Source organism: Salvelinus alpinus, chromosome 31 (assembly GCF_045679555.1).
Source record: "Salvelinus alpinus chromosome 31, SLU_Salpinus.1, whole genome shotgun sequence".
In the NCBI taxonomy this organism is placed as follows: domain Eukaryota; kingdom Metazoa; phylum Chordata; class Actinopteri; order Salmoniformes; family Salmonidae; genus Salvelinus; species Salvelinus alpinus.
The window spans coordinates 35,406,317-35,478,405 of NC_092116.1; the positions used below are offsets into that span (position 1 = coordinate 35,406,317).

The following is a 72,089-nucleotide window of genomic DNA, read 5'->3' on the forward strand; positions in this document are numbered from 1 at the left end:
GTCTCTTAGTGAATCCTGACCAGTGGTGTTATGTTCTCCTGTCTCTTAGTGAATCCTGACCATGGTGTTATGTTCTCCTGTCTCTTAGTGAATCCTGACCAGTGGTGTTATGTTCTCCTGTCTCTTAGTGAATCCTGACCAGTGGTGTTATGTTCTCCTGTCTCTTAGTGAATCCTGACCAGTGGTGTTATGTTCTCCTGTCTCTTAGTGAATCCTGACCATGGTGTTATGTTCTCCTGTCTTTTAGTGAATCCTGACCAGTGGTGTTATGTTCTCCTGTCTCTTAGTGAATCCTGACCATGGTGTTATGTTCTCCTGTCTCTTAGTGAATCCTGACCATGGTGTTATGTTCTCCTGTCTCTTAGTGAATCCTGACCATGGTGTTATGTTCTCCTGTCTCTTAGTGAATCCTGACCAGTGGTGTTATGTTCTCCTGTCTCTTAGTGAATCCTGACCATGGTGTTATGTTCTCCTGTCTCTTAGTGAATCCTGACCAGTGGTGTTATGTTCTCCTGTCTCTTAGTGAATCCTGACCATGGTGTTATGTTCTCCTGTCTCTTAGTGAATCCTGACCAGTGGTGTTATGTTCTCCTGTCTCTTAGTGAATCCTGACCATGGTGTTATGTTCTCCTGTCTCTTAGTGAATCCTGACCAGTGGTGTTATGTTCTCCTGTCTCTTAGTGAATCCTGACCATGGTGTTGTGTTCTCCTGTCTCTTAGTGAATCCTGACCAGTGGTGTTATGTTCTCCTGTCTCTTAGTGAATCCTGACCATGGTGTTATGTTCTCCTGTCTCTTAGTGAATCCTGACCAGTGGTGTTATGTTCTCCTGTCTCTTAGTGAATCCTGACCAGTGGTGTTATGTTCTCCTGTCTCTTAGTGAATCCTGACCAGTGGTGTTATGTTCTCCTGTCTCTTAGTGAATCCTGACCAGTGGTGTTATGTTCTCCTGTCTCTTAGTGAATCCTGACCATGGTGTTATGTTCTCCTGTCTCTTAGTGAATCCTGACCAGTGGTGTTATGTTCTCCTGTCTCTTAGTGAATCCTGACCATGGTGTTATGTTCTCCTGTCTCTTAGTGAATCCTGACCATGGTGTTATGTTCTCCTGTCTCTTAGTGAATCCTGACCATGGTGTTATGTTCTCCTGTCTCTTAGTGAATCCTGACCATGGTGTTATGTTCTCCTGTCTCTTAGTGAATCCTGACCAGTGGTGTTATGTTCTCCTGTCTCTTAGTGAATCCTGACCAGTGGTGTTATGTTCTCCTGTCTCTTAGTGAATCCTGACCAGTGGTGTTATGTTCTCCTGTCTCTTAGTGAATCCTGACCAGTGGTGTTATGTTCTCCTGTCTCTTAGTGAATCCTGACCAGTGGTGTTATGTTCTCCTGTCTCTTAGTGAATCCTGACCAGTGGTGTTATGTTCTCCTGTCTCTTAGTGAATCCTGACCAGTGGTGTTATGTTCTCCTGTCTCTTAGTGAATCCTGACCAGTGGTGTTATGTTCTCCTGTCTCTTAGTGAATCCTGACCAGTGGTGTTATGTTCTCCTGTCTCTTAGTGAATCCTGACCAGTGGTGTTATGTTCTCCTGTCTCTTAGTGAATCCTGACCAGTGGTGTTATGTTCTCCTGTCTCTTAGTGAATCCTGACCAGTGGTGTTATGTTCTCCTCCTGATTGACCTTTAGCAGCATATTCACCACTCTCTCAAACGGCTAACTCCACCCTCTCGCGGAACAGGCCGAGAAACAAACTACACCAGCTCGCAGTCAACTCAGTGTATTTGAGATGCCGGAGAAAAGGCCATTTTAAAACCGTCCTGAGACTGCTGCCTAGTCTACAGATATCCCTCAAACAAACAAAAAACCACTCTAATAGAATGAGTGGTAAAAAGTTGCTTATAGAGAGTGTTTAATTTGTAAATCAGGAGGTCCCTGAACACACAGATAGTAGGCCTAGTAGCCTACTATCTATGGTGGTGAAATGGACAGCATTTTAGACTTCACTGCAGTGTCATGACGTGGTCCTCTTTGGGGATAGCGAGTACCATCCCCTTGTCTCTGCACGATCTCTCTCTCTCACCACCTCTCTCTTCCCCCTACACCCAGACTCTGTTATCGCAGGTCATACATTCCTAGAGGAGTCTCTCTCCTCAGGGCCATGCTGTATAGACAGAGAGGTTTCACAGGAGAACAAAGGAACCTCTTCTCCATCATAGAACTTGAGAACTGAACGATGTCCATGTTTTGGAGAATGTGTACACGGTCGGGGGAGAATCCAGCTACGACCGGTCCATTAAGTTTAATGTTTGTGAAACTCATGAGAGACAATACAGCAACATTACCATAACTGTGTTTATACAAGAGTCTCAGTTGTGAGGCTTGCATCTAATTGTTGTATAAAATGAATGAGTAAAGATGAAACTATTTGTGAAATTATGTCATGTGTTTTTAAACTGTTTAACTTCTTACGGCTGAGATCCCGTTAACTTCTTTCAGCTAGGGGGCACTATTTATATGTTTGGAAAAATAACGTTCCCAAGGTAAACTGACTATTTCTCAGGCCCAGATCGTAGAATATGCATATAATTTACATATTAGGATAGAAAAAACACTCCAAAGTTTCCAAAACGGTCAAAATATTGTCTGAGTATAACAGAACTGATTTTGCAGGCGAAAACCTGAGGAAATCCAACCCGGAAGTGCCTTTTATTTGGAAAAATCCCTGTTTCATTGCCTGCCCCTCCTCCGTTTAAAGGGGTATCAACCAGATTCCTTTTCCAATGGCTTCCTCAGGCTGTGACCAGACTTTAGACATAGTTTCAGGCTTTTATTTTGAAAAATGAGCGAGATTTATCAAAATGCGTCAGGTGTCCTTTGATTAGTTCCTGCGCGCGAGAGATGTAGCTCGACATTTTCTTTCTCTGTAGTATTGAATAGTTCACCGTCCGGTTGAAATATTATCGATTATGTATGTTAAAAACAACCTGAGGATTGATTATAAAAAAACGTTTGACATGTTTCTACGAACATTACAGATACTTTTTGGAATTTTCGTCTGCCTTTCAGGACCGGAACGAGCCTGTGGTTTTCTGAACATAACCACGGATATTCAGTTATAAAACTGATCTTTATCGAACAATACTAACATTTATTGTGTACCTGGGAGTCTCGTGAGTACAAACATCCGAAGATTATCAAAGGTAAGCGATTAATTTTATTGCTTTCCTGACTTTCGTGACCAAGCTAATTTGCGGCTAGCTGTTCTTACTGTTTTGTCTAGTGATTGATAAACTCACAAACGCTTGGATTGCTTTCGCTGTAAAACATATTTTCAAAATCGGACACGATAGGTGGATTAACAACAAGCTAAACTGTGTTTTGGTATATTTCACTTGTGATTTCATGATTATAAATATTTGTAGTTATTTTTTTAAATTTGGTGCTCTGCAATTCAGCGGTTGTTTACGAAGATGATCCCGCTAAAGGGATCTGTGCATCAAGAAGTTAACCTTTCACGAGCCTCAACCCCGGATCCGGGATCACCCCCCCCCCCCCCCCACACTGATTAGCATCGCTAGCATAGCGTCACAATTAAATAGTAGCATCTAAATATCATTAAATCACAAGTCCGAGACACCAAATGAAAGATACAGATCTTGTGAATAAAGCCACCATTTCAGATTTTTAAAATGTTTTACAGGGAAGACAAAATATGTAAATCTATTAGCTAACCACGTTAGCAAAAGACACCACTTTCCTAACTCCATCAGTTTCTTACTCCATCAGGTGCTATCACCAATTCGGCCAAATAAAGATATTGATAGCCACTAACCAAGAAAAAACCTCATCAGATGACAGTCTGATAACATATTTATTGTATAGGATAGGTTTTGTTAGAAAAATGTGCATATTTCAGGTAGAAATCATAGTTTACAATTGCACCCACCATCACAACTTGACTAGAATTACTACAGAGAGCAACGTGTATGACCAATTTACTCATCATAAAACAGTTCATAAAAATAGACAAAGCATAGCAATGGAAAGACACAGATCTTGTGATTTCAGACAATATTTCAGATTTTCTAAGCGTTTTACAGCGAAAACACAATAAATCGATAAGTTAGCATACCACATGTGCAAACGTTACCCCAGCATGAATTCAAGCCAAAGAGAGCGATATCGTTATCATCGCCAAAATATATAAATTTTTTCACTAACCTTCTCAGAATTCTTCCGATGACACTCCTGTAACATCATATTACAACATACATATAGAGTTTGTTCGAAAATGTGCATATTTAGCCATAAAAAAACGTGGTTATACAATGAAAATAGTAGCAAAACAAGCCTGAAAATGTCGGACGCCATCTTTCAGAGTGATCTAGTTTAATCGAAAGCTAATCATATACTTGACTAAAAAATACAGGGTTGACAGGAATCGAAAGACAAATTAGTTCTTAATGCAATCGCTGAATTACATTTCTAAAATTATCCTTACTGTGCAATACAGGGTTCGCCAAGCGAAGCTATACAAAACAAAATGGCGGAATATGCGTGTAACATTTTTCTACAGAACATCGATTTATCATCTTAAATATTTCTTTCTATGAGCTGTTCTTCCATCAGAATCTTGGGCAATGTATCCTTTCTTGGGTCTAATCGTCTTTTGGTCGAAAGATGTCCTCTGTCCGTCGAAATGCCCACTAACGTTCGACCGGGACCCCGAAACGTGCCCAGCTCTTGGATGGGCGTCACATAGAACTGCCTCAAAATCGCACTAAACGGATATAAATTGCTATAAAACGGTTTAAATTAACTACCTTATGATGTTTTTAACACCTCTAACGAGTAAAAACATGACCGACGATATATAAGTGGCTAAACCAAAGCTTGGAAAGAGAGGAGGTCCAACGTCCATCGTGCGTAAGGCGCAGCAGGGAAAGAAATCCACTTCCGCCTTGTGCTCATTTATAGAGGCTGTGATTGCGCAATCGACTCCATTCAAATTGTCACCTCTTACTGACATCTAGAGGAAGTTGTGGGCAGTGTTTGTATCCTGATAGCATTTACAGGGACTTTAAAACCGACCTGGGACCTGGGGCCAAGATTTCTGAAATCTCACTCCCTGGCAGGGAAATTGCTGTAGAATGAGTTCTGTACCACTCAGAGACATAATTCAAACGGCTATAGAAACTAGAGAGTGTTTTCTATCCAATAATAACAATAATATGCATATTGTACGAGCAAGAATTGAGTACTAGGCAGTTTAATCTGTAGAGCAAATTATGCTAATGCGAAACAGCTCCCCCTATAGTTGCAAGAAGTTAACAGAATCGATATGACAACAGCCAGTGAAAGTGCAGGGCGCCAAATTCAAACAACAGAAATCTCAAAATAAAAATTCCTCAAACATACAAGTATTTTACAGCATTTTATAGATAAACTTGTTGTTAATCCCACCACAGTGTCCGATTTCAAAAAGGCTTTACGACAAAAGCACACCATCTGATTATGTTTAGTCAGCACCTAGTCACAGAAAAACACAGCCATTTTTCCAGCCAAAGAAAGGAGTCACAAAAAGCAGAAATAGAGATAAAAATGTATCACTAAACTTTGATGATCTTCATCAGATGACACTCATAGGACTTCATGTTACACAATACATGTATGTTTTGTTTGATAAAGTTCATATTTAAATCCCAAAAATCCAAAAATCTCAGTTTACATTGGCGCGTTATGTTCAGTAATGTTTTGCTTCCAAAACATCCGGTGATTTTGCAGAGAGCCACATCAATTTACAGAAATACTCATAATAAACATTGATAAAAGATACAAGTGTTATGTGGAACTTTAGATAAACTTCTCCTTAATGCAACCGCTGTGTCAGATTTCAAAAAAGCTTTACCGAAAAAGCACACCATGCTATAATCTGAGTATAGCGCTCAGAGCCCAAAACAAGCCATACAGAAATCTGCCATGTTGTGGAGTCAACAGAAGTCAAAAATAGCATTATAAGTATTCACTTACCTTTGATAATCTTCATCAGAATGCACTCCCGGGAATCCCAGTTCCACAATAAATGTTTGTTTTGTTCGAAAAAGTCCATAATTTATGTCCAAATAGTTCCTTTTTGTTCGCTCTTTTAGTTCACATATCGAAATTCACGACGCGCAGGCCAGACGAAAAGTCAAAACACTACATTACAGTTCGTAGAAACATGTCAAACGACGTATAGAATCAATCTTTAGGATGTTTTAAACATAAATCTTCAATAATGTTTCAACCGGAGAATTCCTGTGTCTTTAGAAATGCATTGGAACGCAGCTAACTCTCACGGGAGCGCTCTCCTGAGTGAGCTCATGGCCTTCTGGCAGACCCCTTACTCAATCAGCTCTTATTCTCTCCTCCTTCACAGTAGAAGCCTGAAACAAGGTTCTAAAGACTGTTGACATCTAGTGGATGCCTTAGGAAGTGCAATCAGACCAAATGTCCACTGTATATTGGATAGGGAAAGACTTGAAAACCTACAAACCTCAGATTTCCAACTTCCTGGTTGGATTTTTTCTCAGGTTTTTGCCTGCCATATGAGTTTTGTTATACTCACAGACATCATTCAAACAGTTTTAGAAACAGTTTTAGAAACGTGTTTTCTATCCAAATCTACTAATAATATTCATATTCTAGCTTCTGGGCCTGAGTAGCAGGCAGTTTACTCTGGGCACCTCTGGGCACCTTATTCATCCAAGCTACTCAATACTGCCCCCAGCCATAAGAAGTTATTAACTGACTTGCCTAGTAAAATGTAGGTTATCAATGACCAGATGATATAGGTATTACCGTGATGTCGGATCAAGAAACAAAAGCATTTCACTCCATCCGCTAAACAGATGTGACCAGATTTGATAGCCCACCCTCTTTGGGGGGAATCAGAGCATCTGCCACCTGAAAAGGTCTATGCACAGTCTGTATCTGACACCTTAGAAGGCTGAGCTGATAAGTCTCTCGTGTGTTTTTATACAATACATGCAACACTTCGGTTAAGTCTAAATGTGACTCACTCATACGTCAGCCATTAAAATAATATTGTATGATTCTTGATAGTGTATTTGCTGCCATTTGTATTTGACAAGTTCCAGGTAGAACATACAGGAATCTGATTAGATTCTAATACTATACATCTTTTCCATGTTGAAGTCGTCCCCCCCACCCCCAACATACAGATCTAGAATCAGCTTCCTCTCCCCCAATCCTAACCTTAACCATTAGTGGGAGAAATGCAACACTGACCCCAGATCAGCATCTATGGGTAACGTCACTATATACCGCCTGTCTTGCCACTCTTCCCTGGGCTCCGAAGACATGGATGTCAATTATGGCAGCCCCCCCCGCTCTCTGATTCAGAGGGGTTGGGTTAAATGCAGGAAGACACATTTCAGTTGAATGACTAGGTTGTAACACTGACTAGGTCTCCCCCTTTCCCAGTCATGTCAAGGTTTTCAGGGTTCTTTGCCTTCTCTCTGCTTCCATCTAGTGGTCGTTGTGAACAGCATCGGTTTGGGAAAAAACAATCAAATCACTCACACAGACAAAGTCTTGAATCAATGCTTTATTTCTGTGTCACGTTAGTACCAAGAAAACAAGGGTTGAAGGTCAACAAGGAAGTGATGTCATCAGTGGTGGACGACCCTGGTCCTGTGCAGAGTTTAGAGCCATCCCAGCACTAACTAACAGACTGGCTACAGCTGATCAACTAATCATCAAACCTTGACTATAGCTGTTAACGGGTATGTTAGTGCTGGGTTGGAACTAATCCCTGCACCCCCTGTGGGTCCCATGGACCAGGATTAAGAGGAGTGATCGTAACCATTATATATATATATATATATATATATTACATAGGCTTGTCTCCCAAATGGCACCCTATATAGTGCACAACTTTTGACATAGGGCTCTGGTCAACAGTAGTGCACTACGGAGGGGATAGGTCAACACTAGTGCACTACGGAGGGGATAGGTCAACACTAGTGCACTACGGAGGGGATAGGTCAACACTAGTGCACTACGGAGGGGATAGGGTGCTATCTAAGGGGCAGACAGAGTAGAACCTAAAGACCTAAACTGAGAAAGTGACCTACTATATCGTTAAAACAATTAGAAAATGACATGACAACTATGGGAAAATAACATTCCTGTTAAATGGCAGCATGAATGAATGAAAGGCTGTGTATCTAATGGCAACATGAATGTAAGACTGTGTATCTAATGGCAACATGAATGTAAGGCTGTGTATCTAATGGAAACATGAATGTAAGGCTGTGTATCTAATGGAAACATGAATGTAAGGCTGTGTATCTAATGGCAACATGAATGTAAGGCTGTGTATCTAATGGCAACATGAATGTAAGACTGTGTATCTAATGGCAACATGAATGAAAGACTGTGTATCTAATGGCAACATGAATGAATGTAAGACTGTGTATCTAATGGCAACATGAATGTAAGGCTGTGTATCTAATGGCAACATGAATGAAAGGCTGTGTATCTAATGGCAACATGAATGAATGTAAGACTGTGTATCTAATGGAGACATGAATGTAAGACTGTGTATCTAATGGCAACATGAATGTAAGGCTGTGTATCTAATGGAAACATGAATGAATGTAAGACTGTGTATCTAATGGCAACATGAATGTAAGGCTGTGTATCTAATGGCAACATGAATGAATGTAAGACTGTGTATCTAATGGCAACATGAATGTAAGGCTGTGTATCTAATGGAGACATGAATGTAAGACTGTGTATCTAATGGCAACATGAATGAATGTAAGACTGTGTATCTAATGGCAACATGAATGTAAGGCTGTGTATCTAATGGAGACATGAATGTAAGACTGTGTGTCTAATGGAGACATGAATGTAAGACTGTGTATCTAATGGAAACATGAATGAATGTAAGACTGTGTATCTAATGGCAACATGAATGTAAGGCTGTGTATCTAATGGAGACATGAATGTAAGACTGTGTGTCTAATGGAGACATGAATGTAAGACTGTGTATCTAATGGCAACATGAATGTAATGCTGTGTATCTAATGGCAACATGAATGTAAGGCTGTGTATCTAATGGAAACATGAATGTAAGGCTGTGTATCTAATGGCAACATGAATGTAAGGCTGTGTATCTAATGGCAACATGAATGAAAGGCTGTGTATCTAATGGAAACATGAATGAATGTAAGGCTGTGTATCTAATGGCAACATGAATGAAAGGCTGTGTATCTAATGGCAACATGAATGTAAGGCTGTGTATCTAATGGCAACATGAATGAAAGACTGTGTATCTAATGGAGACATGAATGAATGTAAGACTGTGTATCTAATGGCAACATGAATGTAAGGCTGTGTATCTAATGGAGACATGAATGAATGTAAGACTGTGTATCTAATGGCAACATGAATGTAATGCTGTGTATCTAATGGCAACATGAATGTAAGGCTGTGTATCTAATGGAAACATGAATGTAAGGCTGTGTATCTAATGGCAACATGAATGTAAGGCTGTGTATCTAATGGAGACATGAATGAATGTAAGACTGTGTATCTAATGGCAACATGAATGTAATGCTGTGTATCTAATGGCAACATGAATGTAAGGCTGTGTATCTAATGGAAACATGAATGTAAGGCTGTGTATCTAATGGCAACATGAATGTAAGGCTGTGTATCTAATGGCAACATGAATGTAAGGCTGTGTATCTAATGGCAACATGAATGTAAGGCTGTGTATCTAATGGCAACATGAATGTAAGGCTGTGTATCTAATGGCAACATGAATGAAAGGCTGTGTATCTAATGGAAACATGAATGTAAGGCTGTGTATCTAATGGCAACATGAATGTAAGGCTGTGTATCTAATGGCAACATGAATGTAAGGCTGTGTATCTAATGGCAACATGAATGAAAGGCTGTGTATCTAATGGAAACATGAATGAATGTAAGGCTGTGTATCTAATGGCAACATGAATGAAAGGCTGTGTATCTAATGGCAACATGAATGTAAGGCTGTGTATCTAATGGCAACATGAATGTAAGGCTGTGTATCTAATGGAGACATGAATGAATGTAAGACTGTGTATCTAATGGCAACATGAATGTAAGGCTGTGTATCTAATGGCAACATGAATGAAAGGCTGTGTATCTAATGGCAACATGAATGTAAGGCTGTGTATCTAATGGCAACATGAATGTAAGGCTGTGTCTGTCAAATAATGAGATGAAGAAGTCGGTTCATTCGTTTGTCTGTGCATTCTGTTCTATTAAACAAATGATCGTCACGAAAGACAATCGTAAAACAATCTGTACAAACCCGTCGTCCATCGCAGATGAGCAACTTTGATTTGAACATGACATGATAATGAATATAAATATTTAAAAAACTTGACAATGCATTTAGGCTATAAATAGAAGAGCAACATGTACAATGGGTACTATAGTAGTATTCAGATGATTTACATGAACACAACATGTACAATGGGTACTATAGTAGTATTCAGATGATTTACATGAAAATAACATGTACAATGGGTACTATAGTAGTATTCAGATGGTTTACATGAAAATAACATGTACAACGGGTACTATAGTAGTATTCAGATGGTTTACATGAAAATAACATGTACAATGGGTACTATAGTAGTATTCAGATGGTTTACATGAAAATAACATGTACAATGGGTACTATAGTAGTATTCAGATGATTTCCATGAAAATAACATGTACAACGGGTACTATAGTAGTATTCAGATGATTTACATGAAAATAACATGTACAACGGGTACTATAGTAGTATTCAGATGGTTTACATGAAAATAACATGTACAATGGGTACTATAGTAGTATTCAGATGGTTTACATGAAAATAACATGTACAATGGGTACTATAGTAGTATTCAGATGATTTCCATGAAAATAACATGTACAATGGGTACTATAGTAGTATTCAGATGATTTCCATGAAAATAACATGTACAACGGGTACTATAGTAGTATTCAGATGATTTACATGAAAACAACATGTACAATGGGTACTATAGTAGTATTCAGATGATTTACATGAACACAACATGTACAATGGGTACTATAGTAGTATTCAGATGATTTACATGAACACAACATGTACAATGGGTACTATAGTAGTATTCAGATGATTTACATGAAAATAAGATGTACAACGGGTACTATAGTAGTATTCAGATGGTTTACATGAAAACAACATGTACAACGGGTACTATAGTAGTATTCAGATGATTTACATGAACACAACATGTACAACGGGTACTATAGTAGTATTCAGATGATTTACATGAACACAACATGTACAACGGGTACTATAGTAGTATTCAGATGATTTACATGAACACAACATGTACAACGGGTACTATAGTAGTATTCAGATGATTTACATGAACACAACATGTACAATGGGTACTATAGTAGTATTCAGATGATTTACATGAAAATAACATGTACAATGGGTACTATAGTAGTATTCAGATGATTTACATGAAAATAACATGTACAATGGGTACTATAGTAGTATTCAGATGATTTCCATGAAAATAACATGTACAACGGGTACTATAGTAGTATTCAGATGATTTACATGAAAACAACATGTACAATGGGTACTATAGTAGTATTCAGATGATTTACATGAAAATAACATGTACAATGGGTACTATAGTAGTATTCAGATGGTTTACATGAAAATAACATGTACAACGGGTACTATAGTAGTATTCAGATGGTTTACATGAAAATAACATGTACAATGGGTACTATAGTAGTATTCAGATGGTTTACATGAAAATAACATGTACAATGGGTACTATAGTAGTATTCAGATGATTTCCATGAAAATAACATGTACAACGGGTACTATAGTAGTATTCAGATGATTTACATGAAAATAACATGTACAACGGGTACTATAGTAGTATTCAGATGGTTTACATGAAAATAACATGTACAATGGGTACTATAGTAGTATTCAGATGGTTTACATGAAAATAACATGTACAATGGGTACTATAGTAGTATTCAGATGATTTCCATGAAAATAACATGTACAATGGGTACTATAGTAGTATTCAGATGATTTCCATGAAAATAACATGTACAACGGGTACTATAGTAGTATTCAGATGATTTACATGAAAACAACATGTACAATGGGTACTATAGTAGTATTCAGATGATTTACATGAACACAACATGTACAATGGGTACTATAGTAGTATTCAGATGATTTACATGAACACAACATGTACAATGGGTACTATAGTAGTATTCAGATGATTTACATGAAAATAAGATGTACAACGGGTACTATAGTAGTATTCAGATGGTTTACATGAAAACAACATGTACAACGGGTACTATAGTAGTATTCAGATGATTTACATGAACACAACATGTACAACGGGTACTATAGTAGTATTCAGATGATTTACATGAACACAACATGTACAACGGGTACTATAGTAGTATTCAGATGATTTACATGAACACAACATGTACAACGGGTACTATAGTAGTATTCAGATGATTTACATGAACACAACATGTACAATGGGTACTATAGTAGTATTCAGATGATTTACATGAAAATAACATGTACAATGGGTACTATAGTAGTATTCAGATGATTTACATGAAAATAACATGTACAATGGGTACTATAGTAGTATTCAGATGATTTCCATGAAAATAACATGTACAACGGGTACTATAGTAGTATTCAGATGATTTACATGAAAACAACATGTACAATGGGTACTATAGTAGTATTCAGATGATTTACATGAACACAACATGTACAATGGGTACTATAGTAGTATTCAGATGATTTCCATGAAAATAACATGTACAACGGGTACTATAGTAGTATTCAGATGATTTACATGAACACAACATGTACAACGGGTACTATAGTAGTATTCAGATGGTTTACATGAAAACAACATGTACAACGGGTACTATAGTAGTATTCAGATGATTTACATGAAAATAACATGTACAACGGGTACTATAGTAGTATTCAGATGATTTACATGAACACAACATGTACAATGGGTACTATAGTAGTTTTCAGATGATTTACATGAAAATAACATGTACAATGGGTACTATAGTAGTATTCAGATGATTTACATGAAAATTACATGTACAACGGGTACTATAGTAGTATTCAGATGATTTACATGAAAATAACATGTACAATGGGTACTATAGTAGTATTCAGATGATTTACATGAAAATAACATGTACAATGGGTACTATAGTAGTATTCAGATGATTTCCATGAAAATAACATGTACAACGGGTACTATAGTAGTATTCAGATGATTTACATGAAAACAACATGTACAATGGGTACTATAGTAGTATTCAGATGATTTACATGAACACAACATGTACAATGGGTACTATAGTAGTATTCAGATGATTTCCATGAAAATAACATGTACAACGGGTACTATAGTAGTATTCAGATGATTTACATGAACACAACATGTACAACGGGTACTATAGTAGTATTCAGATGGTTTACATGAAAACAACATGTACAACGGGTACTATAGTAGTATTCAGATGATTTACATGAAAATAACATGTACAACGGGTACTATAGTAGTATTCAGATGATTTACATGAACACAACATGTACAATGGGTACTATAGTAGTATTCAGATGATTTACATGAAAATAACATGTACAATGGGTACTATAGTAGTATTCAGATGATTTACATGAAAATAACATGTACAATGGGTACTATAGTAGTATTCAGATGATTTACATGAAAATTACATGTACAACGGGTACTATAGTAGTATTCAGATGATTTACATGAAAATAACATGTACAATGGGTACTATAGTAGTATTCAGATGGTTTACATGAACACATATATACGTACATTATTCCTTAAATGAATAAATAGCATTATAAACACCCCAAAATTATTATTTTTAAATTATGTTTTATTGTTACATACACCATAGTAGTATGGTAGGTGCAGTGTAATGTGTTGTTTTACAGGGTCAGCCATAGTAGTATGATAGGTGTTGTTTTACAGGGTCAGCCATAGTAGTATGATAGGTGTTGTTTTACAGGGTCAGTCATAGTAGTATGATACGTGTTGTTTTACAGGGTCATCCATAGTAGTATGATAGGTGTTGTTTTACAGGGTCAGTCATAGTAGTATGATAGGTGTTGTTTTACAGGGTCATCCATAGTAGTATGATAGGTGTTGTTTTACAGGGTCAGCCATAGTAGTATGATAGGTGTTGTTTTACAGGGTCAGTCATAGTAGTATGATACGTGTTGTTTTACAGGGTCATCCATAGTAGTATGATAGGTGTTGTTTTACAGGGTCAGTCATAGTAGTATGATAGGTGTTGTTTTACAGGGTCATCCATAGTAGTATGATAGGTGTTGTTTTACAGGGTCAGTCATAGTAGTATGATACGTGTTGTTTTACAGGGTCAGTCATAGTAGTATGATAGGTGTTGTTTTACAGGGTCATCCATAGTAGTATGATAGGTGTTGTTTTACAGGGTCATCCATAGTAGTATGATAGGTGTTGTTTTACAGGGTCAGTCATAGTAGTATGGTAGGTGCAGTGTAATGTGTTGTTTTACAGGGTCAGTCATAGTAGTATGATACGTGTTGTTTTACAGGGTCAGCCATAGCAGCACGATAGGTGTTGTTTTACAGGGTCAGCCCATAGTAGTACGGTGCCCCTGGAGTAAATAACCCCAAATAATAAATAGTAACATAAATACATTCAGAATGTGAAGTGAAATGTTCTTCAGTATTGTTGGGATCACTTCCTATAGTGTTGGAAATGTGGGCTAGACATTTGTCTGATAGCCAGCATCCTATATAGCACCCTTTTCCCAATGTCATGCATAACTTCAACCAAGGTCCATAGGGCTCTGGTAAACAGGGTTCCATTTGGTACACAACCCATGATTCCTCATCCAATCCTTCCCATTAGCCTACAGACTTTACAGCATTATATATTTTTTTTACCGTTATTTAACTAGGCAAGTCAGTTAAGAACAAATTCTTGTTTTCAATGACGGCCTAGGAACGGTGGGTTTAACTGCCTTGAACGACAGATTTTTACCTTCTCAGCTCAGGGATTCGATCCAGCAACCTTTCGGGTTACGAGTCCAACGCTCTAACCACTAGGCTACCCTGCCGCCCCATGGTATGGATACAGGTTTGAAAAGTGATTTTAATTTTCCCAGATTTCCATGCAGACTTTCCAGAAATCCAAGTTATAAAATTCTAGAATTTCCTGCATATTCCCTCCTGATTCCGGAAATCTTACAACCAGGATTTCTGGTAAATCTGCATTGAATTTTTAGGGAACTTACCGGAATTTTGGAACTCTGAATATGATTCTAACAGAACACTGTTTGTTGGATCCTAACAGATAGATGCGGTAAAGGAGTCAACGGAACACAGATGTTCCGTTGACCAGATTGGCGAACATTCAACACATCTGATTGTAACAGAGTGGATATTCGTCAAATCCGTCATGATTTATGTATTGTAAGAGGCCCACAATGTGGTTACTGAAGTCCGAATTGGATATATTTGTCTGTTTTCGCTGCATGACATGTGGAAGTTGTCCCTTTTCAGATTTAAGAAATGATTGCTAAATGCTAACTCCCGTTCGTATAAGCTGGTTAGCATCGTTAGCATACAGAAATTGGTGGTGGAAGTTTTTTTTACTGAAATGCGGTTGATTGGTAATGATGACTTGTTGGGGTTGACATCCATGCAAGCATTATACTCAGATTTTTACCTCAACATACCGTGAAATACAAATATTAACAATAGCCTAAATGTAGGCTAATTTTGCTGGGGGGAAATTAAGAGATTCGGGATCTTTCCCCCATAGCCGTTTCCCCCAAGCATTTCCGTGGCAATTCCATTGTTTTGGTTGAGTTCCGTTGAGATCTTTACCAAATCTATTGATACAGTTACTAAAAAGAAAATGCATGGTTCTAGAATACTATGTTTTTTATCTTCTAGAAAACCTCTGGAATTGTTCTAGAATACTCTGGTATTCCATTATGAGTGATATATTACTGTACTGACGAGCAACAGCAAACTTAATAATAAACAAACTCATTTGGAATCCTTAACAAGAAAATTATTAATCAAATATTAAGGGCTCGATTCATGAAGACCTACGCTACAGCGTAATAGAAATGTAAAGGCAATGTTCCCGCGTTCCTGGACACTGCATTCACGGTAAACGCTGCATGTCGGCTCAATCGGAAATGACCTTTGAATTTAAATCGTGCTGAGCCCTACTTCTAAATGTACGTTTAGTTTTTTTCTAATGAGGGGGTGAAAACAGAACTGATGAGAGTTAGTTTGCAAATGGTTATTGATCAGTATTAATAATAAAGATCATTCCCAAATATATATACTCTTCCATGTTATCTTGCAACTGTGTCCGTCTCCCAAATAGCCCTCTGTTCCCTACGTAGTGCACTACTATTGCCCTGGGCGCATAGGGAGCAATTTGGAAAGCATCCAGTATTTTTTTTTCTTCTGAAAAATTGGATGGTTGAATAAATACCTCATCCAAGTGTAAAGTCGCAAGTTGCCTTTTAGCTCAATCAATCAAATCAACCAATCATCAATAATTAATGGATTGATTGATTTATTAAATATATCTGGGGAGTATTAGAGTAACCATAGCCACGTTCCTGAACAGTACTGAGCATTCCTTATTGATTTTGCAGACAACGATCCTCAAACGAACCATCAATATTATTATTCTATAGAACATACATTTATCTATATCGTTCTCTAGAACCCATATGAACAATTTATATTGTTCTGTAGAACCCATATGAACAGTGTATATATTGTTCTGTAGAGTCCATAGGTTTAAGAGCAGATAAACAAGTTGAAATTGGTTTAATATTGAGTCAGATTAACAAATTGAGATTTGTTTGATATTGAGTCAGATTAACAAATTGAGATTAGTTTGATATTGAGTCAGATTAACAGGTTGAAATTGGTTTCATATTGAGTCAGATTAACAGATTGAGATTAGTTTGATATTGAGTCAGAAAAACAGGCTGAGATTAGTTTAATATTGAGTCAGATTAACAGATTGAGATTAGTTTGATATTGAGTCAGATTAACAGGTTGGGATTAGTTTGACATTGAGTCAGATTAACAGGTTTCCACGGTGGGATGGGGAACTGTGACATCATTTTGGCAAGCCGAGAGATAGGTCTCAGGTCTGTTAGGTCCCAGAACCAATGCTCTCACTGTGCAGCTCTGGCCAATAGTAAGGCAGATGAGTGACGTGTCGTCAGTGCAAAGAGAGGTGCTGATTTGACTGGTCGTCATTTAAGTTCACACCAGGAAGTGGTAGACCTTGAAACAGTGATTCCGTCCATCTCTCCATCTCTCTTCTCCCTCCATTCATTCTCCCATACCTCCCTCCCTCTATTACTGTAGGTATCTGTAGACCTTGAAACAGTGGTTCTGTCCATCCATCTCTCCATCTCTCTTCTCGCTCCCTCTATTACTGTAGGTATCTGTAGACCTTGAAACAGTGGTTCTGTCCATCCATCTCTCCATCTCTCTTCTCGCTCCCTCTATTACTGTAGGTATCTGTAGACCTTGAAACAGTGGTTCCCAGAGTCGGCCACCACCACGTGTCCATCAGAGGTGAGAGCCAGACCCTGAGGTCCGTAGAGAGGGTCAGCTGATGTGTTGATATAGGACAGGAAGGAGCCACTACCATCAAACACCTGGAGAGGAGGGGGGATAGAATGATGAAAATACTTTTTGAATGTTGATATCTCTGTAAGAATGATGAAGATAAAGTATTCTCAAAGTATTTTAAAAGTATTCTGAATGAATTATATTTTTTCTAAAGTAACTGAAAACAATACTTTTGTACCTGTATTTGAATACTTTTGTACCTGTATTTGAATACTTTTGTACCTGTATACAGTGTCTTCAGAAAGTATTCACACCTTTGACTTTTCCCACATTTTGTTGTGCTACTGCCTGAATTTAAAATGGATTACATTTTTGTCACTGGCATACACACAATACCCCATAATGTCAAAAGTGGATGTTTATAATTTTTTTTTACAAATTAATTAACAATGAAAAGCTGAAATGAGTCAATAAGTATTCAACCCCTTTTTTGATGGCAAGCAGAAATAAGTTCAGGAGTAAACATTTGCTTAACAAGTCACATAATATGTTATATGGACTCACTCTGTGTGCAATAATCATATTTAACATTATTTTGGAATGACTACCTCATCTCTGTACCCCACACATACAATGATCTGTAAGGTCCCTCAGTCAAGCATTGAATTTCAAACACAGATTCAACCAAAAAAAACATGGAGGTTTTCCAATGCCTCGTAACGAAGGGCACCAATTGGTAGATAGGTAAAAATATAAAAAGCAGAAATGGAATATCCCTTTGAGCATGGTGAAGTTATTAATTACACTTTTGATGGTGTATCAGTACACCCAGTCACTACAAAGATACAGGTGTCCTTCCTAACTCAGTTGCCGAAGAGGAAGGAAACCGCTCAGGGATTTCACCATGAGGCCAATGGTGACTTTAAAACAGTTACAGAGTTTAATGGCTTTGATAGGAGAAAACTGAGGATGGATCAACAACATTGTAGTTACTTCACAATACTAACCTAAATGGCAGAGTGAACAGAAGGAAGCCTATATAGAATAAAAATATTCCAAAACATGCATCCTGTTTGCAATAAGGCACAAAAGTAATATGGCAAAAAATGTGGTAAAGAAATAAACCTTTTGTCCTGAATACAAAGCGTTATGTTTGGGCCAAATCCAACACAACACATCACTGAGTATGACTCTCCATATGTACAAGTATGGTGGTGGCTGCATCATGTTATGGGTATGCTTGTAATCGTTTAGGACTGGGGAGTTTTTCGTGATTTTTTTTTTTTACAAAATGGAGATAAGCAGAGGCAAAATCCTGGAGGAAATCCTGGATTCAGTCTGCTTTCCAACAGACACTGGGAGACTAAATCACATTCCAGCAGGACCATAACCTAAAACACAAGGCCACATCTACACTGGAGTTGCTTACCAAGAGGCCAGTGAATGTTCCGAGTTACAGCTTTGACTTAAATCTGAGTGAAAATCTATGGCAAGACTTAAATGGTTGTCTAGCAATGATCAACAACCACTTTGACAAAGTTTGAAGAACTTAAAAAAATTATCCAGGTGTGGAAATCTCTTAGAGACTTACCCAGAAATACTCACAGCTCTTAGAGACTTACCCAGGAAGACTCACAGCTCTTAGAGACTTACCCAGAAATACTCACAGCTCTTAGAGACTTACCCAGAAAGACTCACAGCTCTTAGAGACTTACCCAGAAAGACTCACAGCTGTAACTGCTGTATTGACTCAGGGGTGTGAATACTTATGTAAATAAATTATTTCTGGACTTCATTTTCAGTAAATTTGCAAACATTTCAAAAACTATGTTTTCACTTTGTCATTATGGGGTATTGTGTATAGATGGCTGAGGGAAAACATATTTAGTAATTCAAAGAATATGAAAACTTTCCGAATGCCCCGAGTGGCACAGCGGTCTAAGGCACTGCATCTCAGTGCACGAGAAGTCACTACAGTCCCTGGTTCGAATCCAGGCTGTATCACATCCATCCGTGATTGGGAGTCCAATAGGGCGGCGCACAATTGTTCGGGGTAGGCCGTCATTGTAATTAAGAATTTGTTCTTAACTGACTTGCCTGGTTAAATACATTACCTATATTATATCTGTGGCTGTTGTTGATGTGGCATTCTCTCAACCAGCTTCACCTGGAATGCTTTTCCAACAGTCTTGAAGGAGTTCCCATATATTCTGAGCCCTTGTTGGCAGCTTTTCCTTCACTCTGCGGTCCAACTCATCCCAAACCATCTCAATTGTGTTGAGTGTTGAGGTTCGGTGATTGTGGAGGCCAGGTCATCTGTTGCGGCACTCCATCACTCTCCTTTTTGGGCAAATAGCCCTTACACAGCCTGGAGGTGTGTTGGGTTATTGTCTTGTTGAAAAACAAATGATAGTCCCACTAAGCACAAACCAGATGGGATGGCGTATCGCTCCAGAATGCTGTGGTAGCCAAGTGTGCCTTGAATTTAAAAAGAAAATCACAGACAGTGTCACCAGCAAAGCACCCCCTCACGCAAAGCACCCCCACACCAACACACCTCCTCCTCCATGCTTCACGGTGGGAAAACCACGCATGCGGAGATCATCCGTTCACCTACTCTGCGTCTCACAGAGACACAGCGGGTTTGGAATAAAAAATCTCACATTTGGACTCATCAGACCAAAGGACAGATTTCCACCGGTCTAATGTCCATTGCTCGTGTTTCTTGGCCCAAGCAAGTCTCTTCTTATTATTGGGGTCCTTTAGTAGTGGTTTCTTTGCAGCAAAGGCACACCTGTTAATTTAAATGCATTCCAGGTGTTTACCTCATGAAGCTGGTTGAGAGAATGCCAAGAGTGTGCAAAGCTGTCATCAAGGCAAAGGGTGGCTACTTTGAATAATCTAAAATCTAAACTATATACTGATTTGTTTAACACTTTTGTGATTACTACATTCCGTATGTGTTTTTTAATAGTTTTGATGTCTCCACTATTATTCTACAATGTAGAAAATAGTCAAATTAAAGAAATACCCTTGAATGAGTAGGTGTGTCCAAACTTTTGACTGGTACTGTATATCTATATATAAAACTATACCTGTATGCGGCTGTTGCCCCAGTCGGCTACAATGATGTTCCCGTTCACATCAACGGCCACGCCTGTAGGAGCATTAAATTGACCGTTGCCCTCTCCGTTAGATCCAAACTTCAACAGCAGCTCTCCCTCTGGGGTGAACACCTGGAGGGAGGGAGGGAGGGAGGGAGGGAGGGAGGGAAATGGGGACTTTTTTAATTGAACCAGGACTTTTTCCCATTCATTCTGTTGGTTTAATTAATGAAGGTCATGTTTAGTTTATCCACCAGACCTAGTGAACATTGGGTGGGAGTGTCCTGATAAGTTAGTTGCTTACCTTGACAGAGTGGTTGTGAAAGTCTGTCACTATGATCTCATTGTTGTTGTTGACGGCTGCAAAATGAGGACCTGGTCGGAAGAGAGGAGAGAGGAGGCAAGGAGGTGGAGAGAGGAGGAAAGGAGGTGGAGAGAGGAGGAACGGAGGAGGTGGAGAGAGGAGAAATGAAGAGGAGGTGGAGAGAAGAGAAATGAAGAGGAGAGGAGGTGGAGAGAGGAGGAGAGGAGGTGGAGAGAGGAGGAAAGGAGGTGGAGAGAGGAGAAATGAAGAGGAGGAGAGGAGGTGGAGAGAGGAGGAGAGGAGGAGAGGAGGTGGAGAGAGGAGGAGAGGAGGTAGAGAGAGGAGGAGATATGGATCATAATCATCACCATCATTATCATTCTCATCATCATCACCATCATGACCCTCAGCATCATCATCAACACACCTGCAAACTGTTTGTCGCCGTTGCCGCGGCTACCGAATTTAGAAACGAGCTTGCCGGTTGGCTGGAAGATGAAGACGGTGCATGCCTTGTTGTCAACGACGATCACATGACCGTTCTGATCCACTGACACGCCCTTCGGTCCCATTAGCCTACCAGAGCCCAGCTTGGCCTGACAGACAGACAGACAGACAGACAGATGACACAACAAATCAGAGGACAGGTAAGCCTGAAGATAGAATAAAGTTACCTGTATGTCACTTTTATGTCACCTGTAGATCGTTGTGCTCAGACATTTGAAGGGGCAGATGCTCAAAGTCACCCCCCCCTCAATTTTCTTTTGCCTTAATTAACAACAGCGCCATGTTGTTACGCTATAGCCTTATTCTAAAATTGCTTAAATAAAAAAATCTCCTCAGCAATCTAAACACAATATGCTCTAATGACAAATCGAAAACAGGTTTTGTGAATTTATATTTGTGAATTTATATAAAATAAAAAACAGAAATACCTTATTTGCATAAGTATTCAGACCCTTTGCTATGAAACTCTTAAATGTGCGCAGGTGCAATCTGTTTCCATTGATCAACTTGATTGGAGTCCACCAAATTTATAAAAAATAAACCGAAATACCTTATGTAATAAAGTGTTCAGACCCTTTGCTATGAGACTGAGCTCATGTGGATCCTGTTTCCATTGATCATCCTTGTGATGTTTCTACAACTTGGAGTCCACCTGTGGTAAATTCAATTGATTGGACATGATTTTGAAAAGGCACACACCTGTCTATATAAGGTCCCACAGGTGTAAGTACATGTCAGATCAAAACCAAGCCATGAGGTCGAAGGAAATGTCCGTAGAGCTCAGAGACAGGATTGTGTCGAGGCACAGATCTGGGGAAAGGTACCACAACATTTACGAAGCATTGGAATGTCTAAGAACACAGTGGCCTCTATCATTCTTAAATGGAAGAAGTTTGGAACCACCAAGAGTCTTCCTAGAGCTGGCCGCCGGCAAAACTGAGCAACCGGGGGAGACGGGCCTTGGTCAGGGAGGTGACCAAGAACCCGATGGTCACTCTGACAGAGCTCTAGAGTTCCTCTGTGGAGATGGGAGAACCTTCCAGAAGGACAACCAAGATTGAACGTCTGGAGGAAACTTGGCACCATCGCTAAGGTGAAGCATGGTGGTGGCAGCATCATGCAGGGGGGATGTTTTTCAGGGGCAGGGACTGTGAGACTAGTCAGGATCAAGGGAAAGATGAACAGAGCAAAGTACAGAGAGATCCTTAATGAAAACCTGCTCCAGAGTGCTCAGGACCTCAGACTGGGGTGAAGGTTCACCTTCCATCAGGACAACAACCCTAAGCACACAGCCAAGACAATGCAGGAGTGGCTTCGGGACAATTCTCTGAATGTCCTTAAGTGGCCCAGCCAGAGCCTGGACTTGAACCCGATCGAACATTTGGAAAGACCTGAAAATAGCTGTGCAGCGACTCTCCCCATCCAACCTGACAGAGCTTGAGAGGATCTGCCAAGAAGAATGGGAGAAACTCCCCAAATACAGGTGTGCCAAGTTTGTAGCTTCATACCCAAGAAGACTCGAGGCTGTAATCACTGCCAAAGGTGCTTCAACAAAGTACTGAGTAAAGGATCTGAATACTTATGTAAATGTGATATTTCAGTTGTTAATTTTTTATAAATGTGCAAAAATAAAAAAATAAAACTGTTTTTGCTTATCATTATGGGATATTGTGTGTAGATTGATGAGGGGGGGAAAATTATTTAATCCATTTTGGGATAAGGCTGTAAAGTAACAAAATGTGGGAAAAGTCAAGGGGTCTGAATACCATTATTCTCTACAGGGCAGGCTACAGGCAGAATACCGTTATTCTCTACAGGGCAGACTACAGGCAGAATACCATTATTCTCTACGGGGCAGACTACAGGCAGAATACCATTATTCTCTACGGGGCAGACTACAGGCAGAATACCATTATTCTCTACAGGGCAGACTACAGGCAGAATACCATTATTCTCTACGGGGCAGTAACAGCTAGTAACGTTATGCAGCTGCCGGTCAGCTTGCTAGTAACGTTATGCAGCTGCCGGTCAGCTACATAGCTAGTAATGTTATGCAGTTTCCAGTCAGCCACCTTGCTAGTAATGTTATGCAGCTGCCGGTCAGCTTGCTAGTAACGTTATGCAGCTGCCGGTCAGCTACATAGCTGGTAATGTTATGCAGTTTTCAGTCAGCTACATAGCTAGTAATGTTATGCAGCTGCCGGTCAGCTAGCTAACTAGTATTGTTATGCAGCTTCTGGTCAGCTTGCTAGCTTGCAACGTTATGCAGTTTACGGTCGGCTAGCTAGCTAGTAACGTTATGCAGCTGCCGGTCAGCTATCTAGCAATCCAATAATGTGGAGCTGGCTAGCTAGTAATGATATGCAGCTTCCGGGTCAGTTAGCTAGCTAACCAGTAATATGCAGCTGGCTAGCTAGCTAGTTAATAATATAGCTAACAAAGGAAACAACTTAATACATTTGAACTAAAAATGTATGCCTGTGAAGGAGGAAGGGGAGGTCCATCCTCCTCAGTGAATTTCATAAAAATAAAAATTGTGAAAAGTTATCTTTTTAGGATACCTTCAACAGTGAAGAGGTGACTCCGGGATGATGGCCTTCCAGGCAGAGTTGCAAAGAAAAAGCCATATCTCAGACTGGCCAATAAAATAAAATAAATTAGATAGGCAAAAGAACACAGACACTGGACAGAGGAACTCTGCCTAAAAGGCCAGCATCCCGGAGTCGCCTCTTCACTGTTGACGTTGACTGGTGTTTTGCGGGTACTATTTAATGAAGCTGCCAGCTGAGGACTTGTGAGGCATCTGTTTCTAAAACTAGACACTCTAGTGTACTTGTCCTCTTGCTCAGGTGTGCACCGGGGCCTCCCACTCATCTTTCTATTCTGGTTAGAGCCAGTTTGCGCTGTTCTGTGAAGGGAGTAGTACACAGCATTGTACGAGATCTTCAGTTTCTTGGCAATTTCTCGCATGGAATAGGCTTCATTTCTCAGAACAAGAATAGACTGACGAGTTTCAGAAGAAGGTTATTTGTTTCTGGCCATTTTGAGCCTGTAATCAAACCCACAAATGCTGATGCTCCAGATACTCAACTAGTCTAAAGAAGGCCAGTTGTATTGCTTCTTTAGTCAGGACAACAGTTTTCAGCTGTGCCAACACAATTGCAAAAGGGTTTTCTAATGATCAATTAGCCTTTTAAAACGATAAACTTGGATTAGCTAACACAACGTGCCATTGGAACATAAGAGTGATGGTTGCTTATAATGGGCCTCTGTACGCCTGTGTAAATATTCCATAAAAAAATCAGCCGTTTCCAGCTACAATAGTCATTTACAACATTAACAATGTCTACACTGTATTTCTGATCATTTTGATGTTATTTTAACGGACAAAAAAGGTGCTTTTCTTTCAAAAACAAGGACATTTCTAAGTGACCCCAAACTTTTGAACGGTAGTGTAGCTATATTTTGTTGTATTTTTATTTTTCACTTTCACTTCCTTAGCTAGCGAATGCAGCTGGCTAGTTTAGCCTGCTCAAACACCCGGCTCAAACAGAGAGATATGCTATGTTAGCAAGCTGACTATGGCTATTCAACACTGGAACTCTTCTAAGTCAAGGTAAGCTTTTGGTTTTATGAATGTATTGCCACCGGGTCCTGCCGGTGTAACTGCTAAACTGTTTGCTGACTGTACACTGTACTGCATGACCGTAGCGGGTTTCCTAATGCTTAAGTTCTAGTAGCTATTTTGACTATGACGTTAGCTAATAATGGTGACAAGGATGTAGGCTGTGTGTAGCGGTTAGCGGTTATGGTATGAAGGTTTGGCTTGGGAAAAGTGTTCTTTCGCCTGGTCACAGAGAGCTGATGTGTTTTGCAGTGAAGTCCACAAGCGAAGGGAAAATGTGAGTGGAAGAGAGCGCATAGATGGGAGAAGGAATTATAAAACAAACAAAGAGATCATGCTGTTTGTATGTGGCTGCTATGAAAGTGAACTGTGTTTGCGTGTGATCAGGGGTGTATTCATTCCGCCAATTCTGTTTAAAAATATTTCTTAAATGGAAGCATAGGATAAACATACCTGAATTTGTACAATAGAAACTCTCGCTTGAAACTGTTGGACTAATGATTACAACCTATATCAGGTAGATGCAGGCAATAGTGTTCAAGACGGTATTGAATGTGTCACTTTGTCACATTGATTACTCAAAATCCTCTCTACCTGAAATTAAATGTTATAATAAAAACAACACCAATCTGAAAGTTAGCTTTTCTGTCGGGCTCAGGTACCCTTAGACCTCTATCTGTGCACGTGCCTGCCTATATGTCACCTATATGTCACCTGTATGTCACCTGTATGTCACCTGTATGTCTCCAGTATGTCTCCAGTATGTCTCCTGTATGTCTCCTGTATGTCTCCTGTATGTCTCCTGTATGTCTCCTGTATGTCACCTGTATGTCTCCTGTATGTCTCCTGTATGTCACCTGTATGTCACCTGTATGTCACCTGTATGTCTCCTGTATGTCACCTGTATGTCACCTGTATGTCACCTGTATGTCACCTGTATGTCTCCTATATGTCATCTGTATGTCTCCTGTATGTCACCTGTATGTCACCTGTATGTCACCTGTATGTCACCTGTATGTCTCCTATATGTCATCTGTATGTCTCCTGTATGTCTCCTGTATGTCACCTGTATGTCTCCTGTATGTCTCCTGTATGTCACCTGTATGTCACCTGTATGTCACCTGTATGTCACCTGTATGTCTCCTGTATGTCACCTGTATGTCTCCTGTATGTCTCCTGTATGTCTCCTGTATGTCTCCTGTATGTCACCTGTATGTATCCTGTATGTCTCCTGTATGTCTCCTGTATGTCACCTGTATGTCTCCTGTATGTCACCTGTATGTCACCTGTATGTCTCCTGTATGTCTCCTGTATGTCTCCTGTATGTCACCTGAATGTCTCCTGAATGTCACCTGTATGTCTCCTGAATGTCACCTGAATGTCTCCTGTAAGTCTCCTGTATGTCTCCTGTATGTCTCCTGTATGTCACCTGTATGTCTCCTGTATGTCTCCTGTATGTCTCCTGTATGTCCCCTGTATATCTCCTGTATGTCTCCTGTATGTCACCTGTATGTCTCCTGTATGTCACCTGTATGTCTCCTGTATGTCTCCTGTATGTCTCCAGTATGTCACATGTATGTCACCTGTATGTCACCTGTATGTCTCCAGTATGTCACCTGTATGTCACCTGTATGTCACCTGTATGTCTCCTGTATGTCACCTGTATGTCACATGTATGTCTCCTGTATGTCTCCTGAATGTCACCTGAATGTCTCCTGTATGTCTCCTGTATGTCTCCTGTATGTCTCCTGTATGTCTCCTGTATGTCACCTGTATGTCTCCTGTATGTCACCTGTATGTCTCCTGAATGTCTCCTGTATGTCTCCTGTATGTCTCCTGTATGTCTCCTGTATGTCTCCTGTATGTCACCTGTATGTCTCCTGTATGTCACCTGTATGTCTCCTGTATGTCTCCTGTATGTCCCCTGTATGTCTCCTGTATGTATGTCACCTGTATGTCTCCTGTATGTATGTCACCTGTATGTCTCCTGTATGTCACCTGTATGTCACCTGTATGTCACCTGTATGTCACCTGTATGTCTCCTGTATGTCTCCTGTATGTCACCTGTATGTCACCTGTATGTCTCCTGTATGTCTCCTGTATGTCCCCTGTATGTCCCCTGTATGTCCCCTGTATGTCTCCTGTATGTCTCCTGTATGTCACCTGTATGTCTCCTGTATGTCTCCTGTATGTCTCCTGTATGTCTGCTGTATGTCCCCTGTATGTCCCCTGTATGTCTCCTGTATGTCTCCTGTATGTCCCCTGTATGTCCCCTGTATGTCCCCTGTATGTCACCTGTATGTCCCCTGTATGTCTCCTGTATGTCTCCTGTATGTCTCCTGTATGTCACCTGTATGTCTCCTGTATGTCACCTGTATGTCTCCTGTATGTCTCCTGTATGTCACCTGTATGTCACCTGTATGCTCACCTTGTACTTGCCCTCGCTGGAGAAGATGCTGACCCACTTGTTGTCGTAGTCGGCGATGATGATGTCACCGTTGGGGTGAACAGCCACACCCGTTGGTCGTTGGAGTTGCCCTGGCGACCGACCCCTCACCCCAAAACGACTCTTAAACTCCCCCTCATTAGAGAAGATCTGCCCGGGGGGGATGGACACACACACAAATGATCAAAATTCTGCTACGGTGTGTGTGTGTGTGCGTGCGTGTGTCTATGTGTGTATTTACCTGGACACACTGGTTATTGCTGTCTGCTATTAGAATCCTGCCATTGGAGGACGCTGACACACCCTGCAGGTTAGTAAACTCTCCTTTATTTCTCCCCTTAGTACCTGGAGTGCGCGCACGCACACAGAGTGAAAACATTATTAATGGAGAAGCTAGAGGTAGAGAGAAATAAAGAGAGAGAGAGAAGCAGACAGAGAGAGAGAAACAGACAGAGAGAGAAACAAACAGAGAGAGAGAAACAGAGAGAGAGAGAGATAAACAGACAGAGAGAGAGATAAACAGACAGAGAGAGAGAGAAACAGACAGAGAGAGAGAGAAACAGACAGAGAGAGAGATAAACAGACAGAGAGAGACAAACAGACAGAGAGAGAGATAAACAGACAGAGAGAGACACAAAAAGAGAGAGAGAAAAACAGACAGAGAGAGAAACAGAAAGAGAGAGACACAGACAGAGAGAGATAAATAAATAAATAAAAATGGACAGATCTCCCTCTCTCACCGATCCTGAAGATAAGATCATCTTCGATGGGGTTCTCTCTGCGTCTGGGTGTCCCCAGGGCACTGCCTGTCCTCCTGGAACCCTTCTTCTTACTCCCAGGGGACTTTCCTCTCCGCTTAGCCCCCTCAGAGGAGCCTGTGGACGGGGTGGCGGTGGTCGTCAGAGAGGTGGCTGTGGTGGTGGGAGGAGACTCCTGGAAAATACATTTAACATGGAGTTAGAGGGAGGGAGGGATGGTAGACAGTCCTCCAAAAAACCCTACTGTCCTTACCTCTCTCTCTCGCTCTCAATTCAAAGGGCTTTATTGCCATGGGAAACATATGTTTACATTGCCAAAGCAAGTGAAGTAGATAATAAACAAAAGTGAAATAAACTATAAAAAAGTAAACAGTAAACAATACACTCACAAAAATTCCAAAAGAATAGAGAAATTTCAAATGTCATTTTATCTCTATACAGTGTTGTAACGATGTGCAAATTGTAAAGGGAAAATAAATAAACGTAAATATTGTTTGTATTTACAATGGTGTTTGTTCTTCACTGGTTGCCCTTTTCTTGTCGCAACAGGTCACAAATCTTGCTGCTGTGATGGAACACTGTGGTATTTCACCCAGTAGATAAGGGAGTTTATCAAAATTGGATTTGTTTTCGAATTCTTCGTGTATCTGTGTAATCTGACGGAAATACGTGTCTCTAATATGGTCATACATTTGACAGGAGGTTAGGAAGTGCAGCTCAGTTTCCACCTCATTTTGTGGGCAGTGTGCACATAGCCTGTCTTCTCTTGAGAGCCAGGTCTGCCTACAGCAGCCTTTCTCAATAGCAAGGCTATGCTCACTGAGTCTGTACATAGTCAAAGCTTTCCTTAAGTTTGGATCAGTCACAGTGGTCAGGTATTGTGCCACTATGTACACTCTGTTTAGGGCCAAATAGTATTTCTAGTTTGCTCAGTTTTTTTTGTTGAGTCTCTCCAATGTGTCAAGTAATTATCTTTTTGTTTTCTCATGATTTGGTTGGGTCTAATTGTGCTGCTGTCCTGGGGCTCTGTGGGGTCTCTCTCTCATTACCTCAGGGTCAGGGGACCTGGTAACTCTGAGTCTGAAGGGACTTCCTTTGATGTGTTGGTCATAGAGCCGGAGAGCCAATGAAAACTCTCCTTCCTTGTTCACAGTGTAAACAAAATCATATGTCCCGTTCTTGTAGTCGAGTATCTCCCCGTCCGCCACGCTACCATCTGGAGTACACACCTGGAAGGAAATATAACAACACTATTTATTCATGTAGGGCAATTAGTTTAGTGTAACGTAGCATAGCGTAGCATATATTCATATATTTTATCTTAGTTTAGCGTAACGTAGCATAGCTTAGCATAGCGTAGCATACATTCATTTATTTTATCTTAGTTTAGCGTAACGTATCAAAGCTTAGCATAGCATAGCATACATTCATTTATTTTATCTTAGTTTAGCGTAATGTAGCATAGCTTAGCATAACGTAGCATAGCGTAGCATACATTAATTTATTTTATCTTAGTTTAGCGTAACGTAGCATGCATTAGCCTAGTTTATTTTATCTTAGTTTAGCTTAACGTGCTTGTGCGTGTCGGCCCCCCACCTCAGCAGACAGGATGGCATTGCCGCTCCGGCAGGGTCCGCCGGCCTTGTCTCTGGTCGTTATGGTTACGCAGGCTGGGAGACCCACGATGCACTGCTCCAGTCCCACACCCGACGCCTCACTCTGGCTCGCCACCGCGCTTGGGACGACAATCAGGATGGCATTATTTTTATTTCATTTATATTAATTGTTTCATTTCATTTTTGGTAAAAAAAATATTATTTAGTTTTTTCATCTTTTATTTATTTGTTAATTCATATTTTTTTTATCTAACTAACATATTTTATCTCTGATACCAGCAGCCAGTTCACTTCCCAACCTTCCATCGCACCTCCCGGGACTTGAATCAGCAACCTTTCGGATACTGGCCCTCCTGACTACACTGACCTGGTAGTGATGATAGTCCCCAGCTGATATAGACTGACCTGGTAGTGACGATAGTCCCCAGCTGATATAGACTGACCTGGTAGTGACGATAGTCCCCAGCTGATATAGACTGACCTGGTAGTGATGATAGTCCCCAGCTGATATAGACTGACCTGGTAGTGACGATAGTCCCCAGCTGATATAGACTGACCTGGTAGTGATGATAGTCCCCAGCTGATATAGACTGACCTGGTAGTGACGATAGTCCCCAGCTGATATAGACTGACCTGGTAGTGATGATAGTCCCCAGCTGATATAGACTGACCTGGTAGTGATGATAGTCCCCAGCTGATATAGACTGACCTGGTAGTGACGATAGTCCCCAGCTGATATAGACTGACCTGGTAGTGACGATAGTCCCCAGCTGATATAGACTGACCTGGTAGTGATGATAGTTCCCAGTTTGTGGATAGACTTTCTCAGCCCCTCTGACTTCATCAGTAAATCCAGCTGATCATTCTCCTCAGCCTGGAACGGTAGCCCTACCGGAAATACACATGTTAAAAACGGTAGCCCTACCGGAAATACACATGTTAAAAACGGTAGCCCTACCGGAAATACACATGTTAAAAACGGTAGCCCTACCGTAAATACACATGTTAAAACGGTAGCTCTACCAGACTGAAAAAATATATAAACGTAACATTTAAAGTGTTGTTTGTTTCTAGAGCAAAAAAATAAATCCTAGAAATTTTCCATGTGCACAAAAATCTTATTTCTCTCAAATTTTGTGGAGAAATTTGTTTACATCCTTGTTAGTGAGCAGTTCTCATTTGTCAATATAATCCATCCATCGAACAGATAATCCATCAATCTAACATAAACATGTTTAAAACAGTAGCCATACAGGAAATAAACAAATATTTAAAACAGTAGCCATACAGGAAATAATCATGTTTAAAACAGTAGCCATACAGGAAAAAAACATGTTTAAAACAGTAGCCATACAGGAAAAAAACATGTTTAAAACAGTAGCCATACAGGAAATAAACATGTTTAAAAACAATAGCCATACAGGAAATAAACATGTTTAAAAACAATAGCCATACAGGAAATAAACATGTTTAAAACTGTAGCCATACAGGAAATAAACATGTTTAAAACAGTAGCCATACAGGAAATAAACATGTTTAAAACAGTAGCCATACAGGAAATAAACATGTTTAAAACAGTAGCCATACAGGAAATAAACATGTTTAAAAACAGTAGCCATACAGGAAATAAAAATGTTTAAAACTGTAGCCATACAGGAAATAAACATGTTTACAACAGTAGCCATACAGGAAATAAACATGTTTAAAACAGCAGCCATACAGGAAATAATCATGTTTACAACAGTAGCCATACAGGAAATAAACATGTTTAAAACAGCAGCCATACAGGAAATAAACATGTTTAAAACAGTAGCCATACAGGAAATAAACATGTTTAAAACAGCAGCCATACAGGAAATAATCATGTTTACAACAGTAGCCATACAGGAAATAAACATGTTTAAAACAGCAGCCATACAGGAAATAAACATGTTTAAAACAGTAGCCATACAGGAAATAAACATGTTTAAAAACAGTAGCCATACAGGAAATAAACATGTTTAAAACAGGAGCCATACAGGAAATAAACATGTTTAAAACAGGAAATAAACATGTTTAAAACAGTAGCCATACAGGAAATAAACATGTTTAAAACAGTAGCCATACAGGAAATAATCATGTTTAAAACAGTAGCCATACAGGAAATAAACATGTTTAAAACAGCAGCCATACAGGAAATAATCATGTTTACAAAAGTAGCCATACAGGAAATAAACATGTTTAAAACAGCAGCCATACAGGAAATAAACATGTTTAAAACAGTAGCCATACAGGAAATAAACATGTTTAAAACAGCAGCCATACAGGAAATAAACATGTTTAAAAACAATAGCCATACAGGAAATAAACATGTTTAAAAACAATAGCCATACAGGAAATAAACATGTTTAAAACTGTAGCCATACAGGAAATAAAAATGTTTACAACAGTAGCCATACAGGAAATAAACATGTTTAAAACAGTAGCCATACAGGAAATAAACATGTTTAAAACAGTAGCCATACAGGAAATAAACATGTTTAAAAACAGTAGCCATACAGGAAATAAAAATGTTTAAAACTGTAGCCATACAGGAAATAAACATGTTTACAACAGTAGCCATACAGGAAATAAACATGTTTAAAACAGCAGCCATACAGGAAATAATCATGTTTACAACAGTAGCCATACAGGAAATAAACATGTTTAAAACAGCAGCCATACAGGAAATAAACATGTTTAAAACAGTAGCCATACAGGAAATAAACATGTTTAAAACAGCAGCCATACAGGAAATAATCATGTTTACAACAGTAGCCATACAGGAAATAAACATGTTTAAAACAGCAGCCATACAGGAAATAAACATGTTTAAAACAGTAGCCATACAGGAAATAAACATGTTTAAAAACAGTAGCCATACAGGAAATAAACATGTTTAAAACAGGAGCCATACAGGAAATAAACATGTTTAAAACAGGAAATAAACATGTTTAAAACAGTAGCCATACAGGAAATAAACATGTTTAAAACAGTAGCCATACAGGAAATAATCATGTTTAAAACAGTAGCCATACAGGAAATAAACATGTTTAAAACAGCAGCCATACAGGAAATAATCATGTTTACAAAAGTAGCCATACAGGAAATAAACATGTTTAAAACAGCAGCCATACAGGAAATAAACATGTTTAAAACAGTAGCCATACAGGAAATAAACATGTTTAAAACAGCAGCCATACAGGAAATAATCATGTTTACAACAGTAGCCATACAGGAAATAAACATGTTTAAAACAGCAGCCATACAGGAAATAAACATGTTTAAAACAGTAGCCATACAGGAAATAAACATGTTTAAAAACAGTAGCCATACAGGAAATAAACATGTTTAAAACAGGAGCCATACAGGAAATAAACATGTTTAAAAACAGTAGCCATACAGGAAATAAAAATGTTTAAAACAGTAGCCATACAGGAAATAAACATGTTTAAAACAGCAGCCATACAGGAAATAAACATGTTTAAAAACAGTAGCCATACAGGAAATAAACATGTTTAAAAACAATAGCCATACAGGAAATAAACATGTTTAAAACAGCAGCCATACAGGAAATAAACATGTTTAAAACAGCAGCCATACAGGAAATAAACATGTTTAAAAACAGTAGCCATACAGGAAATAAACATGTTTAAAAACAGTAGCCATACAGGAAATAAACATGTTTAAAACAGTAGCCATACAGGAAATAAACATGTTTAAAAACAGTAGCCATACAGGAAATAAACATGTTTAAAAACAGTAGCCATACAGGAAATAAACATGTTTAAAACAGTAGCCATACAGGAAATAAACATGTTTAAAACAGCAGCCATACAGGAAATAAACATGTTTAAAACAGCAGCCATACAGGAAATAAACATGTTTAAAACAGGAAATAAAAATGTTTAAAACAGTAGCCATACAGGAAAAAAACATGTTTAAAACAGTAGCCATACAGGAAATAAACATGTTTAAAAACAGTAGCCATACAGGAAATAAACATGTTTAAAACGGTAGCCATACAGGAAATAAACATGTTTAAAACAGCAGCCATACAGGAAATAAACATGTTTACATCAGTAGCCATACAGGAAATAAACATGTTTAAAACAGCAGCCATACAGGAAATAAACATGTTTAAAACAGCAGCCATACAGGAAATAAACATGTTTAAAACAGCAGCCATACAGGAAATAAACATGTTTACAACAGTAGCCATACAGGAAATAAACATGTTTAAAACAGCAGCCATACAGGAAATAAACATGTTAAAACAGTAGCCATACAGGAAATAAACATGTTTAAAACAGCAGCCATACAGGAAATAAACATGTTTAAAACAGCAGCCATACAGGAAATAAACATGTTTACAACAGTAGCCATACAGGAAATAAACATGTTTAAAACATCAGCCATACAGGAAATAAACATGTTTAAAACAGCAGCCATACAGGAAATAAACATGTTTAAAAACAGTAGCAATACAGGAAATAAACATGTTTAAAAACAGTAGCCATACAGGAAATAAACATGTTTAAAACTGTAGCCATACAGGAAATAAACATGTTTAAAACAGTAGCCATACAGGAAATAAACATGTTTAAAACAGTAGCCATACAGGAAATAATCATGTTTAAAACAGTAGCCATACAGGAAATAAACATGTTTAAAACTGTAGCCATACAGGAAATAAACATGTTTAAAACAGTAGCCATACAGGAAATAATCATGTTTAAAACAGTAGCCATACAGGAAAAAAACATGTTTAAAACAGTAGCCATACAGGAAATAAACATGTTTAAAAACAATAGCCATACAGGAAATAAACATGTTTAAAAACAATAGCCATACAGGAAATAAACATGTTTAAAACTGTAGCCATACAGGAAATAAAAATGTTTACAACAGCAGCCATACAGGAAATAACAATGTTTACAACAGTAGCCATACAGGAAATAAACATGTTTAAAACAGCAGCCATACAGGAAATAATAATGTTTACAAAAGTAGCCATACAGGAAATAAACATGTTTAAAACAGCAGCCATACAGGAAATAAACATGTTTAAAACAGTAGCCATACAGGAAATAAACATGTTTAAAACAGCAGCCATACAGGAAATAATCATGTTTACAACAGTAGCCATACAGGAAATAAACATGTTTAAAACAGCAGCCATACAGGAAATAAACATGTTTAAAACAGTAGCCATACAGGAAATAAACATGTTTAAAAACAGTAGCCATACAGGAAATAAACATGTTTAAAACAGGAGCCATACAGGAAATAAACATGTTTAAAACAGGAAATAAACATGTTTAAAACAGTAGCCATACAGGAAATAAACATGTTTAAAACTGTAGCCATACAGGAAATAAAAATGTTTACAACAATAGCCATACAGGAAATAAACATGTTTAAAACAGTAGCCATACAGGAAAAAAACATGTTTAAAACAGTAGCCATACAGGAAATAAACATGTTTAAAAACAGTAGCCATACAGGAAATAAACATGTTTAAAAACAGTAGCCATACAGGAAATAAACATGTTTAAAACAGCAGCCATACAGGAAATAAACATGTTTAAAACAGGAAAAAAACATGTTTAAAACAGTAGCCATACAGGAAATAAACATGTTTAAAAACAGTAGCCATACAGGAAATAAACATGTTTAAAAACAGTAGCCATACAGGAAATAAACATGTTTAAAACAGTAGCCATACAGGAAATAAACATGTTTAAAACAGCAGCCATACAGGAAATAAACATGTTTAAAACAGCAGCCATACAGGAAATAAACATGTTTAAAACAGGAAATAAACATGTTTAAAACGGTAGCCATACAGGAAATAAACATGTTTAAAACAGCAGCCATACAGGAAATAAACATGTTTACAACAGTAGCCATACAGGAAATAAACATGTTTAAAACAGCAGCCATACAGGAAATAAACATGTTAAAACAGTAGCCATACAGGAAATAAACATGTTTAAAACAGCAGCCATACAGGAAATAAACATGTTTAAAACAGCAGCCATACAGGAAATAAACATGTTTACAACAGTAGCCATACAGGAAATAAACATGTTTAAAACAGCAGCCATACAGGAAATAAACATGTTAAAACAGTAGCCATACAGGAAATAAACATGTTTAAAACAGCAGCCATACGGGAAATAAACATGTTTAAAACAGCAGCCATACAGGAAATAAACATGTTTACAACAGTAGCCATACAGGAAATAAACATGTTTAAAACAGCAGCCATACAGGAAATAAACATGTTTAAAACAGCAGCCATACAGGAAATAAACATGTTTAAAAACAGTAGCCATACAGGAAATAAACATGTTTAAAAACAGTAGCCATACAGGAAATAAACATGTTTAAAACTGTAGCCATTACAGGAAATAAAAATGTTTACAACAGTAGCCATACAGGAAATAAACATGTTTAAAACAGTAGCCATACAGGAAATAAACATGTTTAAAACAGTAGCCATACAGAAAATAAACATGTTAAAACAGTAGCCATACAGGAAATAAACATGTTTAAAACAGCAGCCATACAGGAAATAAAAATGTTTAAAACAGTAGCCATACAGGAAATAAACATGTTTAAAACAGTAGCCATACAGGAAATAAACATGTTTAAAACAGTAGCCATACAGGAAATAAACATGTTTAAAACAGTAGCCATACAGAAAATAAACATGTTAAAACAGTAGCCATACAGGAAATAAACATGTTTAAAACAGCAGCCATACAGGAAATAAAAATGTTTAAAACAGTAGCCATACAGGAAAAAAACATGTTTAAAACAGTAGCCATACAGGAAATAAACATGTTTAAAACAGCAGCCATACAGAAAATAAACATGTTAAAACAGTAGCCATACAGGAAATAAACATGTTTAAAACAGCAGCCATACAGGAAATAAACATGTTTAAAACAGCAGCCATACAGGAAATAAACATGTTTAAAACAGTAGCCATACAGGAAATAAACATGTTTACAACAGTAGCCATACAGGAAATAAACATGTTTAAAACAGCAGCCATACAGGAAATAAACATGTTTAAAAACAGTAGCCATACAGGAAATAAAAATGTTTAAAACAGTAGCCATACAGGAAATAAACATGTTTAAAACAGTAGCCATACAGGAAATAAAAATGTTTAAAACAGTAGCCATACAGGAAATAAACATGTTTAAAACAGTAGCCATACAGGAAATAATCATGTTTAAAACAGTAGCCATACAGGAAATAAACATGTTTAAAAACTGTAGCCATACAGGAAATAAACATGTTTAAAACAGTAGCCATACAGGAAATAATCATGTTTAAACAGTAGCCATACAGGAAATAGCCATACAGGAAAAAAACATGTTTAAAACAGTAGCCATACAGGAAATAAACATGTTTAAAAACAATAGCCATACAGGAAATAAACATGTTTAAAAACAATAGCCATACAGGAAATAAACATGTTTAAAACTGTAGCCATACAGGAAATAAAAATGTTTACAACAGCAGCCATACAGGAAATAAAAATGTTTACAACAGTAGCCATACAGGAAATAAACATGTTTAAAACAGCAGCCATACAGGAAATAATAATGTTTACAAAAGTAGCCATACAGGAAATAAACATGTTTAAAACAGCAGCCATACAGGAAATAAACATGTTTAAAACAGTAGCCATACAGGAAATAAACATGTTTAAAACAGCAGCCATACAGGAAATAATCATGTTTACAACAGTAGCCATACAGGAAATAAACATGTTTAAAACAGCAGCCATACAGGAAATAAACATGTTTAAAACAGTAGCCATACAGGAAATAAACATGTTTAAAAACAGTAGCCATACAGGAAATAAACATGTTTAAAACAGGAGCCATACAGGAAATAAACATGTTTAAAACAGGAAATAAACATGTTTAAAACAGTAGCCATACAGGAAATAAACATGTTTAAAACTGTAGCCATACAGGAAATAAAAATGTTTACAACAATAGCCATACAGGAAATAAACATGTTTAAAACAGTAGCCATACAGGAAAAAAACATGTTTAAAACAGTAGCCATACAGGAAATAAACATGTTTAAAAACAGTAGCCATACAGGAAATAAACATGTTTAAAAACAGTAGCCATACAGGAAATAAACATGTTTAAAACAGCAGCCATACAGGAAATAAACATGTTTAAAACAGGAAAAAAACATGTTTAAAACAGTAGCCATACAGGAAATAAACATGTTTAAAAACAGTAGCCATACAGGAAATAAACATGTTTAAAAACAGTAGCCATACAGGAAATAAACATGTTTAAAACAGTAGCCATACAGGAAATAAACATGTTTAAAACAGCAGCCATACAGGAAATAAACATGTTTAAAACAGCAGCCATACAGGAAATAAACATGTTTAAAACAGGAAATAAACATGTTTAAAACGGTAGCCATACAGGAAATAAACATGTTTAAAACAGCAGCCATACAGGAAATAAACATGTTTACAACAGTAGCCATACAGGAAATAAACATGTTTAAAACAGCAGCCATACAGGAAATAAACATGTTAAAACAGTAGCCATACAGGAAATAAACATGTTTAAAACAGCAGCCATACAGGAAATAAACATGTTTAAAACAGCAGCCATACAGGAAATAAACATGTTTACAACAGTAGCCATACAGGAAATAAACATGTTTAAAACAGCAGCCATACAGGAAATAAACATGTTAAAACAGTAGCCATACAGGAAATAAACATGTTTAAAACAGCAGCCATACGGGAAATAAACATGTTTAAAACAGCAGCCATACAGGAAATAAACATGTTTACAACAGTAGCCATACAGGAAATAAACATGTTTAAAACAGCAGCCATACAGGAAATAAACATGTTTAAAACAGCAGCCATACAGGAAATAAACATGTTTAAAAACAGTAGCCATACAGGAAATAAACATGTTTAAAAACAGTAGCCATACAGGAAATAAACATGTTTAAAACTGTAGCCATTACAGGAAATAAAAATGTTTACAACAGTAGCCATACAGGAAATAAACATGTTTAAAACAGTAGCCATACAGGAAATAAACATGTTTAAAACAGTAGCCATACAGAAAATAAACATGTTAAAACAGTAGCCATACAGGAAATAAACATGTTTAAAACAGCAGCCATACAGGAAATAAAAATGTTTAAAACAGTAGCCATACAGGAAATAAACATGTTTAAAACAGTAGCCATACAGGAAATAAACATGTTTAAAACAGTAGCCATACAGGAAATAAACATGTTTAAAACAGTAGCCATACAGAAAATAAACATGTTAAAACAGTAGCCATACAGGAAATAAACATGTTTAAAACAGCAGCCATACAGGAAATAAAAATGTTTAAAACAGTAGCCATACAGGAAAAAAACATGTTTAAAACAGTAGCCATACAGGAAATAAACATGTTTAAAACAGCAGCCATACAGAAAATAAACATGTTAAAACAGTAGCCATACAGGAAATAAACATGTTTAAAACAGCAGCCATACAGGAAATAAACATGTTTAAAACAGCAGCCATACAGGAAATAAACATGTTTAAAACAGTAGCCATACAGGAAATAAACATGTTTACAACAGTAGCCATACAGGAAATAAACATGTTTAAAACAGCAGCCATACAGGAAATAAACATGTTTAAAAACAGTAGCCATACAGGAAATAAAAATGTTTAAAACAGTAGCCATACAGGAAATAAACATGTTTAAAACAGCAGCCATACAGGAAATAAAAATGTTTAAAAACAGTAGCCATACAGGAAATAAAAATGTTTAAAACAGTAGCCATACAGGAAATAAACATGTTTAAAACAGTAGCCATACAGGAAATAAACATGTTTAAAAACAGTAGCCATACAGGAAATAAAAATGTTTAAAACAGTAGCCATACAGGAAATAAACATGTTTAAACAGTAGCCATACAGGAAATAAACATGTTTAAAACAGCAGCCATACAGGAAATAAACATGTTTAAAACAGCAGCCATACAGGAAATAAACATGTTTAAAAACAGTAGCCATACAGGAAATAAAAATGTTTAAAACAGTAGCCATACAGGAAATAAACATGTTTAAACAGTAGCCATACAGGAAATAAACATGTTTAAAACAGCAGCCATACAGGAAATAAAAATGTTTAAAACAGTAGCCATACAGGAAATAAACATGTTTAAAAACAGCAGCCATACAGGAAATAAAAATGTTTAAAACAGTAGCCATACAGGAAATAAACATGTTTAAAACAGCAGCCATACAGGAAATAAACATGTTTAAAACAGTAGCCATACAGGAAATAAAAATGTTTACAACAGTAGCCATACAGGAAATAAACATGTTTACAACAGTAGCCATACAGGAAATAAACATGTTTACAACAGTAGCCATACAGGAAATAAACATGTTTAAAAACAGTAGCCATACAGGAAATAAACATGTTTAAAAACAGTAGCCATACAGGAAATAAACATGTTTAAAAACAGTAGCCATATAGGAAATAAACATGTTTAAAAACAGCAGCCATACAGGAAATAAACATGTTTACAACAGTAGCCATACAGGAAATAAACATGTTTAAAAACAGTAGCCATATAGGAAATAAACATGTTTAAAAACAGTAGCCATACAGGAAATGAACATGAGTCTGTGGGTGTTTGAGTGAGAAAGCACAGAGGAGAGCCAACCAGTAAAAGCACAACTCCCTTCATTATCAAAACATTGTGCCAACAACATCAGACATCCTTTCCAGACTCTGAAGACAGGAGGACTTTAAAAAATAGGTGTTAGCCTAATTTCACATGCCATGGAATGGAACATCTTAGAATTTACAGACCTTGGCTGGCCAGCTCCCCCAGCATCTCCCCAAGGCCTCTCTCAGCCTGCAGGCTCGTGGCGCTGGCCTCCACGCTCAGGGCCTTCTCTGTCTGGGTACATGTGTCAACGATATCCCCCTGGCCATGGAGTAGGGTGTCCAGCTGGGCCTGCAAGACCTGGAGAGGGGGAAAGGGAGAGAGAGGGAGAGAGGGAGAGAGGGAGAGAGGGAGAGAGAGAGATGTAGGACTCTTTTTTTCTTCCTCCCTCCCTCCCTCCCTCGCTCCCTCCCCACTCTCTCTCTCCTCCCTACCTTCTGTTTCAGTCCGTAGGTGACCTCTAGCTCCATCAGTAGGACACTCTTCCTGACGTCCAGGGTCTTGTGGAGCTCTTCGAAGCTGACGTGGATGTCCTCCTCGATCAAAGCTCTCTGATTGTTCAGCTGCTGTAGGATGTCTCTCAGAGACACCAGGGCCTCCGAGATCTGAGGCAGTCTAGACGTAAGCACACACACACACAGATCAGAGAGGGTGGGGGAGAGAGAGAGAGGGTGGAGGGGAGAGAGAGAGAGGGTGGGGGGGAGAGAGAGAGAGGGTGGGGGGGAGATAGAGAGGGGGGGGGGGGGAGAGAGAGAGAGAGGGTGGGGGGAGAGAGAGAGAGGGTGGGGGGAGAGAGAGAGAGAGAGGGTGGGGGGGAGATAGAGAGAGAGGGTGGGGGGGGGAGATAGAGAGAGGGTGGGGGGGGGAGATAGAGAGAGAGGGTGGGGGGGGGAGAGAGAGAGGGTGGGGGGGAGAGAGAGAGAGGGTGGGGGGGAGAGAGAGAAGAGAGAGAACGATGGGGTGGGGGGAATAAAACAGTGAACAATACCTGTTCTGTGCAGCAGTCAGTCTCTCCTGCAGGCCATCTCTGTGTCTGTGTGTGTCTGTGTGTGTGTGTGTGTGTGTGTGTGTGTGTGTGTGTGTGTGTGTGTGTGTGTGTGTGTGTGTGTGTGTGTGTGTGTGTGTCTGTTCTGTGCAGCAGTCAGTCTCTCCTACAGGCCGTCTCTCTGTGTGTGTGTGTGTGTGTGTGTGTGTGTGTGTGTGTGTGTGTGTGTGTGTGTGTGTGTGTGTGTGTGTGTGTGTGTGTGTGTGTGTGTGTGTGTGTGTGTGTACCTGTTCTGTGCAGCAGTCAGTCTCTCCTGCAGGCCGTCTCTCTGTGTGTGTGTGTGTGTGTGTGTGTGTGTGTGTGTGTATGTGTGTGTGTGTGTGTGTGTGTGTGTGTGTACCTGTTCTGTGCAGCAGTCAGTCTCTCCTACAGGCCGTCTCTCTGTGTGTGTGTGTGTGTGTGTGTGTGTGTGTGTGTGTGTGTGTGTGTGTGTGTGTGTGTGTGTGTGTGTGTGTGTGTGTGTGTGTGTGTGTGTGTGTGTGTGTGTGTGTGTGTGTGTGTACCTGTTCTGTGCAGCAGTCAGTCTCTCCTACAGGCCGTCTCTCGTGTGTGTGTGTGTGTGTGTGTGTGTGTGTGTGTGTGTGTGTGTGTGTGTGTGTGTGTGTGTGTGTGTGTGTGTGTGTGTGTGTGTGTGTGTGTGTGTGTGTGTGTGTGTGTGTGTGTGTGTGTGTGTGTGTGTGTGTGTGTGTGTGTGTGTGTGTTTGTGTTTGTGTGTACCTGTTCTGTGCAGCAGTCAGTCTCTCCTGCAGATCGTCTCTGTGCGTCTCCAGAGCTGCTAACAACGGTCCCGTGGGGTGGTCTGCATGCTCCCCCGACGCACACTCCTCACACACACACACCTCACACCCTGAACAGTACAGCTCCGTCACCTGGTGACAACACACACACACACATCGTTAACGTGTCTGTGGATGAGGAGTGTGGAGGTGGGGGTGTGGAGGGTTGTGTGTGTGGAGGGGGGGGGGTGGAGGGTTGTGTGTGTGGAGGAGAAGTGTGTGTGGGGGGGGGGGGGGTGGAGGATTGGGGGGAGGGGAGGAGGATGAGTGTGTGGGGGGATGGGAAGTGTGTGTGTGTGTCCTACCTTGCCAGTGTGTGTGTGACAGTCCAGTCCCTTGCCCGATAGAGCCTCCAGTACTGTACACTCCTCACTACTGCTTTCAGGTGATGGATGTCCCGCCTCCATCAGGCCAGTCCACACCCCTTTCTGCAGCCAGGGGGAGGGGCCAGACAAACAGACACCCCCCTTTTACTGCAGCTAAGGGAGGGGCAGATGGACAAACCCTTTCTTCCTTTTTCAGGACCGCAGTAACTCTGCACGGATTCAACTCAGGACCGCAGTAACTCTGACGGATTCACCTCAGGACCGCAGTAACTCTGCACGGATTCACCTCAGGACCGCAGTAACTCTGCACGGATTCAACTCAGGACCGCAGTAACTCTGCACGGATTCACCTCAGGACCGCAGTAACTCTGCACGGATTCACCTCAGGACCGCAGTAACTCTGCACGGATTCACCTCAGGACCGCAGGAACTCTGCACGGATTCACCTCAGGACCGCAGTAACTCTGCACGGATTCAACTCAGGACCGCAGTAACTCTGACGGATTCACCTCAGGACCGCAGTAACTCTGCACGGATTCACCTCAGGACCGCAGTAACTCTGCACGGATTCAACTCAGGACCGCAGTAACTCTGCACGGATTCACCTCAGGACCGCAGTAACTCTGCACGGATTCACCTCAGGACCGCAGTAACTCTGCACGGATTCACCTCAGGACCGCAGTAACTCTGCACGGATTCACCTCAGGACCGCAGTAACTCTGCACGGATTCAACTCAGGACCGCAGTAACTCTGCACGGATTCACCTCAGGACCGCAGTAACTCTGCACGGATTCACCTCAGGACCGCAGTAACTCTGCACGGATTCACCTCAGGACCGCAGTAACTCTGACGGATTCAACTCAGGACCGCAGTAACTCTGCACGGATTCACCTCAGGATCGCAGTAACTCTGCACGGATTCACCTCAGGAATGGAAACTCACTGTCCTACAAGGAGAAATGGGAGACATGGGTTAGAGAGATACTTCTGAGGTCCTGATAAACGACGAGGAGCAGAGACACAGCTTTATAATGTCTTTCTATTAAAGAAGCTTTATATCTAATGGCCAAGTTAACATAATATGTTTTACCATGAGACAAACACAGATACATGATTTATTATGTATGTTGAAGGGGTTTCTCTGGTCACTTCTGCTGATATAATCCCCCCTCCACTTGACTGGTATGAGAGAAAATCTGTTAATACATATTAATACACATAGAGCGTCTTTGGAAAGTATTCAGACCCCTTGAATTTTTGCACATTTTGTTACGTTGCAGCCTTATTCCCAAATGGATTCAATTGTTTTCCCCTTCATCAATATATATTGATATATATCCCATAATGACAAAGCAAAAACTGGTTTTTAGAAAATTTGACAAATTTACAAATAACTGAAATATCACATTTACTCAGTACTTTGTTGATTACAGCCTCGAGTCTTCTTGGGTATGACGCTACAAACTTGGAAAACCTGTATTTGGGGAGTTTCTCCCATTATTCTCTGCAGATCCTCTCAAGCTCTGTCAGGTTGGATGGGGAGTGTCGCTGCACAGCTATTTTCAGGTCTCTTCAGAGATGTTAGATCGGGTTCAAGTCCGAGCTCTAGTTAAAAGGCACACGACAGCCCACTTTTTTGCCAAGCGTCACGTCTGGAGGAAACATGGCACCATCCCTATGGTGGCATCGACCCTAAGCACACAGCCAAGACAGCGCAAGAGTGGCTTCAGGACAAGTCTCTGAATGTCCTTGAGTGGCCCAGCCAGAGCCAGGACTTGAACCCGATCGAACATCTCTGGAGAGACCTGAAAATAGCTGTGCAGCGACGCTCCCCATCCAACGTGACAGAGGATCTGCAGAGAAGAATGGGAGAAACTCCCCAAATACAGGTGTAGCAAGCTTATAGCATCATACCCAAGAAGACTCGAGGCTGTAATCACTGTCAAAGGTGCTTCAACAAAGTACTGAGTAAAGGGTCTGAATACTGATGTAAATGTGATGTTTCATTTGCAACAATTTAAAAAACGTTTTTTGCTTTGTCATTATGGGGTATTGTGTGTAGATTGGGGGGAGGGGGAACAATTTAATCCATTTAGAATAAGTCTGCAATGTAACAAAATGTGGAAAATGAAGCAGTCTTTCCAAATACATATATAGGAAAAATAATATATAGGTCACAAAATGTCTGCCAATAGAGTGGCTCTGGTTCCTATGGTAACACTGGGAGGAAAGGGAAACGCCCACACAAATCTAAAGTCTTCCAATCACGTGCTTTCTACTCTCTACCCCAATTCCATGAGCAGGCCTACAGTGAATATGAATGGAATAGGGTAAAACACATTTCCTAAAGAGGGGAGATTATGGTAATGTTACGTTTCTTTCTGCCTCTCTTTCTCTGTCTCTTTTTTCCCCTCCCTCCCTTTTTCTCAACCCCTCTCCCTGCAGTAAATCTTGCAGTGCATTCTGGGAGGCAGTGAGGCTGTCTGTTATTGTCGAGCCATGACTTGGCTGAGTGTGTCTGTGTCTATCACTGACAGATGGACTGTCTGCCTGCCTGTCTCTCTCTCTCTCTCTCTCTAAGAATTCTATTGAGGTAATTTGTGTGTGTGCATGCAAGTGTGTGTGTGTACGTATGTGTGTGCATGTGAGTGTGTGTGTGTGTACGTGTATTCGTATGTGTGTTATATGGTGTTTTATTTGCACTAGAACTACACAGCTGATTAAAATAATCAAAGTTTGATGATGTGTATGCTAGGGGGCAAAAAATAAAAACGAGGGGTCCCAGGTCCGAGTTTGGGAAAACCCTGCTCTAAATAACCCGTTGACGAAGGCAGTGCACATCTCTCTAACACTGTCTACAGCAAAACACTGTAATGGTACCCTATTCTTTATGGGCCATGGTCAAAGTTGTGCACTACTATTGACCAGGGCCAAATGGCATCATATTCCCAATATAGTGCACTACTATTGACCAAGGGCCAAATGGAATCATATTACCTATATTGTGCACCATTTTGTCCAGGACCAAATGGCATCATATTCCCTATATAGTGCACTACTTTGACCAGGGCCAAATGGCATCATATTCCCTATATAGTGCACCATTTTGTCCAGGACCAAATGGCATCATATTCCCTATATAGTGCACTACTTTGACCAGAGCCCTGTTGCACTTGTAACATATCCCTGATTACTATCTGAAGAAATTACGCACATTCCACCTCCGAGCAACAGTCCCCACAGGCCTGCCACACACACACACACACACACACACACACACACACACACACACACACACACACACACACACACACACACACACACACACACACACACACACACACACACACACACCGCTCTGTAAGGCCTGAGCCAGATCAGAACTCCATCCGTCCCTCCCTCCCCCTCTTTCTCCTTCCCTTCTTCCCTCCTTCTCTCCCTTCCTTCTTCCCCTCTTCTCTCCTTTTCCCATCACATCCCTCTCTCCCTCCCCTCTTCCCTCCTTCCCTTCTCCACCCCCCCCCCCCTTTCTCAGGAAAACACACTGTGACACAGATGCTGCTGTCATCATCCCTCCTCATCTCTCTCTCTCTCCACTCTCTTTCCATCCCCCTCTCCTCTCCATCTCCTGTAGACTTACTGTGTTGCCTGGTTGTTGTAGTGATAGTAGTACCTCTGGATAATCCACGGTAGATCCATCTTTATAGCGATAAAGGTCTATCCGTCCGTGTGTTATTCAGGGGGTTATGCTGCTCGGTCTGAGGGAGAGAGAGGAGATCGCTACGGCAACAGAGATGGAGAGAGAGAGAGAGATGAAACAGAGTTGCAGTAGGAAACAGAGGGGGAGGGGACTAGGGACTGGCTACAGGGGCCGCAGCCATTCAGAAATAAAAGAGAGGATAGAGGCAGCTCATTGGTTGGTTGATGAGCTCACTTAGTCTCTCGCAAGTGCTCTCACTCTCTCTCTCTCTCTCTCGCTATCTCTTTCTTTCTTTCTGTTTCTCTTTCTCTCTCTCTGTTTGTTTCTTTCTCTGTCTCAGTCTGTTTCTCTCTCTGTCTCTCTTTCTCTCCTCCCCCTCCCTCTCTCTGTCATATGTGGCAATAAGGGTTACTGTAATTTGTGTACAGCTAGCCTAGCAGTTAAGACTATTGGGCCAGATAACTAAAGATTGCTTGTTCGAATCCCACAGCCAACTAGGTGAAACATCTGTTGATGTGCCCTTGAGCAAAGCACTTAAAACTTCTTCTTAATAGGGGGCGCTGTTTTCACTTTGGGAAAAAATAGTGCCCAAATTAAACGGCCTCGTACTCTGTTCTAGATCATATGATATGCATATTATTACTATTGGATAGAAAACACTCTGAAGTTTCTAAAACTGTTTGAATTATATCTGTGAGTAAAACAGAACTCATTTGGCAGCAAACTTCCAAACAGGAAGTGAAAATTCTGAAAATGGGTCTCTGTGTTTCAGGGCCTATTCAATTGCCTTGTATTTATGGATCTGTATGCACTTCATACGTCTTCTACTAGATGTCAACAGGCAGTAGAATGTTGAATGAAGTCTCTAGCCTTTTCTGGGACCGGATGGGAGTCGTTGGAGTAAGAGGTCAGCCTTATCGGTAGTACTTGGTGACGCACGAGGATTTGTCATATGGTTGGTTGCAATTCGTTTGGTAGACACGAGGAAATGCTCCGTCTGGGACGTTATTGGATGTATTTCTTAAAAACATCCTAAAGATGGATTCTCAACTGAGTTTGACCAGTTTATTCGACTTTTATTTTGACTTTTTGAATGTTTCGTTCATGCGTAAAATCTTCGTGGAAACGTGAGCTCCCCCAATGCTAGCCAAAGTTGCTAATTCGACAGACGTAATGGACATTCTAAAACCAAACAACGATTTATTGTCGAACAAGGATTCCTGGCACTGCATTCTGATGAAAGTTCATCAAAGGTAAGGGAATATTTATGATGTTATTTCGTATCTTTGTGGACTCTTTGGACTCCAGCATGGCGGAGAATGGCTGAGCGCTGTCTCAGATTATTGCATGCTATGCTTCTTACTAAAGTTATTTTTTTAAATCTAACACAGCGGTTGCATTAAGAACCAGTGTATCTTATATTTGCTGTACAACATGTATTTTTCAGCAAAGTTTATGATGAGTTTTTCTGTTAGATTACGTCGCTGCCTAAAATTTCTCCGGACATTTTGGTTTTATTTGTGACGATGGCTGCGTTGTAAAACCCAGATTTGTAGCTATAAATATGCACATTTTCGAACAAAACATAAATGTATTGTATAACATGATGTCATAAGACTGTCATCTGATGAAGTTGTTCAAAGGTTAGTGATTAATTTTATCTCTATTTGTGGGTTTTGTGAAAGCTATGTTTGCGGTGAAAAAATGGTGTTGTGTGTTTGGCTATTGTGGTGAGCTAACATAAATATATATTGTGTTTTCTCTGTAAAACATTTTAAAAATCGGAAATGTTGGCTGGATTCACAAGATGTTTATCTTTCATTTGCTGTATTGGACTTGTGATTTCATGAAATTATATTATATGATATCCCTGTGGCGCTAGGATAGGCTATGCTAGTCAGCGTTTCTGATGAGGAGGATCCCGGATCCGGGAGGGTGATTAAGTAGAGGTTTTAACCCTAATTTCTGCTGTAAGTCGCTCTGGATAAGGGTGTCTGCTAATGACTCAAATGTATACGATGTGTCAATCATGTTATTAACCCACCCCTTTATGTGTGTGAGCAAAAATCATGTTAGGTTGACTCCAATTACCTGAAGAGGCGCACCTGCTTGGCTCTCCTTATAATGAGGGATTGATGCACCTTTCTCTCTCTCTCCTTGTAATGAGGGATTGATGCACCTTTCTCTCTCCTCCTTGTAATGAGGGATTGATGCACCTTTCTCTCTCTCTCTCTCCTTATAATGAGGGATTGATGCACCTTTCTCTCTCTCTCCTTGTAATGAGGGATTGATGCACCTTTCTCTCTCCTCCTTGTAATGAGGGATTGATGCACCTTTCTCTCTCTCTCTCTCCTTGTAATGAGGGATTGATGCACCTTTCTCTCTCTCTCTCTCCTTATAATGAGGGATTGATGCACCTTTCTCTCTCTCTCCTTGTAATGAGGGATTGATGCACCTTTCTCTCTCTCCTCCTTGTAATGAGGGATTGATGCACCTTTCTCTCTCTCTCCTTGTAATGAGGGATTGATGCACCTTTCTCTCTCTCTCCTTGTAATGAGGGATTGATGCACCTTTCTCTCTCCTCCTTGTAATGAGGGATTGATGCACCTTTCTCTCTCTCTCCTTATAATGAGGGATTGATGCACCTTTCTCTCTCTCCTCCTTGTAATGAGGGCTTGATGCACCTTTCTCTCTCTCTCCTTATGAGGGATTGATGCACCTTTCTCTCTCTCTCATTATAATGAGGGATTGATGCACCTTTCTCTCTCTCTCCTTATAATGAGGGATTGATGCACCTTTCTCTATCCTTATAATGAGGGATTGATGCACCTTTCTCTCTCTCTCCTTGTAATGAGGGATTGATGCACCTTTCTCTCTCTCTCCTTGTAATGAGGGATTGATCCACCTTTCTCTCTCTCTCCTTATAATGAGGGATTGATGCACCTTTCTCTCTCTCTCCTTGTAATGAGGGATTGATGCACCTTTCTCTCTCTCTCCTTGTAATGAGGGATTGATGCACCTTTCTCTCTCTCTCCTTGTAATGAGGGATTGATGCACCTCTCTCTCTCCTTGTAATGAGTGATTGATGCACCTTTCTCTCTCCTCCTTGTAATGAGGGATTGATGCACCTTTCTCTCTCTCTCCTTATAATGAGGGATTGATGCACCTTTCTCTCTCTCTCCTTATGAGGGATTGATGCACCTCTCACTCTCTCCTTATAATGAGGGATTGATGCACCTTTCTCTCTCTCTCCTTATGAGGGATTGATGCACCTCTCACTCTCTCCTTATAATGAGGGATTGATGCACCTCTCACTCTCTCCTTATAATGAGGGATTGATGCACCTTTCTCTCTCCTCCTTATAATGAGGGATTGATGCACCTTTCTCTCTCCTCCTTATAATGAGGGATTGATGCACCTTTCTCTCTCTCTCCTTATAATGAGGGATTGATGCACCTCTCACTCTCTCCTTATAATGAGGGATTGATGCACCTCTCACTCTCTCCTTATAATGAGGGATTGATGCACCTTTCTCTCTCCTTATGAGGGATTGATGCACCTTTCTCTCTCTCTCCTTATAATGAGGGATTGATGCACCTTTCTCTCTCTCCTTGTAATGAGGGATTGATGCACCTCTCACTCTCTCCTTATAATGAGGGATTGATGCACCTTTCTCTCTCCTCCTTATAATGAGGGATTGATGCACCTTTCTCTCTCCTTATGAGGGATTGATGCACCTTTCTCTCTCTCTCCTTATAATGAGGGATTGATGCACCTTTCTCTCTCATTATAATGAGGGATTGATGCACCTTTCTCTCTCCTCCTCATAATGAGGGTGTGGTTCCCAGGAGGTCTACCCCGGGGGATGGTAATAGAGGGGAGGTACGTGAGGCGACATTGGCTGCCTCTGCTGGGAATATGGGAGCTGGGCACCCCAACACGGACAGCTAAGTGGAGGTAATTAGAGGAAAGCGCAAACCAACCGTGGAGGCTAAATAAAAGGAGAACGATGGCACACCGCGGGAGAGAAGGGAGAGAGACGGACACTGGTTAAGAGAGAGAAGGAAGACCGAGCAAAACCTATGTTATTTCTTTGATATATTTATTTTCTGTCTTAGTAAAGTTGTTTTTTTGACTAAAGCCTCGCTGTCTCTGTGTCAATATCTGCTCAACCCAACACCCCACCTTAATCTCTCTCCTCCTTATAATGAGGGATGGATAAACCTTTCCCTCTGTCTCCTGTCACATTCAGTACCAGGGCTGGGTTTCCCAAATGTATCGTAGCACTGAGATCATTTTAATTCCATTGAAACTAAATGGACTAAAGATGATCTGTGCTACGACGCTTTTGGGAAACCTATCCCAGAGCTCCAGCACAGCCACACCGAAACCATTCAATACCACAACGGCCATGGCCAGCTAGCTACTAATCTAACAGAACCAGCGACGAAGCATAGATGAGAAGTAGAGGAATAGAAAAAGATGGTGGTATACTCCACAGGGAGCAACACCGCCGGGAGTCGACTAGGAGAGGGACAGAACCCTGGAGCAACACCGCCGGGAGTCGACTAGGAGAGGGACAGAACCCTGGAGCAACACCGCCGGGAGTCGACTAGGAGAGGGACAGAACCCTGGAGCAACACCACCGGGAGTCGACTAGGAGAGGGACAGAACCCTGGAGCAACACCACCGGGAGTCGACTAGGAGAGGGACAGAACCCTGGAGCAACACCACCGGGAGTCGACTAGGAGAGGGACAGAACCCTGGAGCAACACCGCCGGGAGTCGACTAGGAGAGGGACAGAACCCTGGAGCAACACCACCGGGAGTCGACTAGGAGAGGGACAGAACCCTGGAGCAACACCGCCGAGAGTCGACTAGGAGAGGGACAGAACCCTGGAGCAACACCGCCGGGAGTCGACTAGGAGAGGGACAGAATCAAATCAAATCAAATGTATTTATATAGCCCTTCGTACATCAGCTGATATCTCAAAGTGCTGTACAGAAACCCAGCCTAAAACCCCAAACAGCAAGCAATGCAGGTGTAGAAGCACGGTGGCTAGGAAAAACTCCCTAGAAAGGCCAAAACCTAGGAAGAAACCTAGAGAGGAACCAGGCTATGAGGGGTGGCCAGTCCTCTTCTGGCTGTCCCGGGTGGAGATTATAAAAGAACATGGCCAAGATGTTCAAATGTTCATAAATGACCAGCATGGTCAAATAATAATAATCACAGTAGTTGTCGAGGGTGCAGCACCTCAGGAGTAAATGTCAGTTGGCTTTTCATAGCCGATCATTAAGAGTATCTCTACCGCTCCTGCGGTCTCTAGAGAGTTGAAAACAGCAGGTCTGGGATAGGTAGCACGTCCGGTGAACAGGTCAGGGTTCCATAGCCGCAGGCAGAACAGTTGAAACTGGAGCAGCAGCATGGCCAGGTGGACTGGGGACAGCAAGGAGTCATCATGTCAGGTCGTCCTGAGGCATGGTCCTAGGGCTCAGGTCCTCCGAGAGAGAGAAAAAAAGAGAGAAAGAGAGAATTAGAGAGAGCATACTTAAATTCACACAGGACACCGGATAAGACAGAAGTACTCCAGATATAACAGACTGACCCTAGCCCCCCGACACATAAACTAATGCAGCATAATTACTGGAGGCTGAGACAGGAGTGGTCAGGAGACACTGTGGCCCCAACCGATGATACCCCCGGACAGGGCCAAACAGGCAGGATATAACCACCATCACTTTGCCAAAGCACAGCCCCCAAACCACTAGAGGGATATCTTCAAACACCAATTTACCATCCTGAGACAAGGCCGAGTATAGCCCACAAAGATCTCCGCCACGGCACAACCCAAGGGGGTCGCCAACCCAGACAGGAAGACCACGTCAGTGACTCAACCCACTCAAGTGACGCACCCCTCCCAGGGACGGCATGGAAGAGCACCAGTAAGCCAGTGACAGCCCCTGTAATAGGGTTAGAGGCAGAGAATCCCAGTGGAGAGAGGGGAACCGGCCAGGCAGAGACAGCAAGGGCGGTTCGTTGCTCCAGAGCCTTTCCATTCACCTTCACACTCCTGGGCCAGACTACACTCAATCATAGGACCTACTGAAGAGATGAGTCTTCAATAAAGACTTAAAGGTTGAGACCGAGTCTGCGTCTCTCACATGGATAGGCAGACCATTCCATAAAAATGGAGATCTATAGGAGAAAGCCCTGCCTCCAGCTGTTTGCTTAGAAATTCTAGGGACAATTAGGAGGCCTGCGTCTTGTGACCGTAGCGTACGTGTAGGTATGTACGGCAGGACCAACTCGGTAAGATAGGTAGGAGCAAGCCCATGTAACGCTTTGTAGGTTAACAGTAAAACCTTGAAATCAGCCCTTGCCTTAACAGGAAGCCAGTGTAGGGAGGCTAGCACTGGAGTAATATGCTCACATTTTTTGGTTCTAGTCAGGATTCTAGCAGCCGTATTTAGCACTAACTGAAGTGTATTTAGTGCTTTATCTGGGTAGCCGGAAAGTAGAGCATTGCAGTAGTCTAACCTAGAAGAAACAAAAGCATGGATTTACTTTTCTGCATCATTTTTGGACAGAAAATTTCAGATTTTTGCAATGTTACGTAGATGGAAAAAAGCTATCCTTGAAACAGTCTTGATATGTTCGTAAAAAGAGAGATCAGGGTCCAGAGTAACGCCGAGGTCCTTCACAGTTTTATTTGAGACGACATTACAACCCTGGAGCAACACCACCAGGAGTTGACTAGAGGAGGGACAGAACCCTGGAGCAACACCGCTGGGAGTCGACTAGCGGAGGGACAGACAAACTCCCTCCACCACTGAGTGCCCCAATAGGGGAGTGATTGCTTCCTATAAGAACACAAAACTTTTATGTTTCTAGACATCTTTGAAAAGCGAGTCAGGTAAAGAGCTTTTGTCTTTAAAGAGCCAGTGTTGTATTTTGAGGCAGGCTTGAATAAGCTAGGTAGGCAGAGGGTAGTATAATTTGTCTGATTCTCTGTAATAATGGTATTGGAATAATAATGCATTTTATTTTGTAAAGCGGTTTCTTGCATCAAACATTTTCAGTCACCTCCTTGTCTGAAGGACAGGTGGATAAACAGGTTAATGTCAAGCCCTGAATGTTTTTTTCAAAAGTCTCATGGAATGTAGTCCTACATTGAACACCACACATTGGCTGCTACTGTAGGCTGACTGATAGAACAGCTATTTCCATGTTAAAATGTTATGGGATGCATTTTCTCCATTGTTTTTGATATTAGGCCACTCTGGTAGGCCTACATTATGATCAAATAGCCACAGTAGCCTACTTGACCACTGTTGAAGCTAACTTAAAGCTGGTGCAGCCTCAGTGTTCACAGTAAATGCGCTCGGGAAGTTTCACATAATTTTCACAGAATTCAAGTTTGCGCTCAGCAGACCTGAAATTTGCTCAGTTCCAAAAATTGTGTGGCCGGTTGGACATACTGTCGAATTCTCTAAAATAAAAAACATTGGCGGCAGTTTATGGTAGAAAAATTAACCTTAAATTCTCTGGCAACAGCTCGGGTGGACATTACTGCATTCAGCATGCCAATTAAATGCTCCCTCAAAACTTTAGGCCTCTGTATGTATTGTGTTGCGTGACAAAACTCCACATTTTAGAGTGACCTTTTATTGTCCGCAGCACAAGGTGCACCTGTGTAATGATCATGATGTTTAATCAGCTTCTTAATCCATCCACCTGACAGGTGTGGCATATCATCTTGGCAATGAAGAAAGGCTCACTAAAAGGGATGTAAACTAATTTTGTGCACAAAATAACAAGCTTATTGTGCGTATGGAACATTTCTGGGATCTTTTATTTCAGCTCATGAAAACATGGGACCAACACTTCACATGTTGCAGTCATATATTTTTGTTCGGTGTAGTTCCACAAGCTTTGCCGTAATCAGGGCAAAACGCTAGTGCGTTTCCACAGTATTTGTATGCTATGGGGCTGTCTGTTCTTGGTGAATTAGTCTGCCTAGTTTGGTTGTTTTGAATGGTTGCCGGGCAACAGTGGACAGTATCAGGGCCCGGGGTTTCCAATGCTCATGTCAGTGACTTCGGCAGTGTGGCACATTTCAATGGTAGTTCATGTTTAAGCTAATCAGGTGCATGTCCTCATTTGCAAATTCCCAGTACTTTTGTCACGAAGAGTACACCTTTCAATTCCCTTTTTCACAAGTTGTGAATCTCCCTCTCAAACAGGGTTACAAAATTGTGCACCAACTCAACCTCTTCTAGTTTACAGCTTTCAAAAATGAACCGCTTGTAAATGACGTTCCTGGCTGGTTTGACGTAATTCGCAAACGCCTCCAGTATGGCCTTTGCGTCACCCAGTTGTTGCGTTGTGAGGGTGAGATGGTGCCGGTAGATGTGTCTGTGTTCACTGCCCATTAAACTCCTGAGTTGTGCAAGGATTTGTCAAATAGAAAACAAAAATGATTTTAAAAGAAATACGTTTGGTTCTTTGGTCTAAACACAGCGAATACATTCCATTCTCAGTCAATTTTCTATGGATACCCTAGCCTGCTGAGTAGACAGATCAATTAATATTTTACAACCTGTTTTCAGCTCCTCATTGACCTCTAAACGTGGTAGTGCTGAAAATGTTGACGAGAATCAAAAGTGAGGAACACCTGTTAAACATTTACCAAATATTTCATTTGGACCGTCACATTACAGAGTTTCAAAGCTGGCTCCACCGGGTGTTTTGTATAAATGACCACTGAACAGGTAATATTGCAAACTGTGGCTTTATTGAAAACAATCCCACAAGCCAAGTCTCTCCAATGTAGTCTCTCCCAAACTGTAGAAATCACAGCTTTCTGGAACACTATAAATAATGTTATTTTATTACATTTAACTGCCCGAAAAAGCTGTTTGAGGAACAGTTGAAGTCAGAAGTTTACATACACTTAGGTGTGACTCATTTTTCAACCAATCCACAAATTTCTTGTTAACAAACAGTAGTTTTGGCAAATCGGTTAGGACATCTACTTTGTGCATGACACAAGTAATTTTTCCAACAATTGTTTACAGACAGATTATTTCACAATTCCAGTGGGCCAGAAGTTTACATACACTAAGTTGACTGTGCCTTTAAACAGCTTGGAAAATGCTAGAAAATGTCATGGCTTTAGAAGCTTCTGATAGTCAATTGGAGGTGTACCTGTGGATGTATTTCAAGACCTACCTTCAAGCTCAGTGCCTCTTTGCTTGACATCATGGGAAAATCAAAAGAAATCAGCAAAGACCTCAAAAAAATATATTTTGAGACCTCCACAAGTCTGGTTCACCTGTACAAACAATAGTACGCAAGCATAAACACCATGGGACCACGCAGCCGTCATACCGCTCAGGAAGGAGACGCGTTCTGTCTCCTAGAGATGAACGTACTTTGGTGCGAAAAGTGCAAATCAATCCCAGAACAGCAAAGGACCTTGTGAAGATGCTGGAGGAAACAGGTACAAAAGTATCTATATTGACAGTAAAACAAGTCCTAAATAGACAACCTGAAAGGCTGCTCAGCAAGGAAGATGTCACTGCTCCAAAACCGCCATAAAAAAAAACCTGAGTACGGTTTGTACCTGCACATGGGGACAAAGATTGTACTTTTTGGAGAAATGTCCTCTGGTCTGATGAAACAAAAATAGAACTGTTTGGCCATAATGACCATTGTTATGTTTGGAGGAAAAAGGGGGATGCTTGCATCAGACTCGTACAGTTCCTCAGTGAAAACAATGTACTGAGTAAATGTCAAATTGGCTTTAACCGAATTACTGTACGACACACGTATTCTCCCTGCACACCCTTACTGACAATTTAAAAAAATAAATAAAAGGCAAAGTCTTCTCATGCTGATTTCAAAAAGCTTGATGGAGTTGACTGCCTTCACACCCTATTCTTTCCTCCATTTCCCAGAAAGCTAAAATATTCAGCAAATCACACCAAAAAATATGTAAAGATACAAATTTTATTTCTGGATTTCTTCATTTATATGGAATGTGAATCAGCTCCCATTGTACAGTAAAGACAACCATCAAAGTATTTCCAATGTTTTCACAGTCTTCTCTTCAGCACCTTTCATCTGTGAGCACCACTACAATTAGACAAAAAAGAACTAATATTAACATACTGAACCAGCTGCAACTAATGAACACTTAGTGAATGAGAGAGTGGGTACCTGTATGCACATTTGATTGGAGCAGTGCCTGAATGAGTTTCAGTACCCGGGATCTTCTTTTCAGTTCTGCTAAGACACGAAGAGGAACCTACCAGAAGCGGACATGTTTAAAAACACGTTGCATAAGTCCCCACAAGAAAAGTAAACAACCCACAAATAACTGGTGACATTTCATTAGTCCCCATGAGGTCAAATACTATTTCCAGGGGGTTAAGGTTAGAATTAGCAGTTAGGTTGAGTAAGAGAACAGGTTAGGGAAAAATCTGATTTTAAAATGGGACTGAGTTGTGTCCCGACGAGGTTGCGTTTATGTGCGAATGGTAACCTGTTGAGCCCCAGTGTTGCTCTGGGGTGTATTCTCCCTGGCTTTCAAACGCGGGGACGTAGTCTCCAGGGGGGCCGTTTTTCACAGGATCTCCAACACGCTCACAGGGGGTCTTGGGTTGTGTCGTAGCATCTGGACACACAGGTAACACACATTGTAATGTGGACATAACGTTCTGGAAGCTTCTGGAATCATAACCCGTGTGGGACCCTATATGGTCAGAAGTAGTTTATAGGGAACAGGGTCCCATTTCAGATGTAACCAAGTGAGGTCCCTAAATATTGAAATTCTGCTACTTGTTTAAAGGGCCCATGCAGTCAAAAATCTGTTTCTGTGTGTTATATAACTGCTGATGAAACTTAAACTGTAAATTGTATCAGTTAGTTAGACAACCCAGTTAAATGATCAAACCATTCATATCAGAATACCTCAGTCCTGCATCTAGACCACAATATACATCTCTGGAACTAGAGTGGCAGGTAGCCTGCTGTTTGAGAGTTGGGCCAGCAGTTCAAATCAGTGAGCTGACAAGTTCATATATCCATCTATGTGCCCTTCTGCAAGGCACAACCTTAATTTCTCCAGTGTCACAGTTCATAATGGCTGACCTCACAGGTGTCCCATGGAGAACCGATTATGAAAATAAACATTACACAATTCACACCTGCTTAATACCTACGTGCATGAGATAGGACAGAGCAACACCCACTAATGTGGTCATTAAAATGTTGGTGAGTAAGTGGGAGGTATGTCACGCTTACCTCCCAGGGCAAGAGCCATGCTGACAAGGAGAATGACGGTCAAGATCGCCATGGTGATGGTCTCCAGAGAAAGAGATTAGTTAGGCTGTGCTTGTACTGGAAAACTCAAAATCAGTGGAATGACTAGTGGAACTAGAGAGGTTACAGAAACCCTGTGTTGGGAACTAAACTTAAGCAACTGCTAAGGCAGCAATTTCTAAATCCAGTACTGAGGAGCCCAAGAACCGAGTTCAGGCAACATGGTGCTACTAGTCAGCCAAAACTCAGGTATCAACTCTTCAAACAAAAAGATTAGCCTGGCACACAGGAATATGTATCCTTCCCAAATGGTTCCTCATTCCTTATGTAGTGAACCACCTTTGACGAGGGCCCACAGTGCACTACATAGGGAATGGGAAGTATCCTAGATCTAGTCAGAGACTACCCATTTACTGCAAAGGTAACTATTAGTCTATGCTCTTAAGTTCAGGGGTCGAGCCACAAAAAGGGGTCCTATATAGTGCACCACATTTGACCAGGGCCACATTAGATAAAGGTGCTATTTGAGATGAATATACACTATTTGATAATGACACAAGCTCACCTTCTGCACTCTTCCAAGGGATTCACTGGGTGATTCACCTCTCTCTCTGTTGTCTGTGAGTTATGGTCTCCCTCTTCCACCTCTCCTTTTAAAGGACCTGTCACAGGTGTGACTAGTTGCCTCATTAACCCAACGAGAGATCCCGTTGTCGGGCCATTAGTTAGTGGTGTAAAGCACTAAAGTAAAAATTCTTTAAAGTAGTACTTAAGTAGTATTTTGCGCTCTTTAATTTAATACTTCTATTTATTTCGACTTTCACTTCACTACATTTATAAAGAAAATAATGTACTTTTTACTCCATACATTTTCCCTGACACCCAAAAGTACTCATTAGATTTTGAATGATTAGCAGGACAGAAACATTGTCTAATTCACACACTTATCAAGAGAACATCCCTGGTCATCCCTGCTGCCTCTGACCTGGCAGACTCACTAAACACAAATGCTTTGTTTGTAAATTATGTCTGAGTGTTGGAGTGTGCCCTTGGCTATCCGTAATCAAATAAAAAAACAAGAAAATGGTGCCATCTGGTTGGCTTAATATATTGAATTTGAAATGATTTGTATTTTACATTTAAAACTTAAGTATATTTTATCAAATACATTTAATTTTGATACTTTTAGACCTTAAATCAAGTAATATTTTACTGGGTGACGTTCGCCTTGAGTCATTTTCTCTGAAGGAATCTTCATAGGCAGTGAAGAGAGTCGTAGAGGAAGATGGGTCCAGTTTCGAGGGATCCTGAGAGGCTCCCTGTGAGTATGCCGAGGCCAATAGAGAGTGATAGGAATAACATGTGTTTCAGTAAGGTTGGTTTCTTAGCATTCATAGCCATGGTTATCAACTGTACCACAGAAATGGAACATAAATCACAGAAAATAGATGTTGTGGTGGTAGCTGCAGAGAACTCCTTGGGTTATGAGATTTTACAGCAGAAGAGTTACAAGGTGTGATGAACGATAGTATCCTGTTTTCCCAGGCTGCCGGCCTGCTGTAGGACACAGCCCACGCAGTACTAGTCAGCCTACGCAGTAGTTCTCAGCTAACGCACTAGGACTCAGTCCACCCAATAGGACTCAGCCAACCCCATAGTATGATTATGCATTTAATGCTTTTGTTATAAAATTATATTTTTGGGGTGAAAATGATCTTCCCCAAACGTCAAACTCATGCGCTGCATGTGAATGCCAGTTAAGCTCTACACTCATTGTAAAGAGGTTATTTGGCCACTTTAGTTGTAATACAAATGTAGCCAGGTGGTTAAATGGCATAGTTGTATTCATTTATATCCACTAGATGGCACTGTCCCTTTAAGAGATTCATAAATAAAGTGTGCAAGCGGTTATGGGATTGTACATGCGCAGCGTGTAAGAGTAAGCAATTACACTGGAGGGCTACTGAAATCCATCATGGGTCCAACGTTACTTTGGATTGACATGGGGATGTTAGCTTCTTGCTAGCTGAATACCAGTGCTCCCAGAGTACTGTCGAAGCTTATATATAAAATAGGATCATGTAGAAGGGAAATCACCACAAGAGGAAGTCACCATGATGTCATATTCAGTCTAAATCACAATCAAGTGAAATACATCTGTTGGTAAAGTGCATAAAAACAATCTGAGAAGTGGCTCTGCTTTAAACACAATGTCCACGTGATACCCTAACCCCACGTGGAACAGTAGATTCTCACCCATACAGCAGCTTTAAATAATGTAATGATTAACTCCACAACGTGTCTCTGGGAGCACTGGTATTCAGCTAGCAAGAAGCTAACATCCCCATGTCAATCCAAAGTAACGTTGGACCCATGATGGATTTCAGTAGCCCTCCAGTGTAATTGCTTACTCTTACACGCTGCGCATGTACAATCCCATAACCGCTTGGACACCTTATTTATGAATCTCTTAAAGGGACAGTGCCATCTAGTGGATATAAATGAATACAACTATGCCATTTAACCACCTGGCTACATTTGTATTACAACTAAAGTGGCCAAATAACCTCTTTACAATGAGTGTAGAGCTTAACTGGCATTCACATGCAGCGCATGAGTTTGATGTTTTGGGAAGATCATTTTCACCCCAAAAATATAATTTTATAACAAAAGCATTAAATGTATAATCATACTATGGGGTTGGCTGAGTCCTATTGGGTGGACTGAGTCCTAGTGCGTTAGCTGAGAACTACTGCGTAGGCTGACTAGTACTGCGTGGGCTGTGTCCTAGCACGTGAGCTGAGTTCTACTGCGTGGGCTTTGTCCTACTGCAGGCCGGCAGCCTGGGAAAACAGGACACTATCGTTCATCACACCTTGTCACTCTTTTGCAGTAAAATCTCATAACCCAAGGAGTTCTCTGCAGCTACCACCACAACATCTATTTTCTGTGATTTATGTTCCATTTCTGCGGTACAGTTGATAACCATGGCTATGAATGCTAAGAAACCAACCTTACTGAAACACATGTGAATCCTATCACTCTCTATTGGCCTCGGCATACTCACAGGGAGCCTCTCAGGATCCCTCTAAACTGGACCCATCTTCCTCTACTACTCTCTTCACTGCCTATGAAGATTCCTTCAGAGAAAATGACTCAAGTAAAGGTGAAAGTCACCCAGTAAAATATTACTTAAGTTAAGGTCTAAAAGTATTCGGTTTTAAATATATAATATCAACATTAAATGTAATTGATCAAATATACTTAAGTATCAAAAGTAAAAGTATAAATCATTTCAAATTCCTTATATTAAGCAAACCAGATCGCACCATTTTATAGTTTTTTTACATGTAATTACGGATAGCATAATAAAACGTCTAATTTATTTATTTATTTTATACAGCTTCTGAAATATAGGCCTACAGTGCATTAATAAAATTACCCAAATAAACCTGCAGTTCAGCATCAATGCCACAGAGCAGCAGCAGAGATTCACAGGTTGAGGCCAAGTACCAGAGGAACGTTTACATAACTGCCAGTCTGCATAACTGACAGTCTACATAACTGACAGTCTACATAACTGGCAGTCTACATAACTGACAGTCTACATAACTGACAGTCTACATAACTGACAGTCTACATAACTGCTAGTCTACATAACTGCTAGTCTACATAACTGGCAGTCTACATAACTGGCAGTCTACATAACTGCCAGTCTACATAACTGGCAGTCTACATAACTGACAGTCTACATAACTGGCAGTCTACATAACTGACAGTCTACATAACTGGCAGTCTACATAACTGCTAGTCTACATAACTGCTAGTCTACATAACTGACAGTCTACATAACTGCCAGTCTACATAACTGCCAGTCTACATATCTGCTAGTCTACATAACTGCCAGTCTACATAACTGACAGTCTACATAACTGCCAGTCTACATAACTGACAGTCTACATAACTGACAGTCTACATAACTGCTAGTCTACATAACTGACAGTCTACATAACTGCCAGTCTACATAACTGCCAGTCTACATATCTGCTAGTCTACATAACTGCCAGTCTACATAACTGACAGTCTACATAACTGCCAGTCTACATAACTGCCAGTCTACATAACTGACAGTCTACATAACTGACAGTCTACATAACTGCTAGTCTACATAACTGCTAGTCTACATAACTGACAGTCTACATAACTGCCAGTCTACATAACTGCCAGTCTACATATCTGCTAGTCTACATAACTGCCAGTCTACATAACTGACAGTCTACATAACTGCCAGTCTACATAACTGACAGCCTACATAACTGACAGACTACATAACTGACAGAATACATAATGGCCAGTCTACATAACTGGATGTCTACATAACTGCTAGTCTACATAACTGCCAGTCTACATAACTGCCAGTCTACATAACTGGCAGTCTACATAACTGACAGTCTACATAACTGGCAGTCTACATAACTGACAGTCTACATAACTGGCAGTCTACATAACTGACAGTCTACATAACTGCCAGTCTACATAACTGCTAGTCTACATAACTGGACAGTCTACATAACTGCCAGTCTACATAACTGGCAGTCTACATAACTGACAGCCTACATAACTGGCAGTCTACATAACTGACAGTCTACATAACTGACAGTCTGCATAACTGACAGCCTACATAACTGACAGACTACATAACTGACAGACTACATAATGGCCAGTCTACATAACTGGCAGTCTACATAACTGCCAGTCTACATATCTGCTAGTCTACATAACAGCCAGTCTACATAACTGGCAGTCTACATAACTGCCAGTCTACATATCTGCTAGTCTACATAACTGCCAGTCTACATAACTGCCAGTCTACATAACTGCCAGTCTACATAACTGACAGTCTACATAACTGCCACAGATAACTTCCAGTCTACATAACTGCCAGTCTACATAACTGCCACACATAACTTCCAGTCTACATAACTCCCTGTCTACATAACTGCCAGTCTACATAACTGCCAGTCTACATAACTGCCAGTCTACATAACTGACATGCTACATAACTGACAGTCTACATAACTGCCAGTCTACATAACTGACAGCCTACATAACTGACAGACTACATAACTGACAGAATACATAATGGCCAGTCTACATAACTGGCAGTCTACATAACTGCTAGTCTACATAACTGCCAGTCTACATAACTGCCAGTCTACATAACTGGCAGTCTACATAACTGACAGTCTACATAACTGGCAGTCTACATAACTGACAGTCTACATAACTGGCAGTCTACATAACTGACAGTCTACATAACTGCCAGTCTACATAACTGCTAGTCTACATAACTGGACAGTCTACATAACTGCCAGTCTACATAACTGGCAGTCTACATAACTGACAGCCTACATAACTGGCAGTCTACATAACTGACAGTCTACATAACTGACAGTCTGCATAACTGACAGCCTACATAACTGACAGACTATATAACTGACAGACTACATAATGGCCAGTCTACATAACTGGCAGTCTACATAACTGCCAGTCTACATATCTGCTAGTCTACATAACTGCCAGTCTACATAACTGGCAGTCTACATAACTGCCAGTCTACATATCTGCTAGTCTACATAACTGCCAGTCTACATAACTGCCAGTCTACATAACTGACAGTCTACATAACTGCCAGTCTACATAACTGCCACACATAACTTCCAGTCTACATAACTCCCTGTCTACATAACTGCCAGTCTACATAACTGCCAGTCTACATAACTGCCAGTCTACATAACTGACATGCTACATAACTGCCAGTCTACATAACTGCCAGTCTACATAACTGCCAGTCTACATAACTGCTAGTCTGCATAACTCCCCGTCTACATAACTGCCAGTCTACATAACCGCCAGTCTACATAACTGCTAGTGTGCATAGCTCCCCGTCTACATAACTGACAGTCTACATAACCGCCAGTCTACATAACTGCCAGTCTACATAACTGACATGCTACATAACTGCCAGTCTACATAACTGCCAGTCTACATAACTGCCAGTCTACATAACTGCTAGTCTACATAACTGCCAGTCTACATAACTGCTAGTCTGCATAACTCCCCGTCTACATAACTGACAGTCTGCATAACTGCCAGACTACATAACTGCCAGGTCTACATAACTGCTAGTCTGCATAACTGCCAGTCTACATAACTGCTAGTCTACATAACTGACATTCGTTTGAACAGTAATCAATTAGTGGAGGCAGCTGAGGGGGAGGAAGGCTCATAATAATGGCTGGAACGGCGCTAATGGAACGGCATCCAACTATGTGTTTGATGTATTTGATACCGTTCCACTCGTTCCGCTCCAGTCATTACCACGAGCACGTCCTCCTCAATTAAGGTGCCACCAATCTCCTGTGTAATCAATATTATACAGTTTTATCAACGAATCAAAAAGTATTTATGCAGTTTATCAACTAATCAAAAATGTAGTTTTATCAACGAATCAAAAACATATTTATGGAATTGATCAACTAATCAAAAACATCGTTTTATCAACGAATCAACAACACAGTTATTTAGGAACTAAGGGGTTTAGCCTGAACCATGGAAAACAGCCCCAGACCTTTATTCCTCCTCCACCAAACTTTACAGTTGGCACTGTGCATTGGGGCAGGTAGCGTTCTCCGGCCAACCGCCAAACCCAGATTAGTCCGTCGGACTGCCAGATGGTGAAGCGTGATTCATCACTCCTGAGAACGTATTTCCACTGATCCAGAGTCCAATGGCGGTGAGCTTTACACCACTCCAGCCGACAATTGACATTGAGCATGGTGATCTTAGGCTTGTGTGCGGCTGCTCGGCCATGGAAACCCATTTCATGAAGCTACCGACGAACAGTTCTTGTGCTGACGTTGCTTCCAGAGACAGTTTGGAACTCGGTAGTGAGTGTTGCAACTGAGGACAGACTATTTTTTAGGCGCTACACGCTTCAGCACTCGGCGGTCCCGTTCTGTGAGCTTGTGTGGCCTACCACTTCGGGGCTAAGTCATTGTTGTTCCTAGACATTTCCACTTCACAATAACAGCATTTACAGTTGACCGGGGCAGCTCTAGCAAGGCAGATATTTGATGAACTGACTTGTTGGGAAGTTGGCATCCTATGACGGTGCCATGTTGAAAGTCACTGAGCTCTTCAGTAAGGCCATTCTACTGCCAATGTTTGACTATGGAGAGTGCATGGCTGTGTGCTCAATTTTATACGCCTGTCAGCAACGGGTGTGGCTGTAATAGCCGAATCCACTAATATGAAGGGGTGTCCACATACTTTTGGATATATAGTGTATCAAGTTCTCTTCATTCATTCATTAATTCGTCCTCATTCCTCCATATTTATTAGCAAACCGTGAGTTGAAGATCAGTAGGTAGATCGAACTCAGTTGAACTAAGTGGAACGCTGTCCATGGTGCTGAGGCACTTACTGATATCTCTGATCCTCTCTCTGTCTCTGTCTCCATCTGTCTCTCTCTCTCTCTCTCTCCCTGTCTCTGTCTGTCTCTCTCTCTCCCTGTCTCTGTGTCTCTGTCTCTGTGTCTCTCTCTCTCTCTCTGTGTCTCTGTCTCTCTCTCTCCCTGTCTGTCTGTCTGTCTGTCTCTCTCTCTCTCTCTCTCTCTCTCTCTCTCTCTCTCTCCATGTCTCTGTCTCTCTCTCGCTCTCCCTGTCTCCGTGTCTCTCTCTCTCTCTGTCTCCCTGTCTCTGTCTCTCTTGCTCTATGGCTATATCTCTATATCTCTGTCTCTCTCTCTCTCCCTGTCTCTGTCGCTCTCTCTTCCTGTCTCTGTCTCTCTCTCTGTCTCTCTCCCTGTCTCTGTGTCTCTGTCTCCCTGTCTCTGTCTCTCTTGCTCTATGTCTATATCTCTATATCTCTGTCTCTCTCTCTCTCCCTGTCTCTGTCGCTCTCTCTTCCTGTCTCTGTCTCTCTCCCTGTCTCCCTGTCTCTGTCTCTCTCTCGCTCTCCCTGTCTCCGTGTCTCTCTCTCTCTCTCTCTCTCTGTCTCCCTGTCTCTGTCTCTCTTGCTCTATGTCTATATCTCTGTCTCTCTCGCTCTCCCTGTCTCTGTCTGTCTCTGTCGCTCTCTCTTCCTGTCTCTGTCTCTCTCTCCCTGTCTCTGTGTCTCTGTCTCTCTCTCTCTCTATCTCTCTTGCTCTATTTCTCTCTCTCTGTCTCTATATTTCTCTCCCTCTCTCTGTCTCTCTCTGTCTCTCGATCTCTCTTTCCAAAACGCATATTCTTCTCAAAATGTTTAGATAATAAATGTGCACATCTTGATCTCCCTCTTATCATAGTCTAGTAGAAGAATATAGGAAAACCATCAGGTGATCACCTAGCTCACGGACAGCAACCTCCTATCATGCACATGCGCGCTGCCACAACTGTAGAATGCCACTTGGAATGAACTCAATCGGCGTATTACCGAGGTAAAATTGGTTTTACACAGGATATTCCGTGGATATTAGGTTAATAGCTATTGGACCATTCATGTCATGACTACTTTATATATATATATATATCTTCAATAGCTATTAGACAAAGTGTGCCATGACGATATATATATATATCTATTGTAACGACCCTGGGTTTATGAGCGCGGAAATCAACTCTGCCGTTTGAGCATGCTTTTGCGGCACAGTTGATAGCGCGCCGGACCTCGGGCTAGAAGGTCGAGGGTTCGAGACCTGCTCCCTGCTGTTTCATTACAATATATATATATATATATCGTCATGGCACACTTTGTCTAATAGCTATTGAAGATTGAAAGCAAAAAATAAATAATGAAAGTTCAACAACAACAAAAAGCAGTGGATTTTTGTCCATCCTCCCCTGACTCAGAATAAATCAGTATCATTGTCATGACATGCTTTGTGAAAGAGCCATTGAAGTTTGAAATCTGAAATCGTATTATTTTATTGTTTTTTTTAAAAAGGTGAGGATTTTTCAGCATCTATCCTTGATTCAGAATATGCCATCTTCATAGTCATGGCATGCTTGGTTCAATAGCATTTGAAGAGAGAAACACGAATATCCAATATAAAACGAATTTTACCTCGGTCAATTTATAGAGAGGACACCACGGTAGGCTAGGTTAGTCTACGGAACGACGAACAGTTGATAGCAAGAAAAAAATAATGAAATAAAGAAAGGCGGATTATAGTCGTTGTTTTGAAACCCAGAGGCCGAAGAATTGTGGATTATCGGTAAACGCGCGAGGTCGTCTGGTCGAACCGGAGCGATGTCTGTCGCGGGGCTGAAAAAGCAGTTCCACAAAGCCACACAGGTAGATTTCGGTTAACGAATCTTTGTTTTGTCGGTGCTTTTATCGGGGGTAGACTATTTTTCGGTGATGATAGCTGATCAAAACAGCTACAGTAAATACGATGGCTGGTATTCTTAAATAATTGTCTGGGCTTAATCTCAAAAGGGAGAATTGTGATAGAGGTTTTCAGACACAATATCATTAGGCTACATTGTTTTATCTGTGCCTGGCTCCCAAGCCCATAGGCCTATGCTACCACCACTAGCCTACAGACATAGCCTGTCATTTGTTCAGCTATAGACCTATAGTTTAATAAAGCCCTATCTATCTCGTCTCTTGAGTGAGGCATGCATCGCATTCTCTCTCAGGTATACACTATAGACGGGTCGGCGCTGCACGAAGTCGTTCGTGGTCCCCAGGTAAAGTAGCTGCTGCTGCTTTAAACAGTAGCTGGGGATCCTAATAAAATACTAATACAAGAAACACGCTAAAATTGCTTAGATCCACACAGGCTTCAGATCCGTCCCCATATGGACCAATTGACAGCTCCCCTCCCTTCCTCTATCGCTTCCGTCGTTCCTCCCTCCAAGGCAGTCACCAAGCCAGGAGTCTGTTCAAAAGGACGTGACGTTACAGAACGTATCCCGATCAGCTAGAAATGTATCGTGAAATTTCTGTTAGATAGCTGACAGACACCATTCCTGTACTGTCTATTTTATATTTCTATCTGCAACGTTCAGTGTGTTTTCTCGTCCATGAATGAATACACCCACATGAAATGATAGACCAACAACAGCCGAACTATAACACCTAACCCTGACCCCTCAATGACTGAACTATAACACCTAACCCTGACCCCTCAATGACCGAACTCTAGACCCAACACCTAACCCTGACCCCTCAATGGCTGAACTCTAGACCCAACACCTAACCCTGACCCCTCAATGGCTGAACTATAGACCCAACACCTGACCCTGACCCCTCAATGACTGAACTATAGACCCAACACCTGACCCTGACCCCTCAATGACTGAACTATAACACCTAACCCTGACCCCTCAATGACTGAACTATAGACCCAACACCTGACCCTGACCCCTCAATGGCTGAACTATAACACCTAACCCTGACCCCTCAATGGCTGAACTCTAACACCTGACCCTGACCCCTCAATGGCTGAACAATAACACCTAACCCTGACCCCTCAATGACTGAACTATAGACCCAACACCTGACCCTGACCCCTCAATGACTGAACTATAACACCTAACCCTGACCCCTCAATGGCTGAACTATAGACCCAACACCTGTGACTGTAGTCTGTGACTACAGTTGTCTCTAGTCTGTGACTACAGTTGGTTCTAGTCTGTATTGGCTCTAGTCTGTGACTACAGTCTAGTCTGTATTGGCTCTAGTCTGTGACTACAGTTGTCTCTAGTCTGTGACTACAGTTGGCTCTAGTCTGTGACTACAGTTGGCTCTAGTCTGTATTGGCTCTAGTCTGTGACTACAGTTGGCTCTAGTCTGTATTGGCTCTAGTCTGTGACTACAGTTGGCTCTAGTCTGTGACTACAGTTGGCTCTAGTCTGTGACTACAGTTGGCTCTAGTCTGTGACTACAGTTGGCTCTAGTCTGTGATTACAGTTGGCTCTAGTCTGTGACTACAGTTGGCTCTAGTCTGTGACTACAGTTGGCTCTAGTCTGTGACTACAGTTGGCTCTAGTCTGTGACTACAGTTGGCTCTAGTCTGTGACTGAGTGAAATAAAGCAAAACTGAAACACTCCTTTTGAATAACAGCTCGTTTGTATGTTTGGGATGAGAAGATTTCATGCCATCGGGACTGAGGCTCCATTTATAAGGGGGTTGGTTGGTTGCTGGGATACACCAGGCCTATTCTCCAGGACCTCTCTGTGGCGAGGATCTGAAAGGAATGTTGGGTATTAAATGTGTTTAAAATAGATGCGCCTACTTGAAAGAACCCATCCACAGCAACGGGTCAGTGCGTGATAGTAACGGGGGACAGGCGGGACGGAAATAGCCACGCCCACGCCCCGCAGTGGGGCGGGGCGTGGCCTGACGGAGCACCGCAGTGGGGCGGGGCGTGGCCTGACGGAGCACCGCAGTGGGGCGGGGCGTGGCCTGACGGAGCACCGCAGTGGGGCGGGGCGTGGCCTGACGGAGCACCGCAGTGGGGCGGGGCGTGGCCTGACGGAGCACCGCAGTGGGGCGGGGCGTGGCCTGACGGAGCACCGCAGTGGGGCGGGGCGTGGCCTGACGGAGCACCGCAGTGGGGGGGGGCGTGGCCTGACGGAGCACCGCAGTGGGGCGGGGCGTGGCCTGACGGAGTACCGCAGTGGGGCGGAGCGTGGCCTGACGGAGCACCGCAGTGGGGCGGAGCGTGGCCTGACGGAGCACCGCAGTGGGGCGGGGCGTGGCCTGACGGAGCACCGCAGTGGGGCGGGGCGTGGCCTGACGGAGCACCGCAGTGGGGCGGGGCGTGGCCTGACGGAGTACCGCAGTGGGGCGGGGCGTGGCCTGACGGAGTACCGCAGTGGGGCGGGGCGTGGCCTGACGGAGCACCGCAGTGGGGCGGGGCGTGGCCTGACGGAGTACCGCAGTGGGGCGGGGCGTGGCCTGACGGAGCACCGCAGTGGGGCGGGGCGTGGCCTGACGGAGTACCGCAGTGGGGCGGAGCGTGGCCTGACGGAGCACCGCAGTGGGGCAGGGCGGGGCCTGACGGAGCGGGGTGTGACCTGGCATCGACAGAGAGAGAGAGAGAAGTTGAAACGTGCTGTAAGGGTCGTAACGTGTGTGGTAACCCCTGTATATAGCCTCCACATTGACTCTGTACCGTAACCCCCTGTATATAGCCTCCACATTGACTCTGTACCGGTACCCCCTGTATATAGCCTCCACATTGACTCTGTACCGGTACCCCCTGTATATAGCCTCCACATTGACTCTGTACCGGTACCCCCTGTATATAGCCTCCACATTGACTCTGTACCGGTACCCCCTGTATATAGCCTCCACATTGACTCTGTACCGTAACACCCTGTATATAGCCTCCACCTTGACTCTGTACCGTAACACCCTGTATATAGCCTCCACATTGACTCTGTACCGTAACACCCTGTATATAGCCTCCACATTGACTCTGTACCGTAACACCCTGTATATAGCCTCCACATTGACTCTGTACCGGTGCCCCCTGTATATAGCCTCCACATTGACTCTGTACCGGTGCCCCCTGTATATAGCCTCCACATTGACTCTGTACCGTAACACCCTGTATATAGCCTCCACATTGACTCTGTACCGGTACCCCCTGTATATAGCCTCCACATTGACTCTGTACCGGTACCCCCTGTATATAGCCTCCACATTGACTCTGTACCGGTACCCCCTGTATATAGCCTCCACATTGACTCTGTACCGTAACACCCTGTATATAGCCTCCACATTGACTCTGTACCGTAACACCCTGTATATAGCTTCCACATTGACTCTTTACCGTAACACCCTGTATATAGCCTCCACATTGACTCTGTACTGTTACACCCTGTATATAGCTTCCACATTGACTCTGTACCGGTACCCCCTGTATATAGCCTCCACATTGACTCTTTACCGTAACACCCTGTATATAGCCTCCACATTGACTCTTTACCGTAACACCCTGTATATAGCCTCCACATTGACTCTGTACTGTTACACCCTGTATATAGCTTCCACATTGACTCTGTACCGGTACCCCCTGTATATAGCCTCCACATTGACTCTTTACCGTAACATCCTGTATATAGCCTCCACATTGACTCTGTACCGTAACACCCTGTATATATAGCCCTGCTATTGTTATTTTACTGCTGTTCTTTAATTATTTGTTATTCTTATCTCTTACTTTTTTTTTTGTATTTTCTTAAAACTGCTTTGTTGTAAATGCTTGTAAGTAGGCATTTCACTGTAAGGTCTACAACTGTTGTATTCGGCGCATGTGACAAATAAAATGTGATTTGAAGCCGTTTGCTTAGTCATTGCCACAATCCAAGATGGCAGCTGAGGAAACAAGACACCTGAGATAATTATACGTGTTTCATTACTCTGGACGGACACACACATACACACTTATCTTTCATTAAATACACAAAGGGGGAAGATGAGGGGAGAACTGAACACTCAAACACTCTCCATCTATCCATCCCTCCATTCCTCCATCTCTCCATCCCTCCATCTCTCCATCTCTCCATCCCTCCATCTCTCCATCCCTCCATCCCTCCATCTCTCCATCCCTCCATCCCTCCATCTCTCCTTTCCCAGTCCTTTTGGGAACCGGTTGGCATGGAAACCCTACATGTGCGCTGTCTTTGTCTGAAAATAGACCCAATGTTGCTGCTCAGAGGAGCGGGATGCACGCACACACACACACACAAACCGCACACACCACAAATACACACACAAATTCACTCAGACAGACACACACACACAGACAGGGCTCGGAGCTGGTTGGCTCACTCAATAATTGATTGTCCTTGAGGGCACGACATATGGCAGAGAGGTGCTATCTACGGTGCGTTGGTGTATCACTCACCCACTCACTGTCTCACTCACTGACTCACTCACTGTCTCACTCACTGTCTCACTCGATCTCTTATTAGTGGAAGTGGTATCTGCTTTACACTGTCTGA

The 72,089-nt window shown here is 41.2% G+C and overlaps 3 protein-coding genes across 4 annotated transcripts in view; 1 reads left to right on the forward strand and 2 right to left on the reverse strand.

Annotated features, from left to right (window-relative positions):
• Window positions 1–16,758: 16,758 nt before the first annotated feature.
• On the reverse strand, window positions 16,759–46,895 carry LOC139561532 (tripartite motif-containing protein 2-like). 2 transcript variants are annotated; one of them, XM_071378729.1, is made up of 16 exons: window positions 46,698–46,895; window positions 43,887–44,004; window positions 43,037–43,566; window positions 42,673–42,824; window positions 41,345–41,525; window positions 41,054–41,210; window positions 30,920–31,022; window positions 30,115–30,253; window positions 29,568–29,747; window positions 28,501–28,693; window positions 28,002–28,105; window positions 27,743–27,910; window positions 21,610–21,778; window positions 21,183–21,253; window positions 20,870–21,010; window positions 16,759–17,860 (listed from the first exon to the last, which is right to left on the reverse strand). In XM_071378729.1, exons 3-16 carry the CDS (start codon window positions 43,136–43,138, stop codon window positions 17,708–17,710), a joined length of 2,013 nt encoding a protein of 670 aa, XP_071234830.1. In that variant the 5' UTR covers window positions 43,139–43,566; window positions 43,887–44,004; window positions 46,698–46,895; the 3' UTR covers window positions 16,759–17,707. The 2 variants fall into 2 exon arrangements, with proteins under 2 accessions (XP_071234830.1, XP_071234831.1); XM_071378730.1 differs by having other exon boundaries at window positions 16,759–17,564; window positions 17,717–17,860; window positions 43,037–44,004.
• A 9,855-nt stretch (window positions 46,896–56,750) lies between these two features.
• LOC139561555 (saxiphilin-like) lies at window positions 56,751–58,820 on the reverse strand. The gene is made up of 5 exons (XM_071378784.1): window positions 58,648–58,820; window positions 58,065–58,125; window positions 57,304–57,435; window positions 56,979–57,066; window positions 56,751–56,894 (listed from the first exon to the last, which is right to left on the reverse strand). Exons 2-5 carry the CDS (start codon window positions 58,114–58,116, stop codon window positions 56,879–56,881), a joined length of 288 nt encoding a protein of 95 aa, XP_071234885.1. The 5' UTR covers window positions 58,117–58,125; window positions 58,648–58,820; the 3' UTR covers window positions 56,751–56,878.
• An 8,344-nt stretch (window positions 58,821–67,164) lies between these two features.
• LOC139561535 (endophilin-A1-like) overlaps window positions 67,165–72,089 on the forward strand; it is a 26,835-nt gene continuing 21,910 nt past the window's right edge. Inside the window, exon 1 of the mRNA XM_071378732.1 lies at window positions 67,165–67,421. Coding sequence (XP_071234833.1) covers window positions 67,377–67,421 — 45 coding nt within the window. The 5' untranslated portion in view covers window positions 67,165–67,376. The remainder of the gene's footprint in view (window positions 67,422–72,089) is intronic.

Coding starts and splice junctions, on each gene's coding strand:
- LOC139561532 (XM_071378729.1), bottom strand. CDS start 43,138: ATGGAGGCGGGACATCCATCACCTGAAAGCAGTAGTGAGGAGTGTACA. Junction 42,825..43,036: donor GTCACACACACACTGGCAAG/GTAGGACACACA, acceptor TGTTGTCACCAG/GTGACGGAGCTGTACTGTTC. Junction 17,861..20,869: donor GGGGCAACAGCCGCATACAG/GTATAGTTTTAT, acceptor CCTCCTCTCCAG/GTGTTTGATGGTAGTGGCTC.
- LOC139561555 (XM_071378784.1), bottom strand. CDS start 58,116: ATGGCGATCTTGACCGTCATTCTCCTTGTCAGCATGGCTCTTGCCCTG. Junction 57,436..58,064: donor CATGGCTCTTGCCCTGGGAG/GTAAGCGTGACA, acceptor CTGTGTGTCCAG/ATGCTACGACACAACCCAAG. Junction 57,067..57,303: donor GCAACACTGGGGCTCAACAG/GTTACCATTCGC, acceptor CGCTTCTGGTAG/GTTCCTCTTCGTGTCTTAGC.